This window comes from Molothrus aeneus, chromosome 2, assembly GCF_037042795.1.
Source record: "Molothrus aeneus isolate 106 chromosome 2, BPBGC_Maene_1.0, whole genome shotgun sequence".
Classification (NCBI taxonomy): Eukaryota; Metazoa; Chordata; class Aves; order Passeriformes; family Icteridae; genus Molothrus; species Molothrus aeneus.
The window spans coordinates 44,252,656-44,313,603 of NC_089647.1; the positions used below are offsets into that span (position 1 = coordinate 44,252,656).

Sequence of the window (60,948 nt, forward strand, 5' to 3'; positions counted from 1 at the left end):
CTGTGTTTATTAGGCAGGAAATGGTCATTACTAAATTGTCAGGAAATGCGCTGGAGGCTGATGTACCAACTCCGACACAGCTGGATGATTCAGTCATATTTTCTCAGTGTTGCTGAAATCATGGAATAATCATGGCATCTGCATTAACTTTTGTTTGGGAATGAGCAATTTAATTTCTTTTCAGCCACTCTTGCAACTGCATCCACCTTTATTTGGAAGGGGTGAACCTGGTTTCTCTGTTGGAAATGTTTTGGTGAAGATGGTGCTCATGAAACAGGACTGGCCACCGCTGTCACAGAGGGTGTTTAGAGAGATGGCAGCCGCACCGTGTCACATTGTGCAATGGCAAGAGCAAGCAGGAGAGGAGCACCCGAGAGACCCCTTCAACATCTGTCACTGCTGGAGGCAGCTTCTTAAGAAATGCCACGACACTCTTTGGAGGAAAGTGGCGTCCCAGGGGCACCCACCTTCTCTCTATTTCATGAAGCAGTTTTGGCAAAATGCTCCCTTCTGTGCTGGGAGCAGCCATGTAGCTTCCCAGCTGATCAACATCATCCTCGACTGGAAGAATCTCTTCTGGAAACCACAGCACCCTTCAGCCTCCATGACCTGTTTAAGTCAGGACTGTATCCAGACACTGCTAGTAATTTTCTCCATGGACAACCTGAGGCTGCCTAAGAGAATACCAGCTGCCTATGTTTGGATCCCATCCCTCCATTCCTCATATCTTCTTTACAAGTACAACATGATTGCACCTATTCCAGGGGTGCTGTATATTTGCAATGGAGGCAGAACAGCTGGTCTAGCACAACAAGAGGCAAAAGAAAGATTGTCTCCTCTGTCCAACTTGAGCAGTGGTCCTCTGCACACTCTTCCTCACCTGATGCAGTTCTCCCCATCATCAATCTCTTCTTTTATATAAGCACAGATGGAAAAGTTGTTGGATGGGGACAATGACCTCTAAACTGAGATCCAGATTGGAAAAGAGCAGTGTAGGTCTGACCTATCAAGCAATAGTCCCCAGAGTAACACAGTGATTCATCCAGTTTCTCTGGCATGAAGAGATGACCTTTCTGGGGGCTTTTATTTTTTTTTAATATACTGAAACTCTTCAAATATTTTGCTGTCACTTGTTATTTGAAGCAGAGTTGACCTTATATCCAGCTCTATGAATAGATACTTTTTTGAAAACTGAATATTAAAAATTACATAGGTAAGTGCCCCTTGTTAGACACTGATATTAATTAAGCCTGCAGTGAGAACAATATACAAATAATACAAAATGTAGTTCAAATTCAAGGTTTTGTTAGTATAAAGCAAGATATTAAAGCAAAATAAGAACTCTTCTTACTGGGTTTCACATTTGGAAAATTTCAGAAGACCATCTGTTTGTTGCTGGCTACAGCATGGTGTAACTTTGTTGTAAGCTCCTTGTGAGGTGACAGCTATCTTGGCTTCGCTTCAAAGAACACCGAATGTGTGCACATGTCTGCACTTGGGCCAAAATATGCAGCAATGGAGGACCTCCATTACATTTTCCAAAGTTTGGAGGTCTGGCAGGACCTTGTTCCCTTCCTTGACTTGCTGTACAGCAGCCTGCTGTGCTCTGCTCCGGTGTGAGGATGATGCCCTGACTGTGGCAGCCTCTGTTCAGCAGATTTCTTAGTCTTGTTTTAGCATATCTGTGGAGTTGTCTTAACTATGGCATTTATTTTAAAAAGCGTTCTTGGACACCATTTTTAAAACTGCCAGGCAATTAAATTTAAAATGAGAGAAGTTTCTAAAATCTACCTCAAAAAGAAAAAATCTGTTTTACTTTGCAGCCCAGCTCACCCTGTGACTGGGGCCAGACTGTTGCTTATCCTTGTTGTCAAGCCCTTGCCCAGTGTGTGCCTACTGGAAAATGTCATCTTCACTTTTGGGTCTCTAAAATACCATCAGTATTGCAGAAAGACTGGGGGTGGCTCAAGTTATTTCTTTTAACCTAAGGGCATCTCCTGATGGACTGTTTTAAAATGACAACACGAGTGCCTTACCACGAGATGGCCTTTACAAACCACAGTTTTGGCTTCCATCTCCTACAGCATCTGGGGATTGTTATTATCACTGCATTTTACTCCACAAAATGGTTTTCCAATGTGGCAAGCCTGTGGGTTGTGATTACCCTTGGGCTCCACAGTTACCAAACAATGAGTTCTCCTCTCTGCTCAGTTCATGAGGGCGTAGACACCATGAACATAAATTTTTGCACAGTTAACTTGGTTGTAGTTATGTGAATAACTATATGTGAAAATTATGTGAAATAACATCTAAAGGGATCATATTTAGAATGAGATTTCAACACAGAATCAGCAGGTCCCTCAAAGGTGGTGTCTGAGGCATTCTGTGAGAAGACAGTCCAGCAGCAAGGATGAGCTCCATGCAGGACACTCATGCTGAGAGATTAAATTAAATTTCCAGAACATTTTTCCTGTCCTTGGCTGCTGGAGTGGGAACATTTAGATCAGCAGTTATTAAGGTTAGCACTTAATCTAGTGAGTTCATGGGGTGCTCTCAGCTCTCATTAGCATCAGCAGATGCTGAGGACATCCAGACCTCAGCCTTAAAAATCACCAAGAGTAGATCAACAAAATGGACATCAGTGCCTGAACTTGTGGTGTCACCTCAAAGTACACAGCCAGGTCCCATAAATAATTCTTAGGGTGAGCTGGATATCTTATTAGAAGCTTATAATAAATGCAAACCTTTGTTGAAAGAACCACCAGAGACAACCAACTTTGGCAATTCTGGCCTAGAGAAAAAACCCAACACCTACGTCACCCATTTGGCACCTCTGACCAGAGCTATGCATCTGTTTGGGGGCAAGAGACACCCAAATCCCAACTTTCTCACCTGTGAACACACAGGAGGCTGCTTTTGCTTGAGTGTAGGCAGTGGCCTCATGGCTGGAGGTAGGAGAGGGCTCAGGGTCTTGGACCTTGCATCTCCTGGAGCCAAAAGTTTCTCTTACCTCTCTTGTGACAGTCCAATTCATCGGAGCACTGGCTGTCATATAGTGGAAGCTCTCTTGATTTCACATGTTAAAGATGTTTTATTTTGTAAAAATAGCAAGATCAAGCTAGAGAGGGACCAACTGTCTCCAGTTAATGAGGCAGTCCTTTAGAAGATGAATATATGCACTTACAAAAAAATCTCTTGCAGAAAACTCACATAAAATTATACAAGTTATAAAGCAGCATCTACCTTCAGATATGGAATAGAGAAACTGAAAAATCCTGTTCTGAAGCAGGAACTTCATCCTACACTGCACTGCAGTACCCCAATGAGACACAATTAGCCACCCTTTTCCTTAGAGATACCAGAACATGTTTTACAAAATAGTCTCTCCTGGTCAGGTAAGCATCCCTTTTCTACAGTGAGAATCTTGTTTTGTGCCAGCCTGGCATCAGCTTGAAGGATTCTCAGCAACCTGTAAGGAGTGGAGCAAAGTTTGGTGTTTGAGCATCTTTGCACCATTGAATTCAGAGATTCCATGGGATTTGGACTTGGGATGGGGGGGACAATTTGGGACAGCTGTGCAGCAACCAGGGAGTTGCCAGGGCTGTCTAAATGAAGGAGAGCAACTAAGAAATCAAATGCTTGTAAACACCTTTTAGGAATTGTGTTTCAGCTTCTTCCACAGATTTGATATGTGATACACCCATTTTTCAAGCCACTGCTCGAGTGTCTGTTAGGGGGAGGGAAGGGAAGATAATCCTAGTGACAAGCCTTTGTATCCTCTCTGCTTAGCCTCAGTGCTACAAGTGAAGCCAAAAGCAAGGGAAGGCTGGAGAGACCACAGAAAAACACATTTCCTGAACCTGCATCTCCCTTGATTCACTTTCTGTGCACTGAAAGGAAGAGTGGCAGAGGAAGGAAAGCATGCCACCCAGGCGCAGGCATTTTCCCCCAAAAATCTTCCCTGATTCCAGACTGGTCACCTCTTGCTTCTTCTCACTGATCAGCTGTAGCTGCCTGTGCAGGGACTTAAAGGGAAATGTTTCACCTTTGACTCATATCCCAGGATTTAAAAATAATCCAGAAGCTGATTTGCAAAGGCACAGGTGTTCTTTAATGTCTTTTCCCGGAGCTTCAAACATCCTTTCCTGCCTCTACATCTCTCCTGCTTTGGTCTTGGGACATTTACTTGTATCTTCTCTGACAGATTCTGGTTATCCCCCTTGTGACCACTTAACTGCTGTTAGTCAATTTAAAAATAAATACAGACACTAGGGGAAAGAATCTTAATAGAAGCACAATATGTTCATGTTAATATAAGTACCTATTAATTCTGGACTTCCCAGCACAAGGGCAAACCATCTGAAAATCAGGCTACAGAGACTGGATAAATCTACACTATTCTCCCTGGTATTCTGCAAGCAATCAAAACTTATTTTAAACTCAGCCTGCAATCTGAGTTTGTGATCCACAATGTCCTGCAGCACAGAGCTGTTCAGTGCCCACAGGAACTGTAGAAGAAGAACAGAGGGACAAAGAAACCACCACTAATTGCATAAATCCTTCATAGGCAAAGCCACTGTTGATTGTAAAGTACAAACAGCATGTGGAATTTGGGTATTCGAGGATATTATGCAGTGTACAGAACCATTTCACCCCGTGCTCCCGACGCAGAGTTAGTTCCGTGTCTGTCGGTGGTAGAGCATCCCGACAGAGACCAGCAGTAATTATCCTACCCAAAAGAGGGCAGCAGTTAAACTTCTACGGCACAGTTCCTGTTATTTTCAAAAATGGTTTTTAGCAATGACAAATGTTGTTTCAAGTAGCTCAATGACTTGGAATTGTGCCAGAGCCTGACAGTGGAAGCTGTTATTTTATTGATATTTCTCAAAAGGAAGTCAAGCCTGATTATCCATGTTGACACTCAGAAAATGCAAAGTAACATTTAAATTCATAATAAAGTGATGAGGATGCTTTCTGTAAGAGTGAGGATGTTAATAATTTAAGTCAGTCATTGAGCTGCAAAGTGAATTTCAATGTATCAGAAAAGAGCAGACAGAACCAGAGATCTGCAATCTGTTTCAGAAAGTTTCCTCTCTGCCCCTTGAGCTCCAGCTGCTGTCACTGGGGTTGTCCAGTTGCTGTCTGTGCCACACCACGACTTGTCCTTACCACAAAGTGACTCCTAAGTCCACTCATCAGCGCTGTTTTCTTCTTCTTGCTACTAACAGCAATGCTTTGTGGTTCAAGCTTTTCCCTACTGCTACTCAGCTGCTAGAAAAGAGTTTTTCTTCGAGATAAACTGCTTTTCATCTTATTGATTGGTTTTTGTCTTGTTTTGTTTTGTTTTGTTTTGTTTTTTTCTGCTGAGGCTTCCACCTTCTGGACAGGGGAGCTTTCAGAAGCTCCTTACCATCCTTGGCCCAGAACCCCAGAGTCCTGAGGCTGGAAGGGGTTCTGCAGGTCCAGCCTTCTGTGCTGAACTCAGAGTAGGCAGCATAAGGTCACCTCAAGGTGTCTTACAGGAAGCAAAGCAGGAATGTGCTGGAAGCAATTTACTCTGCTTTGGCAAAACCATGTATTAAATCAGCTGATTCTTGAGCCAGCTGTTATAAAACACTCCAAGCTATTGCCACACTGAGCAATTTGAATTTTTGCAGCTTGCCACCAGGTTTCTCAGCCTGTGAAGGAGATCTTGAAGTGGGCTGAATGTAACAGCAACCAAACACAAGAGTAAAGCACTGCAGAGAGAGGCGCTGCCATCACAGTTGCTCAGCAGGCTGCCTTCAGTCACCTCCAACCTGCTTGAGGTTCTTCATTTTGCTGTGACTTTGAGTTACAGGCTTCAAGGTTGTGACTGTATTAACTACCAAGGCCAAGTGCAAGGCTGCTAGGAATATGGAATATGGGTTTGGCTAGGGAGCTACATAAGGCAGGGGTTGGTCTTGATGGCTATGTAGAATTTGACTTCTTTGAGTCAAAGAACACCAGGAGGCCCCTCCATCAAACAGCAGCAGTTTATGGGGACATGAAATATGGAGGTACCCCAGAACATTTTTTCTTGTGGGCATTACCTGCCACTCTTAGCCTGGTACCTGTGAGGCACCTGATGTGCCTATGCTTAGCTGTGACAGTAAAGACATAGGCTTGGCTATCACCCTGAGTGACTCCATGTCCCCCAGATGTGTCCTTCTGTAGCAGCAAGATGACAAATCTCCCAGGCCATGACAATCAGTGCTGCTTTGCTACTGCCTGGCCCTGTGTCAGGCTGTCCCAACTAGTGGGGACAGAAAAACATCCCTAGGGGATGGGACATTAGTCCACTAGTGCCACTAGGATGGGCACAAACGCTTGGGTACCACTTGGCTTTAGGGAGTGAAGCACTGCTGTGCTTCTGCCACTGCAGGTGTAAGAATTCCTGCCCTCACACCACGCTCACCCCTGTTCATCTGCTCTGGCCCTTAAACCTGCCAGCCCTAAAATGCTTTCACATCAATACCTCTTGTCATCTACACTATTCTTTACCTTCCACTGGGAAAGCTGCCAAGCACATCTGGGCTATGGTTCCTTTTGAAAACAGCACTAACAAGATATTCCTGCATCGCCGCAAACATGGAGCCACTTGGGACACCAATTCCAGCCTCCACTGTTCCCCTGACTCAACCACAGTAGAAAAGAATACTTCCAAATCAGCAAACCACAGCATTTCAACAAACTAAAGGAAACTGCACAGCAGTGTCAGTGCCTCAGCTACAGGCTGGGGTAAATAACCTTTGCTTGTTCTCCTCTGGCACTTCACAGACCGATGCTTCCCAGCGATCGGCTCGGCCACAGGATGGGCTGTGTGGAGCAGGGCCAGCAGCTTGGCCAGCCCCCACTCAGGCTGAGGGTGCTGCTCTCTGTGCTCCTGCTCTGTCCCCAGCGTGGGACACCCTCCACCGATGGCACTGCAGGTACTGGCTCCCACCATCACATCCTCAGAACCCTTCCTGCTGTGATTCCCATTCCTAGCCCTGGCTGGAATATGGATTAAACTTCAGAAGAGGGCAAGAAGATTGATAACATCAGAGCTCCATGCAGGATGAGGCTGTCAGTTAAGTTCATTTTAATTTCAGATATTAGTTGGATTTGTTTGACCTCCTTTGTTATTTTTAGAGCTAGTTTAAATTGGCAGGTCCTGCTATGTGGGAAATTGAATGTTAAAACAATCCTTCAGGCCTAAATTGGAATGCACAGTTGGAAATTTCCAAGAAACTGTATTTCCAAAATCCGTTCTGGAAACTTCAAAATTATATAGTCACAGTAGTTCATTTTAATGTTTGCAATTCTGAATTTAGTGTGTTAAATATAAAATATAAGCCCTTTGCCTTTTTACTACATTTTTTGGTTTGATTTCTTTGGAAACAAAATATTTTACCATGTTTTAGATATATGATTGTAAATGCGCTGGTAAATTCTGCCAAAATATTTCCATTTTGTCAAACCAATATTTTCCTATGTGAAGTATTTTCTTTGGGGAAAGAAAACCCACTATGGATTTGAATTCACCTCCTCCTGCCCAGGGATCTGGTCTCCAGTATAACAAATAGAGTTCCCTGAGGGAAACAGCCTGTCCCCAGCCAATCCCTGGGAATAGAAAGACAACTTCCTTCTGGGAGATACTTTTATTTAGATAATTCTTCCAGAATTAAGCAATTTGGGGGGCAGAGCACTGACATGTGTGAGTGTGACACTCCCTCTGCACAGCAGGGACAAGGCACACATTGAAAAGATGGGTACAGAAAAGGCATTATTGCTCCTCTTGGTGACATGCCATGGGTGTCCCACCAGATTTGCAGCAGATCATCATCATTCCTATCAGTGCTCTGCCATTTATCCAGCACTTCTGCCTGTTATAAGGTGCCTGATCTGTGGCAGTCACCTCATTCATCTATGGCTGTGCAGGTGCACATTTTCTGAAATGGGCTCCTTTGAGGTGAGAGTTGTGTTCTGGCTGTGCACAGCTCTGCTCAGTGGTGGGCAAAGGCTGGGGAACAGCCAGGGTGGTCTGTGCCCCAACACCTCAACAGCTGCAGAATCCTCCATGCAGCTCTTTAGCCATAGCTTCTTTCAGGACCTTTTGGCTGGCACTGCCTGACCATGCCTTCCTGCAGCTGTGGTACAACACTCAGTGGTGACATGAGGCTTCTGTGCGGGGCCATGATGCCAAGAACCACCACAGAACCCCCAGAGCCAGGCTCCCAAGGGCTTGGAGACCAGCACATGTGGTTGGTGACAGCCATCTTCTGTTCCACCCAGCCTCAGGCCCTTGTGCTGGGGGAGGATGTGCCACCTCTAGAGGCTTTTCCTGGACAAAAGTCTGGCTGGCCAGTCCCAGTGCGGGCTGCAGCCCATGGTGAGTCAGAGGTTGGACTGCAGATCTCCAGAAGTCTTTGCCAACTGTGGCATTTCTGTGCTTCTATTATCTGTTCACCCCTGGTCCCAACCAAAGCAGATCCAGCTGTAAAGCCAGCCTTGATACTCACTGCTCTTCCTGCCAGTCCCTGGTCAGTTTGGCTACCTGCAGTCTCCCTGGTTTCCACCCAAATGAGTTCCTCCTATAAAAAAACACTTCCTTTTGTTGAGTCCTGTCATGACATCAGAATAAACCACACTCTACACAGGTGGTTTTGAAGCTGAATTTTGAGTTTTCTTACCTGTTAGATTTCATGCCTAGAAAACCAAACCAAAAAACCTCTTACCCATCCTTCAATGTTGAGGCAAACCCAAACATATAAATAGCTGGAGAACATACCTGTGAAGTATTGGACAACTGAGCCTTTCATAAGAATGTGCCAATGCACACTTTTGTCCTTGTGCCAAGGTCCCAGTAGCAAAGTTAGACACATAAAAGGTAAATGTGTGTTCCCTCCTTTCCTTTTTACTAGTTGTACTATTGAGCACGATCAGGTCTCTTTTTAGTGAAATTAACTGCTTTAAAATTGGCATCAGATCAGTAAAAGCCACAGGCAGTTGCTGAGCTGAGCTTACTGCTGCTATTGAGGCCAAGAATGACCAATGCCATGGAAAGCAGCTGTCAAGAAGACACAGTAACTCATCAGAGCATGAGGCCACCATGAGAGGCTGAGGAGAGGTTGCCCTCAGGAGCAGTGATTTCATTTGCAGACTTTGCATTACTAAAGATATATTGCATTACTTTAGTGGGGTAACTTTGCCATGTTAATGGGTGACCTGTGGATTCTTCTCCTTTCTAGTTCAGTTTCCCCTCTGGCCACAGAAAGCTATCAGGGCTCCCTTTGGAAAGGAGCAGGATTGTGCAGCCAACTGTTGCCCTGAAAAAAGAAAGGAAAAAACCTCAGCCATAGCTGCCCAGCAGCATAAAAGCAGGAGGGAAAAAAGCACTATAACTTACAACAAGCATATTTCTGGGACAGTTGATGTGGCCTTCACTGGAACAGCCAGTTTAGGGGAGAAGCTTTCCATCTATGGCTACACTTTGTGGCACATGGTGAGCTCCTTTGTGGCACTTGCCTGGGCAAACCAGCAGCCTCGGGATGAGCTGTGGCTGTGCTTTGCTCCAAAGCAGCCCAGGGACAGAGGTGGTGTGGGAACAGGGCAGCAGTGCAGCCTCCCTTCTCTGTAGAGCAGCACCCAAAGCTGCAGGCCTGGCTCTCTGAGGACTCCCTCCTGTCCAGCAGGACTCCCTGGGAAGGCTGCTGTGTGCTCCCAACAAGGGCCAGACCAATAGGAGGTGCCAAGAATGTTGTCCCCAGCACATGCACCCACACGGGGTAACCACTGCACACTGCAGCAAGGCTGGACCATCTTTAAAGTCCTTTTCCTGGCTGCCACTCATGGCCTAAGAGGATCAGCTATCTCCCTTGGCCCACGTGTACCTCTTGCACATTCAATTTCCCATTTCTTACAACTGCTAAGTACCTGGGGCTTTCTTGGGGCATGGGGATGAGACGGGCTGTGCCTTTAACTCTATCTTTTGAGCCCCACTGAAGTTTGAGAAACACTTAAGACCATTCAAGGTCTGCTTAATGAAGCCCCATTTTCTTCACACATTTAAAGAATAATAGATGCTGTCACAGGTATTTTTCATCTCACAGCACTGAAGTTGAGGCACTTTGGAAACCATGAGAGCTGCAAGTCAGCGCATCCATCAGTCTGTTCAAATTTCTGTTGTCCATGTCACCAGGCTCCAGTTTCTTCTGCAAGGCCTGGAGCTACTGTTGCATTTGCAGAAGGTGACCCCAGTTTTATGGATCAGATCCTCAGTTTGTTTTAGTAAGATGGAACCCAGGACTCTGTTTTTACAAAAAGCTGCCCACTGTTCATTCACTGCTCAGAACAGAAACACAGAGTAGGCACAGTTTCCATGTTCTTAGCTGCAGCAGATTTCTCTGCCAGGAAAAACATTTTTACACTTTTTTGGGGGTGTGTGTGTGTGTTTTAATGGTTGCTATTTCTACATTATCTATTCTTAAGATTATTTCCTGTAGGAAAGATTTATTATTTTTAATTCCAATAGTAAATTTAGTAACAGTTGCCATTTTCTGCCAATGTTTCTGCATTTTGGGATAGGACCAAATTATATGTTCTAAATTCCTCTTCTCCTTGCAGTTTCTCTAGGAAAGCTTTTAAGGCAGTTATTTCATACCTCAAAAATTACAGGGAAAAGAATTTTCTTGTGCTCGTGAGACCAATTTTCCATCCAGTTCCAGGCTATCGCCTGCTTCCTGCATAGCCTCATTCTTCCATTTCCATTTAAAAGTCAAATGCTTCTCTCCCTCATTTAGCTTTCATGTTGCTCAAGCTAGGCAACTGGTTTTAACTTCCACTGCCAGTTCTTTTGCATCCAACTAGGAATAATTTGCTTCTCAAGAATTGCTGCTGCTGCTCAGCAAATCTGGCCCTGCTGAAGAGTACAGGTATGAAAGGTTTGTAGACACTCCTTTCTGTTCCTGGCAGCCCTGCTATATTTTAAACCAGTTTTCTGGTTTTTTATTAAGTTATCTGGGGTGCTTTTTTTTCATTTGCTTTGTTTTGTTTTTGAGGAAGGGGTATTTCAATAACAACCCTGAATTTTAATAACCTCTGAAAAGAAGATCCTTGATTTTGCAGGAAGTTCAGCAGAAACAAGAATTAGAGCCAGCCTCAGGATGTAGCACAAGGTTTACTTGTCCAAATTTTATAAATTTACTCCCAAGTTTCTGTTTACCTCTGAAATGTCTGCAAAGGATGAGAGGCTTCTACAGACAGTGTCTGATAAACTTGAAAGATTGGTTTTTCAAATTAGTTCTATAGGTGAAAGGGGAGTTGGCTCCTGTTCCCTGCAGCACAGATTGTAAATCAGTAATGGTGGAAGCACCTGTTTCCTTCTGGGCTGGTTTCTCTTGTTTTGCTTAGTTTCAGAGATTCTGTATGTGCAGGTGAATTATTTACATTTTAGAATTAATCAGAGGCAACAGTCAGAGGGGGCAAGCCAGCGTTGTGGCTGCCCTGGCAGCACCACCACTGCAAAGGAAGTGACTGTGCTCAGTTTTATCTATTCCATTCCATATCTGTTCTATCCACTGACCTGCTCACTCCAAACCAAGTTTTACCTGGAATCCTGCTCCTTATTCTTAAGGGCCGTTGAGGACAGAAGAAATAGCCTCAAGGTACCCCAAGATTCCACATCAAATGCTGCAGGAGAGATGAGATTTGGATCTTATGTTTGTAGCTCAATCAATAACATTACAAAAAGAAACCCACTAAAACTTCTCCCTTAAAGGAGGGTTGAGTAACACATAAACACATTGTAGATTTTGATTCAGGTTTTTAATAAATTCTGCCAGTAGAAGCTTTCAAAGGCAATGATATATCAATAAATAACAGTTAAATTGAGTTCCTGAGAAAGAACCTACCACATGAAAGAATGTCAGATAGATGTAAATAACAAAAAAATGGCATTACTATATAAAAAAGCAGTAATACTGAATCTTACATGAACTGTCACAACACAAGCACTGCATACCTCAGAACATTCCTTTCATACAAATGTAAACAAATACACAATCATTTTTGTTTAGTTTAGGCTGATGAATTCATATGTTGTTGCTTAGATATCTAAACAATGGATAGGAGAGGATATGCTAAAACATTAAGGATTAATATGTGGAATAATATACGGAAAAAATAATGAAGCTCCAGATTTAAAAATAAAATAAAGCAAAAACACATTAAAGGAGTGTTTTCATCAAATGTTATTAGGTCAATCACTTTAAATAGGACTGTTACACTAATCTGAATTACGGATTTTTGTGTGTTTACTTATTTAGTTATATATAATATATATGCAAATATGTATGGCTTAATTATCTTTAGTATTCTGATATCATCTTGAATAATTCTCACTTATACATACAAGAAAAATGCATATTTTAACATAGTTAAAAACTGATATTTCAAAGTATGCCTATAATTTGACAGAAATGAAGGCCTATTGTGCTCCGTCACAGCAACATTTTAACTCTAGACAATGGGACAGAATGACCTACCAACAATGCCAACATTTTCCAATGTCAGTGCCTAAAACATTAGATCCTAAATGGATACACATGTGGGGTCTGATGTCTGGAAAGCCACATACCTCCAGGTTCCATAGGTGTCTGTGGAGCTGCAGGCACCCAGCCTCTGCCTCGCTGCACCCGGGGCCTTGGGGTGTTATGGGAGCCCCGTGCTGGGAGATGCTCCAGTCTGGATGCTGTGCTGTCTCTGCCAGCTGGGGCCACAGCCTCTGTGCTGCTCCCTGCCAGAGCCACAGCCTCTGTGCTGCTCCCTGCTTGAGCCAGCCCCATCCAGGCTCTCCCCACAAATCTGCTCCATTGTAATGTTCTGGCTGCTGATCCACGTTGGGAAATGCGTGTGCCCGTGACATGTGCTTGCTAAAACCATCTATTACATCAGACCACAACATCACTACTCAGGTATAACCTTTGCAATCTGTTTTACAAAATTAATATTGGATACAATCATAAGAGGAAACCATCCACACAATACATTATCAACACACGGTTTAAAATGGTCTAATTTTAGACCCTTAGAAAAATGAATCCACAGGACCTGCCTGTGAATGGCAAGAAAAGGCCATTTCAAATAGAAAACCACTGCTCATGCAACATTCTTCACACACTAGACAATGAAATCACACCCAAGTTGCCACTTGCTCACACTTTCTATTTCACTCCAATAAGCAGAAAGAAATAAAGCAGCTTTAAGGTTATGTCACAATTTTGAAATGTGGAAAATACATATAATAAACAAAAATCACGGTGTGAATACGATGGCATCAGTAAATTTAGAAAATTAGAGAGCAGTTTTCTTTTTTTCATTTTTCTTCTTTTTTTTTCTTTCTTACATTATTGCACAGACCTTTCATCACATGTTCTTCAACTTTATGCATCTTCCTAAATATGAAGTAAGTGCTATGGATAAAATAAAAATGTAGAAAAGAAGAACAGCAGCATGATTTGTCAAAGTTAATCCCTATAATTTAGTAGGAAAAAAACCCTGCTATAAACAAAATATAAGTGCTCTTTACTCATTTAAAAAACAACGCTGACAGTTGCAGAAGTCTGTAAGTGTTAATCTGAGTAAGGGGGATGCTGACCTCAAATAAAATAGGCCAGAAATGACAGACTGCTGGCCTTGCAGATTTTGGTGAAGACCAGGGTTTCAAGTGTAATTATCAACAAAGTTATTTACAGTAGAACTGACCTGAACTTTCAAGAGTGCCATCTTTAGGACCTAGCCCTGCAAGCTTCTTTTACTCCCCAGGATGTCTCCAGCCTCAGCTGAAGGTACACAAGTACTGCAGGATCAGCTCCTAAAGGATCAGTTAAAGGCCCTATTGGATTTGAGATTAGTCTTATCTGGAGTACTCTATACAATAATTTACACATATACAGGCTGACAAGCTCCAGTCTGATCTACCACACCTTTGTCTTCTACATCAGACTTCTCAGACTGGCAAACTTCCATTCCAGAAGGTTTGGGATACCTGAACGGATACCCGTTGTCATCAAAGAATCTTCGGAAAGTAAACTCATAAAAAGCATGTTCTGTGTGTTTGTTGTTGGAAGAGGCTAGTGGATCCCAGGTCCTGGTGCTGTCACCACTAGCATCACTCCAAGGACTTTCTTCTTCAACTGGATCAAAATTTGAAGTGTCCATTGGATGACTGATCTTTGGAACATAGGGAGCTGGCTGCCTACGGATATCGGTAGAGAAGTCCATAGAGTGAAAGAAAGAATGGGCTTTAATATCATCTGCTCCATTTCTTCCAAGCCTGTCCTCAGCAGCACAGCAGAGCTTTGTGATCAGATCAGTTGCCTCAGGGCTCAGCTTGATCTGTGAGGGAATGTGCAGTGTGCTTTCCCAATTTATCACCTGCAGGTAACAAAGGTATTAAGGAACTTCTGATCTGGAAACAGAACTCTTCCAATGGCCAACATGAACTGTACAGGAGTGCACACCTAACGAGTCATCTCACAGTCTGCACAGTTCACAGCTTCAAGATTGCATTTCCTGATAGTAATTACTCTAATGAACCAGAAAAACATTGTTGGCTAGCAGACAAAAAGAACAGTACCATTTGTTTAAAAGGCAAATTCCTTCCCAAATATTCCAACAGTCAGATTTGAGAACATACTCAGTTTACACAAAGGAATTACTTCTCTTTGTCTCCAAAATATAAACTAGGAAAAGTGGTCACAAGACAGATCCTCTCTAAAAAACACCTATCATTGCTCAATTGTGAAACACTTATATTGCCAACTGCAATTGTCACTGGCATATCAGGTACTAATAGGCACCCTAAGGAATTAAATGGATGAACTTATGCTTGAGAAATCACAATTCTGCTAAGAAGACTCATAAAACTAATATCTATCTCTGCAGCTGGACAAGTCAGTTCTAGTCTGATATTCAGTGTCTTCATTTACTGGCAAAAGATGTGTGCTTGCACAGAACTATTTAAAATCAGGCTTTTTTAACCATTACTCCTTTCTCTAGCAAAAGAAAGGGGAGTAGGTCTGGGAAGGGAAGGGTTAAAATTTTGCTACCACAGACTGGAACTTTGCTTCAACTTACCTTCAGCTGGGTTTCTGTGGGTGTAGGAGCCAGGAAAGGAGGCTGTCCCACTAACATCTCAAAGAGGATGACACCAACACTCCACCAGTCACAGAGCTGAGTGTATCCTGAAAGGCAAGTCAAAAGGTTGATCTCCACTAGCTAAGGGGAATGTGTACAGAGTTATTAGGCCTGCTTGCAATTAAGTATTAAAACATATAGCACAAACTTCTGCCTTTTCTCAGACAAAAAGTTTGTGACTTCTGCTTGCTGACTTACTTTACTGCTGTTTACTTCTAGTAAAGATCTAATCCTACTGTCCTTGAACCTTTCTGAATAAATTCTCAACAAAAGTGAATCATGACACTGTCATTAAAAAGAAAGAAGGAGGGTTTTTTTGTGCCCAATCCCACAGCAGCACAAACTGAACCTCAAATAACAAAAATATTTAGCAACTGATGTCCATCTTAGGTTCAGTGGAGATGACTCCACGACTTTGAAAAGCTGCTGAAAGACACAGCCTGGCTCTACAGACAGAAGAAAGCCACAGACAACTCTCTGAGCAAGTTACAAGCAAAGGAACAACTTTAATCACTTAAGTGTTGTGAACAAGACCAATAAGGTGTATGCTTAAGATCTGAAAAAAAAAAAAAATTTAAACACTGATTTCAATGGAATTTGTGTAATCAAATGATGTAGGATCCAATGTGAAATCTCTGTTAGAGAAGATCAGGCAGATCTAGTTTGCAGACAACTCTGAACACCTAATCTTCTTGTTACAGTGACCATGTCAGTTCTGCATGGATAGTCACCAAGTACTGTCCAAATTCCTCAAGCTAACCTTTTGAATGTAGAGTGTCCAGAGTAAATTGTGGAAAACTTCCTGTTGGGTTCCACAGGCTCTGGGTGGGAATATGGAGGACGTATTTCCACAAGTTTATGTAATCTATGCTGAAGTGGCCCATCTGAATCAGGGATCCAGAATGTCAGCTGGCTACTCACTGCTCACTGGTCTGTGTAAACTTGATAGGGGTCAGAGTTGTACTCCACGAGTACAGATAATCTGCTTTATACTTGAAAAATATCACTGTAAAAATTATCCAACACGGTTATAAGCAGCCTCACTCAAAGGTCTCAGAGTGTGGACACACAAAGTATGGCGACCCCTAGTGTGGTGATGCTACACACTGGAGCATCAGGAGTTCTCCTTAATCTAATTGTTTGTGGCCTTCAGAATGATAGTCTTCCAAAGCAGCAAGCTTATTCAAGGAAAAAAAAAGCAAAACAGGACAAAAATACAGATTTACCTACCTTTACGAAGCAGGACTTCAGGAGCAATGTAATTAGGGGTTCCAACTAATGAGTGGGCCAGACATCTCTGGTGCTGCTTCTTAGCTCTTTGTTCCAATGTCTTCAGCCTATCTCCACATCGACAGTTGGACACATCATCCCAAAGATCACTGGGCTCCATGCTATCTTGTCTGATATGGCTCCCTTTCATATGGGAGAGAAAGTTCACATTTGTGATCATAAAACTTGACACACAAAGAGAGAAGTTTTTGCTCAGATCCAGAGCCATTTTCTACTCTCATTGAAGAATGGCATTTGAACTTTAAACCCAGGGTATTTTTTAATGCCCTCCCATTCTCAATTGGTTTTCCATACAAAATGTCCAACAAAATCTCTCTGTCTCAGCACAAGGAAGTATAGTTCCATATGGAGGACACAGAACTATGGAGTATACTTAAGTTAGCTACACCAATTGTTTATATCCTCTTTGCCAACAGACACCAGAACTCAACAGCACATACAGGAGACATATGGACTACTCCAAATCTGTGATTAAATTATTTCCCCAGCAAAAGAGACCCTCCCAACAAGTATAAACTGAAAAATTACTGCTTCTACAGTAGACAGCCACATTACTGACAGGGTTTTGAACAGTATTGGAAACAAAAGAACTGGAAACAAGCTAATTGAGTGAGTCAGAGAGAGACAGACACATTATATTGCCATTGACTGTTTGTCTAGTTTCCTGATCTGGTGTTCCTGCCAACAAGTAAGTGCTTGTTTCAAAACAAATAACACAATAGCATCCTAGAAAAAGGGTAAAAATATTACCTTTCTGATAGTATTTTGAATTGTGAGTCCACCTGAATCCAGTACACAGTCCAAAGTCAGTCAGTTTGATATGCCCATCGAGGTCTATCAGAATGTTGTCAGGCTTGATGTCTCGATGAATAAATCCCATTTTGTGCACACTCTCTATGGCCAAAGTGAGCTCTGCAATATAAAATCTAGCCAGACGCTCTGGGAAGACCTCCATCCGAATCAGCAGGCTCATCATATCCCCACCAGGGATGTAGTCCATCACAAAGTACAAATTGTCTTTATCTTGGAAGGAGTAATAGAGTTTAACCACCCACTCATTGTCTGCCTCAGCAAGTATGTCCCTCTCTGCTTTGACATGAGCCACCTGATTCCGGTTCAGCACGTCCTTCTTTCGCAGAGTCTTCATGGCATACAGGGCATGGGTGTCCACTTTGCAGGCCAGGCATACTTCTCCAAATGCACCAATACCCAGAGTCTTGATTTTCACAAACATAGATTTGTCCATTTTGGCCCTTTTAAGTCTGTTGTAGTTGGACTCCTTCTGGTAGAGAATTTTCCTCATTTGTTCCTGTTCTGCTTCACAGAGGCCTGCCTTTACAAAGGAAAACAAACCACAAGAGCTATACTGTTATATTCATAGCAAGAGAAAAACAAATGAGCATTCCAAAAACACATTTCTCAGAAAAATTAACCAAGAACCAGAAAAGATGTATTCGTGAAGGATATACTCTCTTGTCTGTCGAGGTATTTCTGAAAACTCACTGTGCCCAAACTTGTTGCCTGAATTTGCAATATCTGAAATTGGTATGCCTGTCTCTTTTGGCTGAACAAGAAGGCATAGGGCAATATTGTCAGAGAGGGGAATACAACATAACAAACCTGACCGTGGGATATGGTTTACACCTTTCAAATGTGCATTTTGCCACTGTACTCCACCATATGTATGTGCACTTAAGCCCAGCTTAATTTAAGATCAAACTTAAACTTATGTGCAGCAGTTCACTTTGTTCATGAATGGCTCCCCACAGCAACTCACATTAGCAGTTCCTACCTTGGGTGCTGTTTGTTTGGTTTTGTGTTGTAATTAAAAAGCTGCTTTTGACCTACACATTCCCAAGTGCCTTGGAACCTCCTTCAGAAATTGTGTTTCTTCCACTGCCATAAATATCCTCCACTCTCAAGGTTTTAGATCTCCTGAGCCTCTGTTCTATAAACTTCTCTTTTTCCCCTCCCAAAATAGGTACTTAAAATCCTCAGGTCTGGTCTCCCCTCAGCCACTGCAGCCCAGACCCCGGTGCTATTTCCCTCCTAAATGAATCCTTTTCCCTCTGCACCCAAGCTGTAGAACAGCTGGCCTGTCCACCTCCCGTCTCCAGAGAGCCTCCCAGTAACTGCAAATAACATTTCACAGGGCTGTGGGGAGAAACCTCCTGGAAAAGAGAGAAGCAGCTGGATCCAACCAGATTTCCCCCACTTTTCAAGACAGAGCCTGCAGAATGCCAGATTTGCCAACTTCAGTGTCTGGCCCTCTGCTGAGAGCCACTGGTGGCCTCCACCAGCAGAAACCCCTAGGCTGACCCGAGGCTCCTCTGACAACTCACTTCCTGCAGCATGCTCTTTTCTTTCTGCACACCCCAGATCCAAAATCCTGAATTAATTGGCATCAACTGAACTATTTCTGAGAGAAAGATCAGTGCCTGGTGAGAAGGCGCCATTGGGAGGGTGAAGGGAGCTGAAGCTCACTGATTAGCAGGCTAGAAACCCAAGCATACACCCACAGGGCTGCTGCTTAGGCTGATTTAATTTCACATCTGTAGTCTAGGTATTTAAAGATGAATGTGGGCAGCCAGACTATGCAATGAGATCCTCACAGTATAAAAATTAAATCTGTAGGAATAAAGGATGGGGTAAGTCTACAGAAACTTGCAGAACAGGTAGGATGAAGTTTCAGACTAAAGGAAAAAGCCAAATCAAAACAAGAAACACTGTTTTTGAAATGAAATATAACTACATCAATCCATAATAGAGGAAATATTTACTTTTTAGGGTAAAATAATGAGTGCGGTCTGTTCTTGCTAATTCTAGAATAATGCAATATTAAGATCGCCAGAATCTCCTGCATGTGTATTTTCAGTCAGTGATAAGGTTTCTAGGGGAAGGAGTTGTTTTTGTTTACACCTGAATTATCTCTGACTGAGGGAAAGCTGAAGAGTCAGAAGAGAAGAACTAGCACAATTAGATCCTGTTATACCTCTCTAGAAATCATTCCCTATCTCAGTCTCAGGAAAATACTCAAGCAACACAATACAACCTGTACTTGCAGTGAGGACAAGCTATTAACTGTCAGTAAAATGCCAATGTTTCAAGAGATTTTCCAAGAATATTCTCTTAATTCTAACCTCAGTAAACAAACTCCTGAGTTTTCTGGTGCAATGTGAGCATTGAATCAATTGCCTCTGGAAACTGACTGTGCTAGGGAAAATTAGGTAGTTAATTATTACCCATTATGTGCTAATAACAGCTTTTCTTAGAGCTTATCCTTTAATGCAAAAGTAGACTAGTCATATTCCAGTCATGCCTAGGAAGAAAAAATCCCTCTTCCTCTTTCAGAAGTAAAAATTAAAAACACAACTGCCAGACCAATCATCAGAGCTTGGCAGCTTTGTTTTAAGCAGCACTATCAGAGAGTCAGCTTAGATTTGAGAGCTGCAGTTAGGCACGAAAGAAGTTCTATCACCCAAAATGCATGTCCCTGAGACCTGCCTCTAGAATGAGTTCTGGCAATGGTGCCAAAATCAGTTCAAGTCAGTCCAATATGGTTACTTGCATGACATTATCACTTATATGTGTTCAACAGACAACTTTCAGTCAAGTATTACACAGTCATCTGAAAATATGGCAGAGCGACCTCCAAGCTGAACCATGGCTTTGGTGAATGGGCAGCAATCATGGAACAGTGAGGAGGAACTTGAGCAAAGAGTTTTGCAAGAGCTGCCAAAGTACTGCCAGAATTATCTCAGCCTCAAGCCTGCATTCTAAGTTCTTACCTATAATATGGGGGGTTTTGCCTCATTTTACTTTTCTGGTACAAACAAATATCATTTCACATCTAAGGTTTTTCAAACAGCCTCCCAGACCTGCATCCACACTTTTAAGGGGATACAGTCTGGTATAGGGAGGTGTCTGATACCTACCACTCCAGTGGATTCTGCCTTTACAATTTTTTTTACAAATTAAAAATAGCAATAATCAATTTGACCCTACTAGATTTTACAATAACAAAACAAGAATTACTTTTGCCATTTCTTGCTCCAATTGTAACCTTCTGTTAATTTTCTGCTGGTAGGTCTTTATGACGTTCTCTACATGTTGCTCCATGTAGAACTTGAAGGCAAAAGGTGAGTAGCTCTTTATCCGGGATTCTCGCTTTTCCTCATCTTTGCCATTTTTTCGCACAGGCACCGGAGACGTCTGAATCTGCTTTTTATCTTTGCTTGGTTTTTCAGCTTTAGTGTTCTTGCTGCTTTTGTCATTTCTCTCACTGCTCTCTTCAGCCTTGTTGCTTGTTGAAGTGGGGACCACACGCAGAGTCTGCTCCACGCCCATGCACAAGCAGTTGATATCAAACTGCTCAGTGGTGCCAGGAAGGAACAAATGCTTGGGATAGGGCGGGGGTGGACACCGCAGCTCCTGGTTACCGTAATCCACATCGAGCTGGTAGGCATTAGCTGCTCCGGGCGGTGGCACATGCTGCTCCATGATCTCCAGGCCATCCACAGCCGGTGCCTGAGCAGGCAGCCACGCAGGGTGGGAAGGTCCCACTGCAGTCTGAGGCTCTGGTCTCATCACGCGCATGCTCTTCACTGGCTGGAGGATATGAGCTGATGTGACTGCCGTGATTGTGTTTGGAGATGTAATGGAAGGATCGGGTTTTCCTGGAGGAACCTGTCTCATAGACACTGTCACTTGTGGCTGTTGCTGGTGGTTGTTGAAGGAGTTTGTTCTGCTTGGCACTGCGGCATCTGGTCTGAAGGATACATGTTGCCGTGGAGATGTTTCTATTCCTGGGTTTTGTACAGAATCTCTGCGTGATGGTGTTGCTGCCTGCCACTGCTGAACTTGAGGATTATTCATGTCATAGAGGTCCATGTTTAGGCTATTTCTAGATGGAGTCAATAGATTTTGTGGTGGACTGTCTGAAAAATCATTAGCAAAGGCTGGACCTCTGGATATCACATGCATTTGATGAGAAGAAGGACTTGTCTGCTTGTGATGAGAATGTGAGATATACAGGCTTGGTGGTGCCTGCTGAAATGCATGACCAGTACTGTTCTGAACAACTGCCCCTTTATTTGGGAGATTGGCATATCCCCCCTCCTGCTGCATCTTGTTTTGGAAGGATGGACTCCGCTGAACACCATATCCCATAGGTTCCCCCTGCACCATCATGTGCTGCCTGGTGTAATGTTGGCTGTTGCAGCCATGGGACGCCTGCAGCTGCAGGGCCTGACTGCTGTGATTAGCCACTGGATAATTAATCACAGAAGACTCCATATTTGCAGGGTATGCTTTCTGCTGATGGCTCGTTGGTGTGCTGTGAGTGCCTACTCCAGAGGGTCGCTGTACAGGAGCAGTCATAGCTGAAGACTGAGAAGTAGAGATTAAATAGTCCATGTATGGCCTAGGAACCTCAGTAAGCATATTTGCACCTTCTGCTCCAAAGCCTGTCCCTTCATAGGCTGCATTACTGATCTGATGGTAGGACGGAAAAGATTCATTTGATCCTTCAAAGCTTGGCCTGCGGGTTACGTTATTTGGCACAATACCCTTTCCTTTATAAAAAGAATACAGAAGAACGTTAGGAAACAATTCAGGTGAACCAATTACTTTGTATTACTCATGCATCTATACATACATACACACACACATAGACCCACTGCTCAGGGAGTATGTGTTTTAAAAACATCTTTCAATACCTAAATTTAACACTCTGAACACTTAAAGTTATAGGTGGCAAGTATACCTACTGATAACGGTGCCAAGCTCACAATAATGCTCATGCCAGGAATCATCAGGGAGTCCTATCAAATCATGAAAATAGAAACACAAATTCCCTAACTATGAACTCATCAGACTACTCTACAGCCTGCTTCTTAAAGCTGGACCAGTATTAGCAGTCATTGCTCTCAGACAGGAGGAAGCTACAGAGCAGAGTGTTAAATACAACAACAGGAGAAAAAAAACTCCTGGAAGGACTTTCTATACAACTTAAAGTCAATATTGCTATAAACTACTAGGCCATCACAGAGTCCATCTTCTGCACAGTGAGCCACCTGCTCACACTGGTTTTCTGTTTACATCTCTCTCTTCCATCATTCTCAAAAATCCCTCTTTCCTTCTCCTTCATTTAAACAAAGGCATCATACAGTTTGTCCTGTATTCCTTCCAATGTGTTGGACACTGAGTACCCCTTCACATTACTCATCTTCCATCTGTTGGGAAGGAATATCTTTCAGGGTGTCAACATATTAATCTTAGCTTGAAGAATGTGCAGAGACAAGATACCAGCATTCCTACAGTGGAAGTGTTAATGGCACTTTTCATCAGTTCTTTGATCTGAGGACAAATTGCAGGTGTATAAAGCGCTGGCTGTGCTAAAAAGACAAGGGAAGACTCTGTGCTGCTATGTTTTTGTTCCCCTCCTGCTTCTTTAGCTCTCACAAATTACAGGACTTGGCCCATTTATGCCTAAACCATTTCCTTTTAAAATTCTGACTTAAGAATAGCCATACTGACATACTAACAGGCTTGAACAGTGCATTACAAGCTTTTTGCAGTACAGCACGCTCCAGCTGGGCCAGATGCAGCACACCTGAGCACAGCTGCTGACTCCTCACCTTGACACACAAGCCCTGCTGCCTACAGACACATAGTGACGTGCATGGTATTAAGAGAGGTTTCTGCATACTCTCTGCACACTGAGGGTTGCACCACAGTAAATGATACCCTCATAAAGAATGCAATGTTTTGAAATGGAATCAGGCTGGACAAATAACCAGAGATCTTTAAAGTGAAATCTATAATTGGCAGCTCTTTCTCCTGTGATAACACAAGGCCAGCATTACTGAGGCTGTTCTTACAACAGCACCCCTGACAGCTCACCTGCTGGGACACAGTGAGATGCACTGAAGGAGGCTGTAGCAATCCTAAGCATCCTAAGAAGTGGCTACCCTGGCCTGGAAGTGGGAGGCAGCTAGTAAGACCCATTTGTCATCTCTGTCAGCAGGATTCATCCTGAGCCTTGGGGGCAAGCTGACTTTGCTTTCCCTCATCACAGGCCACAAAGCAATGTAGCAGCAATAACTGTCCTTCTTTGGGACACATAATTCAGCTGTGCAAATAATCTTGATGTCAAGAGAGATATGATGTCCACCTCCTAGATTTGTACACCAGTAAGTCTGTTCTGGTCCAATAGGGGAATATTTGGATTTGAACAACAGATTTCTGTTTAAGAAGGTGGACTATGAAAGTGTACACAGACAACTCTTTGGAAGCAGGTGAGCTGTACTGAGGTTCCAGCCCAGCTGGCCTTGCAAGCTGGCACTGTGTCCTGACTGCTGTGGAACGCTGCTGTCCAACACTTCTCCCCAGCAGCAATCCTACTTTAAAAACTAGCTTATTGCAAGAAAGAAGAACACAATTAAAAAAAAAATCATGCTCACCTGGTGAGGTTTGCTTAATTACACGTACTATCTGTTCATTTCTAGGATCCAAGTAGCTCATCTTACTGATGTACTCCAGGGCTGCTTCAATGCTTCTGCTCCCTGTCTGCTTCAGTGCTCGGACAGCCATCTCCTGCAAAGCAAACAAGAATTGAATCACCTTGTGACAAAACCCAAGCACTGCAAGCTGAAGAGCAGTAAGTGTTCTTATATTAATAGGAGCATTCTAAACATCAGATCACAGCTGCCTGAAGCCAAATGGACTCATATTTTGAAAGCATTTACATGCCTTACACAACTTAAAAATCATAAGAAGAAAATAATAAAACATACAACCTACCCAGATTCTAGCAATTAAAGAAGCATCAAATTAAAATGTGTATTTCAAGAGCCCTTAAAACAATCTTTGAATAAGGTATGGAAAAGCCAGCATAATTTCACACTGGATGAAATGTAATGTAATGCAATGTAATGAAATGAAAATTTAGCTGTTAGTATTTGAGAGCATGTCTCTTAGTCACACCTGAACACAGTAAAAACTTTATCCTTTCACAAATACCACAAAGGAGCTAATTAGGCAGGGGTTGATTTCTGCTCACTAGAGTCCACAGGGAAGAAAAATTGCTGTTTTCAGTACACTTGGGACATTATCCACTGTTTGTTTGGAAAATGACTGGGCATCCCAAACTGAAAGCTACACTGTCAGTCTTTTTAGCTGTATTTTATTAACAACTATGGTTAGCAGTAGTTGCTGCTGCTAACAACTACTGCAGTTGTTAGCAGCAACAACTACTGCTAGTTGTTGCTAGCAGTAGTTGTTGCTACAGCTCCTAGCAGTTTGTTTGTACTTATAGCTCAGGTATATTAAACACCTTTCAATGACTCAAGCACCATGTGGTTGCAAAGCAAAATTCACAAATCCTCATGAGGTTCCAAGGTGTTTTCTGAAATGAAGGAGAAATTTGAAATCCAGAGCTTTAATGTTGAATTTCACTCACAGAACTTCACCCATCAAAAAGCTGGATATCTACTCAAAAGTAGTTGCTGAGCATCTTTCTATAATCACCTCCAAAAGGCAATTCATAAAATAGGTATAAGAGGAGATAAACCCTAGTGACATGATTAGAGAACTAACTTGAACTAAACTCCCAGTTCTTAGATGGCTGATCCTGAAAGAAATGAATGCTACCACCAAGGATTTGCCTGCAAATGTCAGTATCCTATTCTCTTGCCACTTTATTACTATTTTTAGGGGAATGCTGTCATCACAACCTGCCCACTGAGCGCTGAATCACAGGGAGGTCGTGCCTCCCTGGCTTGGCTGCCCGGTTGCAGATGTGGAGCTGGGTTGGCACTGGTGCACGGCTCTCCCAAGGGTCAGTTCTGGGCACTGGCTGGCAGTCGGGAACTCCAGCTGGAGCAAAGGGCAGCTTTGCTGCTCTGTACACGTCAAATACCCGCTAATTGTTTACTTAGCAAGGGAGGCCCATCTCAGATGACACTAATTCACACTTAGCACAGAGCCACATGCTGGCACTTGGCATCTTGTTTGCTTTACTCAGACCCCTCCTACTGCCCCAAAATGGCAGCAGTTCCTTCATTAGTCAGAGGTTCTGCTTGTGGAATAGCTATAGCAAGCTGAATATTTTTCATACAATTTATGACTCGTAATTCATAGAAAGGCAATAGTTGTTTTCACATTTCCTATAGCTGAAATACTTCACTGGCATCAACATATTACTAAGGACAATTTTAAATCATCAGAAAAATATTATGTATGAAGGAAAGAATTTCCCACAATGTTTTTTCCTCTTTCTTTTTTTCTTCTTGTGGATACATTTCTAAAGTATTAGCAAATACACATCTTAGTGCTCACCATTCTCATCATCCAGGGACACTGGGCTTTACAGCCCTGTTCCACATGGCTGCTAACATACTCTGTCCCATTTACAGCAGCTAGATCTAGCCTTAGGTCACAAGTCTAAGTTTCCTAAATTAAATGTTCTCTATAAGCACATTTGGGCTGGTTTGGATGTTGGGTAACAATTGTATTAATGATTAATAAAACAGCCCACATGGTCCATTTCTCCCTCTCTGATCTGTGCTGGCTGTATATAATTCAAAGGGGCTAAAATAGGAGAAATGTTATCATCTCTGAAAGCATACTGTAACTTTCTCCTCTTTTGCCATTGTCCGTGTCTGAAAAGCAAAAGTAAAAACAACACTGGTCTTCCTGAAACTGCATGTTCTACCTTCAGCACAGTTTTAGGGGACTCATATTTAAACTTCAGCGGGAATAATGTGATGGAACAGGCACAACACATTTCACTGAGCACAGCTGGATAACCTAAGAGGCCAGCAAGAGCTTGGGACCAGCAGGTGTGTCAGTGGCAATCTCACCCTTGCAAGCCCCCAGTGCAACAGCAGCCCTGTGCTCCAGCTCCCCACTTTCACTAGGTCAGCTCCCACACTCCAAAGGGTTTCCTCATGACACACCCTGTTTGCTCAGCATTTACATTACTGCAGGAGAAAATATAAGTAGGGAAAAAATGAAGTAAGGAAAGGTAACAAAAGGAAAAAGGTTTTCCTCGGAGGCAAATCACAGATAATCACAATTCTCCACCCAGGAGATAAATCCCTCTAGGGGCATGTGATACTCAAGGAGAGTAGAGGACAACAAGAAGCCCCAGCAGTGTTGCAGCTGGCATTTGTCCTCTACTGCATCATTCTTCCTATTGCCACTGTCCATGCCCACAGGTCTCTTCTCTATGGCAGTCACCTGAAAAGAGCTCCATTACCTCCAGCACCTTTTCCTTAGGGACAGAAGACATGCTGATGTGTGGCTGAGGATCACAGAGAGCGTGCTCTGCCCGAGGTGGCTGCTGGCTCCCCAGGCCCTTCTCCTTTCTATGTGCAACACAGGGATGAGCTCTGAGAGCAAAGGAGCATGGCTGGCATGAGGCAGCAAAGGGCTGGCCGGCTGAAGGGGAAGTTGGCTCCCTGCTGGCAGCTGGGGCTGGGGCCTGGGCTGCATTTGCTAGGAATCAATGTAAGGACTGTTTTGAAGTTGAGGAAGAAGGGCAGAAGATGGATTAAACAATTACACTCGTTGGAAAGCAGAGGCTTAAGTGAGATGGACAGTGTTTGTCAGAAGCAGCAGAATGGCTCAAAAAGGGGGGAAATCAATGCCAAAATCTTGCAAATCAATACACAGACAGTGGAAGGGCTGAGGAAATGAGGACAGACACTGGGCAAGGATAAAAGTGCCCAGTTACAGTGACATGGATGGAGCTGTCTTGATTTTACACCACTGGAAGGTAAGTACACTTTAGAAAGAGAAGGGAAAAAAAGGAAACAGAAATGATCCAGGGGAAAAAAAGCCACTTGGAGTTGCAGCCAACTCCAAAACACTCAACTAGGCACAGCATCAAATCCAGCTTCCACTGAGGTCAACAAAGATTTCCATTAACTGCAAGGTACACTGCATCAGGCCCTCTGCTTCAGATTGTTTCCTTTTCACGAGGCCAAGCGCTGTCAGCCCAGCATGGGTTGAGAAACTTGGCTGCTGGCTGTGCTCTGCTGCCCCACAGCAGTTGCCAGGCCCACGGAGAAACACCAGCTCCTGGCAGTGTGCACAGAAACCACAAGAGAACAGAGTGCTCCCAGTCCCAGCTCATTCTCTATTCCCTTTGGAGGATTCAAACATCTTTCAATGCAGGGCTTTTATGCACCTTTCTGCTTCCAGACATCACTAACTATTGATGAAAAAATGAACCAGAAAAAGTAAAGGTGAAGAGCTACAGGGGGAAAAATGCACATTTACAATTAACTCTACCAAAGCTGTAATTAATTGAACAGCTGCAATATTAAAATGAGGTTTCAGTGGTCAGCGATGGTTCTGGACAGATCTAGTGGAAAACCAAAGTCAGGCCATGAACCACAAAACAGACGGAGGAAACTGCAGCATCCCAAATTTGTGGACTCAAATAAAAAAACAGGAGGGTGGAGTTTCCCAGCTAATTCCTACAGTGGGCTACCTAAACCTGACTGCTGCATGGTCCACATGCTCTCTGTTATTTCCCCAGTCTTACACTGGTAGATGGCGGCCTTCCAACAGATTTCAAGATTTTGCTAGAAGGGAGGCCACCTTTGAGCTCAGATGCTCAATAGGAAAAATCCTTGTTTGATGGTAAACAGATATTTGGATTTGTGCACATAAAGACTTCATCTCACTCTGTGCTCTGCAGGCAGTGTGAAAGGCTTTCCCCATTTTACCCTCCCGCCTGGCTGCACTCCACCAGCATTGGCAGAGGTTTGCGTTCTTGCTGTACTACAGGGTTGTCCAGCAACATTTTTCATTCAGAAAGCTCCTCGTTGCCAAGATGTACTTATCATCCAAGTGAAGATTGCACAAGAGGTTACAATAAGTAAGACTTTTTCCCAAGAACATTGTGTCTGAAGGAGACAATAGGTCCTTCAAAATTTGGCAAGGGTAATTAATTGCTAGCAACAACAAAAATTAATTACTTGCTTTCCATTCACCAAGAAGGATGGCCTACAGATGCAGGAAACAGATACAGGTTCCCTGCAGAAGGAAAAAAAATAAAGCTCATGCCAAAAGAGATGATCCAGCATTGATTACGAGCCTTTCTATGATAGCCCCCCATTGCAGGATTTTTCATTCATGATTTTAAACATGCAAAACCCAAGCAGTTCAGGAAACAATGTGTACAATGTACTCTATCAGAACTGTTGCAGCCCCACAGAACAGAGAAGCCTATTTTGCAATATTCTCTCTCTGTAATTATTCTCTAGTTGGACACTTCATCCAATTTTGTACTCGACTTTTGTTTTGCCTGTTTTCAGGTTGCTAACATCAGGGGCTAAATTTTGCACATAAATTCCCATACCTACCATAACCTTGATTAAAATATTCTAGCTACATAATTAAGATATTATCCTGAGTGTCATTAGTGCTTTTCAGTTTTAGTGCATCAGAAAAGCAGGAGGAAATTAGCAGAGGCAGAAACCTACTGAGTGCTGCAGCACTGCTTAGTCCATTCTGAAACGATGTGATCCATTCAGAAACTAATGGATATCTGCCCCATGATTAGTAAGGGCTGCTCCTGTTACAAACTCCTCCAAGCTATCTTGCTTAGGCAATGATAAACCTCCCTCCCAGCCTAAATTATGCAGGGTCACTTTACTGCCTCTGATTTTAGTTTTGATTGTCTTTTCACAGCAGTTCTGCTGTTACCTACAAAGTGAGCCCCTTCGTCCTAAGGGATTTTCACAGCTTGGCCTCCAGGGCTGAATTTGTTTTCTTCTGCTAAATGGGAATTTCATTCCCTTTATTGGTGTAGTAGCCCATCTCTGTATCAAGAAAGATCAGACAGGGACATGATTTTGATAAGAGGTGGACACACCATTCTTGATGACATGCCAACAGTGGTGGAAAAGTCATCCTTGTGGTAAAGTCGCTTGGGGCTTTAATCCTGGCTTTTAGCCCTTACAGCATTTCTACCTTTTGTGCTCCTGAATTATTTTTAATTCTGCTAGCACTCCAGCTCTGAAGGTCATCCATTCTTTTGGCTGGATGTTTTAGCTCTACTTTGCACTGACTATGCATTCCCACCTCACATTGTCAGAGTGCTTCCTTCTTTCTTTTTTTTCCCCTCATACCAGGCTTACCAGGGGTTAAAGTATGCAGAAGAAACACACTGTAGTACATAAAACTAGGCAGACAGAAAAAGAATATAGACACCTCACAAAATGTAAGACTCACTAAATTAAATCACATCAACACAGGAAAAAAATACATGACTGTGAGTTAGGAATGGGGAATTGCAGGTAAGGAACAACTTTAACCAGATGGTTTTTATACACATTTTCAAGGGATATTTGCAGAACTAACAAAGGGAGTATGTGCAAAAGACAGAGGGAGGATTTTATAAATGATATAGTGCTCTGGTAAAGGCCCTATCAGAAGAAAAACAAATAAAAATAAATCTAATGTGACAGTCATTGCTATGCCACTGCTCATTCTGTTTGCCTTCCAACACTTTCAGTCTTTATTTAGACAGTCACCTACAGAAGAGTGGTATATTTACTACTCTGTTTGTACAGCACCCAGAACAATGGGGTCCTGTTACTGTGTTTATGGCAGCAGGATAACTTACTATTAAAATAAGGTCATTAAATCCAGGCCAAAATATACAACTTGGAGTACTAGGCAAAAAGATGGTGGAGGGTGGAAGTGTCAGTTCTACTGGGTCCCAGCACAGAAACCCTTGTATCATGATCACCACAAACCAACTCTAAAATAAATTGCCTTAATCCTCAAAGCCACAGAATATGACACATCCCACAGAATCACTACAGTTGCAAAAGACCTCCACCAAGCCCAACTTTTGACCGAACACCACCACATCAACTAGACCCAGGGATGGTGACTCCACCGCCTCCCTGGGCAGTCCACTCCAATGCTTAATCACCCTTTCTGTGAATAATTTTTTCCTGATGTCCAGCTATATTCCTTCCATAGCTCTATTTGCTATTGCTATGGAAAGAATCAGACAAAATAAAACAAAAGTAACTAGATCATCTGGTTACTTTTTTTCACTTACAAAACCCTTCTTTTGGTGATTTGTTTCTAATAACCTTTAGGATTTAAAACAACTCTGGATGCTTAAAAATGAAACAAATGAACCAGACAAGCGATACCAATATTTGAAATTTATCACTTTAGTTTTTGTATTTTATTAGCCCTAGAGTGAATACAAAGTTCTCTCACAAGTATCACAGAAAAGACTTTTCTACTGTTTTTTCCCAGCTGCTTCTCCTTAAGTTGATGACTAATCAAGACTATTTAAGTTCATCCAAAAGACAAGAAAAAAGTGCTATATAGATTTAGCAGCAGGGTACTTATAAAGAAACAGCTACCATAACATCTTCAGCATCTTATAAAGGATAAGAGAGAACAAAACCAGACCTGAGAACAGCAACTGGAAATATGACATAACTTTTCGTCAGATGTCTCAAAAGGTACCAGTTATATCAAAATACTTTTTAACACTATGCAACTGATTCTACCTAGCAGCATAGAATTAATTTTATTTTTCTTTCCTGGCATTTGTCTGTTCTTTTAACTAATTCTGTATAATCCATTCCCCCACCACAGCTCATTACAAGACACATTGTGTTTGGCCATGGGCATTTCACGGGGGACACCTCCCATTTTACACTACAGTCCTTGTGCTCCATGAGTTGTTCAAATACAGCTCTTCCCCTGAAAAGGAGAGATATGAACTACAGGCTATAAGCCAACCCACGGTCCCAAAGTTAAGACATTTGGAAATAAACCAAGCATGGCTGCTCAACATATTTCCAAACAAATGCCTGTAAAATGAACAAAGTATTTATAACAAGGCATCTCCAGACAAAGAGCGCATATGTAAACACTTCAAGAAGCTCTGATGAACTATTCAAGAGATGCAATCTGTTTAAAGAGAAAACATACGTGCACTGCTATGTCCATTTTCAAATCCAACCAGAAAATTTCATCAAACAATTCCTGTTGATACCCCAGAGAGTGTGTGTATGTACTGACAGACATACAGGTATTACATAATGTCTGCACATCTGTGTAGATTATTTCCTTTAAAATAATCTAATTTCAAGTGAGCTCCCTAAAAGCAGTATGTAAAAATAAAGAAGACTCTTATTTGTGTCACCAGTCTGATAAAACAAGTAATTCAATTATATTTGCATATACATTTATTGGACCATTTCTGGAAGCACAACAGGCACTCTGGAAAAGATTTGGAAAGGGGGAGGCTGAAGGAAGCTGGAAGAGGTCCTGCTCCAGGCAACAAAGCCGCACTCTGCACAAAGCTCAAGTGCCATGAAAGAACAAACAGGCAAGGAAAGAGAGACCACAACATTAGGAACAATAATAAAGTGAGTGAAAATAACTAAGAGCCACTATGAATACCACAAATACCACTTTTCTTTTCTTCCTTTCTTTCAAGTAGTCTGGAAAGGAAAAACAGACCAGAGCTGCTCTCTTCCAGCCAGGACACAGGCATGAGAGGAAGAGGAACAGGGTGGAGAGAGGAAGGGGAGCAGGGTGCAGAGAGCTTGATCATAGAGGCAACTTAAAAGATAGACCTGAGGAGCACTGACAAATAACCTGTTCTCCCTGTCCACACCAGCCTTGGAAAAAGCACATTTGTGTCTGAAAAGCTGATGGCACAAGCCCTCTTTTCCCAAATATTTGGTGAAGGGAGTATACTGTAAACTTAATACAAGATCCGTGGTGATCTGCTGCCTACCTCAAAGGTTGTAATGCCCCTTTCTGAAGGCACCTGCTTGCTCCCCCAGCTTTTCAAAGAGCACACACTCCTGATTTAACAATCATACTTGGCTAACAGTAATAGGCAATATTAGTAGTTCCCTGAGTACAGAAAATTCCCCTTCTGGAAACACACTGCTTCAAATCCCACATCAGCAGAGAGTTGTAAGGAGCGAGCACACAGCATTCCATTTTGAACACTTGTAGTACTTGAGAACTATCTATATTCCAAAATTCACAGGGATCAGGTTTACATTAATGATAGAATAAAGGAGGGGGGGAAAAAAGTGTATTTGTACATCTGCTGTGCTTGAATTATCCCCTAAATGCACAAAATCCTTTCTACTGTGATGGCACCCTGAAGCCTTCTGCACTGGGCTGAGCTCTACACAGACACAAGAGAACAATCCTATTTTGAAATGGATTTCTAATTTAAAACAGAGCAAACAATTGTATATAGAGCCACTACTGTTCCTCATTACTCTTTAAGTATGCTCATTGGAGAGCTATTTAAACTATTTAGAGTTCAGGTCTAAGCAAATGACCCATGTTGGGTCCATCAACAGACAGAAAGTTGGACAAATCTCTCCCAACTCTTCCTTAGCACTGGAGCAGGAGCACTATTATGTGCTAATTCACAAACCTTATAGTGAGGGAAATCATGTTAAAAGCAGCATTTACAAATTACTGCACTGGCAGGTTTACATTGCAGAGCAGCACGGAGGAGCTTTGCTTACTTCATGTGTGAGTGAATGCACATGCACACACGTGCAACTGTGTACGTAACTCCTTTCCAAAGATCCTATTTTACTTCCCTGAAACCCTCTCACTTTGGTTACAGAAACAGGGAACTTCCCACCCTCTGGACACAGTCTGGTAGGAGTTTCAGCCTGGGCTCCAGTTGACTTCTGTCTGGCAGCCACTGTAGAGATCTGTAATCCATCATTCAGTGTTTCAGCCACATGCCTTGCATTAACCAGTGTGGCTTAAAAGCTTCTCCTGATCCCACAAGGCAAGGCACAGCACTATTCATCCACACCTTTAGTATTGCAAAGGTAAGGTACATTCTACAATAGCTTTAAAACCCTGAGGAAAAGGAAACAGAGGGCAATTAGTAAACAAATTCAAGTATAAGCTCATGAGTTGTCCCAAACCAAGCACCACTATAATCTCCTGTAATGTTCACTGAAACCCCCTTCCAGGTTCCTGTTCACATTTTTTAATAACTATGGGTGTGATTGCACTCATCATCCCCTTTTCATACTAAGCCAAGCACTGGGCAAACTCTGAGGCTTACAACTCTAACTCAAAGAACAAGAGTCCTCTACCTGGTATTCCAAACCAAATCCTTTCTACATGGCACAGAAGTCCAAGCCAGTGGAGAGTATTTTACTAAGCCTCTCGATTTGAATTTGCATTACTAAAGTGTTGAATGCCACACCTCTCATCTCACTATTTCCTACCTTCTTTATCCAGCAGTAAAGCAGTTGAGCTGGTGTAAAGAGAAGCAAACAACCATTTCAGCAGCAGCACTGAGCAGCAGACTTTGCCAGAAGCTAATAGCAGACAACATCAGGTGTTACAGCCTTTATAACTAGGAGGAAGGTATGCATGGGGCAAGAATCTTCAAATTCTTGGTTCAAAAACCCCGTCACCATTTGGTTTGAAACTTTCCTCTGGATTGGCATGATTTCCATCCAGAAAGCAACAATGAATCCAGAAACTCAATTTAAAGAGAGAATTTAGCTTGAAAAGACAAGACCAGTAACACACACAGGAAGTATTTTATTAACACTTCTTCATAAAGCACATTGAAGTAATTAGCAGAGCAGGAAAGGTGCTGTGCATGTCACCAATGCAATCAGAAAGTTTTCCTACCCAAGAGAATGGGTAGACTTCAGCCAGACTATTTCCTCCACTTTTGCCCTTGTCTGACTCAGTCCAATGAAACATTCAAATTCAGCCAACAGTGATGGCTGATATTAATACTAATGTAAGCACTAATTTGAGGGTCTTAATAACACTGCAGCACCCAGCAAAGAACCTATACAAGTTACTGGAAAAAAAAATCATAGCAAGCTGCCTTCAGGAGTTTATTGATTCTACTGGAATCTCACAAACTCTCAACACACATAGAACATAGCAAAGAGCCTTGCTCAGAAGGCATCTTCAAAGTTGAGGTAGAATTGAGCCCAGCCTCGAGGGAAAGGTGCAGCACACACCAGAACAACATAGTTGTTTCCAGAAGGGTGCTCCAGGACAGCTTCACAGCCAGTCATGTGCCAGGATCCTCATGTATGAAATCCGGCCATGAATAAGAAATGAACCTCCTACTCTGCACTCTGGGAGTCCAAATGAGGGTCCCTACACTCAAGATGTGCAATCTTAAAAGATAAAAACCAAAACCCCACTTATTCCTCATGCAATGCATTTTAAATGACTAAATACATTAAGATAGCAAATTTCTGCAAAAGCAACACCTTGCTGTGCAAAAGCCAGCTGTCATTTAAGTCTACTCTTGGAATTGGGTTCTTTCATGTTCTTTCTCCCAAGTGGGATATTTCGTGGTATTTTTTTTTGTATTTACTTTTGGATATTTTGTGCAATTACACTTATTAGCAACCAGGGCATATTTGCTGCAAGATCACCAGGCCATCCATGCCCTCCTCTAGACCTCCTTTTCACATCCTGAGCTGTGAGAATGGTGGCATGACCCCTTCCTGCTAGCACACGTATCTCCCCCTCTTTTCTTCTCTTCTTTTTTTTTCTTTTTGTCAGAGACAGCAGTTTATTACTCTATCAGGGTGAGTAAATCAAGCTGGATAGAATAGCAGTTCAATGAAGGTTTCATGATGAGCTTATTCCTCTTCATTAGCAGCAAGTGATGTGTTTGCTAATTTTATTGCTCATGCATTAGCAAAAACGCATTTGGCTGGCATTACATTTACAATATGGTATTTGTGTATTAAAGCATTTCTTTTCAGCGGCCACAGACACCAAGATGAGGGCTTCCTATTGCTTTTCATTATACTAAAAAGATATATATATATTGAGTTATGTAGAAAACAGGATTTTCACAGATATTCACAGACTTTACAAATTATTTTTAGACACATTGGATATGAGGAATTTGTAAACAGGATATTTAGACTCAGCAAGATGAGTTAGGAAGTTTGCTGTCCAGGAATAAAGCCCCAAAGCATACAAAAGAATTGTGTCAAAGACTGGAAATTGTTTTTGTGCTGCCAGAGACAGCTGTTACCCACAAAGTTACATAGTGCTACAAATTTGCAATGCATCAGTACTGTTTATGGCATTTCTCCATATTCAACTCTACACATTGAATTTTGCACCTCTTCCTGTTAACAGTGCCTCTGTCATTTTTACTGAGCGCTACCTACTTAAGGCATTACAAATTTTCTTTTACTTCAAAAGATTTTAACATTAAAGAGTGATATTCCTCTTCCTGCTTTTTCTTGTAGGTGATTTGTTCAGTTTTAAACCATTAGAACTCTGAAGCATTGTCTTAAAGCCTCCAAGGCAAGGAAAATTCAAGTGAAGGCAGCAAACTTAAGCTGTCTGTTCATATTCAAGGTCAAGTACTAACAATTTTTCAAACAAGGTTCCAGAGTATTCTTGACATGGCCTTTAGAAGTTTATGAGAGTTTGGCTCCCCTACTTTTTCTTTGGGGAGTACTTTAAAAGAACTTATAAAACCTCCAGGATACCTGGTTGGAATGCATTACCAGTGAACTGTTCTCTCCTTTGAGGATTTGTACCACAATGGGACCCCAACACCCATCAAGCAGTAATGGAGAGTCTAAAACAAAGAATATATCTGAGAAATACAGCTCTGCTGTGAGATAAATGAAGGCTACTTTCTCTCTCAGCCTCCCAGTGCAACACAGCACACCTCACGTGACTGAAGAAACATCTGTGTTTTATCTTGAGATAGGATTCCTAATATTTTTCTGTAGAGACACTTACACACACACAGAACACAAGTGTTCTGCAAGGCAACTTGCCCTGTATTTATTGTTCAGAATAGGAAGAGGGAAAACTTGTACATAAATAATATTTTAAAAAAAATTCTTGGCATTTTGAATTTTATGTGTTAATTGTAATGCTATCTTTCTTTTTTTTTCCCCCAAATTCTCATTCAAAAACATAAAAAGGCATTCATTCAGCTTTTAACATTTTAAAATCAATATCCTCAATCCAGTAATGCAATATACACTGCAGCACTAGGGATCTCATTAGACATTTTCCAGAAGTCTCCATGCAGCTCTTGACTAAGTTGCATTAACTCTATAAAATATATATATATAACTACAGCTCCAAAAGTAAGAACTGCTAAACAGCACTGACTGGCATTTAATGATTTTCAAGGCTTCAAAAATATCTCTTTGTACTAAATGCCTCATACGACTCAAAGTTACCACAGCTTTCTGCAGTTGCAAGACAAAACTCTCAAATCTACCAATGTTAGAGGCAAAAAAAGAAAAAGAGAAAGAAAAAAAACCCCTCAGTCAGATAAAATATCTTAAGGTCCAGCTTTTTACATGTAAAGCAGCCGCAGCAAAATTATTCACATTCTTAGCACATAGCTGACCAGGACAAGATTCCACAGAGAGGTAAACAATTCCCCCAAGAGAGCAGCTGCATCTTCTTCAGACTGGGAGCTCCTGGGGGGGAGGGAGAAATGCTCACTGAGGTCCCCAAAAGTGATGAGAAGCATGAAGAAAAGACTACTTCTGCTTGGTGATAATGCTTCACTCCACTGCTCCTTTACTGAGCTCCATGAGAATAGAGAAGTGTAGAAATAAGTAAACAAATAAATAAGTAAATGAAAACTAAATTGAAGCCAGTTAGTAACACAGGCTTTAATTAGTGTCCTAGAAGAACACTGTAAGCAGGAATCCAAGTCCAGTTCAATACAGAAGAATAGGGGATAAATATTAGATGGTGTTGAACAGAACGGAAAGGAACTGAAACAGCTAAGTCATCCACAAAAAAAGCTTTGCTTTTATTGTGCAATTATTTTCAAAAGTACACATGACAGTATAAAACTATTTCTTTCTAGGTTTCCACATTATCGCTGAAATTGTCCTTTTTTAAATTGTTTCTTTTTCTTTAACAGTATCTTTACTCAGTTCACCTCACTGTTACTTCTGATGGCTACCAGCCAAGTGGCACACTTCAATAGTCAAGACACACAGTCCTGAAGAAGCATCTTTCTCACTCTGCTCCATTTACATGCAAAAGCTGTGAGATGTATTTTAGGTTGTTGTAAGAAAATAAATCCTCTGGGAAGATTCTCCTCAATGCCAACCCCTTTCTCAGAAACCTGCCATGAGCCATCAATGAAATCAGCACAGCAATGTAGAAAACAACCACATCACTACATTTAGCATTCATAACTTACTATTCACATACCTGTTCCAGCTGCAAGTGTGTTGCAGAAAACTATTTCTGTCTTGTCCCTGGCTGCCTGCCACTTCTCCCTGTGCCCAACTATCACCTGCTTCCCTCTTGCCTGACCACACTTGCCACCAGAGCCAGCTGGGTTAGCACAGACTGGTGATCCAGCTGTTGAAGCATTTTGCCCCAAGACAGCTAGGGTTAACTGCAGCAGCAGCTCAGCTGGGGCAGTAAGACCTCACCAGAGGAGGGGTAAGATAACACAGCATGGAGCAGATGGCCCTCCCTGGAGCACAGCTGGAAGGAGGAGAGCATGTGAGTGCAAGGCTGAGCTTTCTCTTGGCATTTCCTCTGATGGTGGTTGACAGCCAAGGCAGCTGCCACCACTCTCAACTTCTCTGCTGCTTTCTGTGCTTTCCCCCTGTCATACCCCTTAATTGTGCTCATGCCCCTCCCATCATCCCCAAAAACTTATTTTTAACCTGGATCACTTCTCTGATCTGTCACTGCTCAGCTCCACAAACACACTGCTGGCACAGCTCGCAAGAAGGAACTGGGGAGAAGCAAGAGGGAAGACGGGTGACTCTGGCAGCAACAACAAAAGCTGCTCTCCTGGAAATCCAGCCCAGGAGTCTCCTCTACTTCCTTCACACCAGCCTACAAACTTCTCAGGTGAAAGGAATATGCTTGTGATAGCTCAGATCATAAGGTTTGTTTTTTTTTTTTTCTTTTTGCCTCTGTGCTGCATTAAGTGCTGTATTTTGCATGTTGGTATCATACTAAGTTTAACAAGCTAATCCCTCCCTTACTTGTGCAGTTATCACCTAATATTTCAAGGCAAAACTAGGACATTTTTCAAAAATACATTTGATCATTTAAAAAGATAGAGCCAAGGGGAAACAGTCTTACATGACAGGCTATAAATCAACATGTTAGACGAGTAATTTTAAACCACAGAAGAAGGAAAAAAAAATCTCACTGTACCAAGCCAATAAAAACCTTCTAACACTCTAGAATATATTGGACCTATTCCACAACAACTATATTTCTTATGAAAATACAGTATTTTGAACTCTAGAGAAGTCTGAACCTGATTAAACTGAAACAAAGGAGAGGGAGGAAAGGAGAGCAGAGGACATGATTCTACTCATCTTCAAAACTGAAGTCTGAGGAGGGAGTTTGAGAAGGTTCAAACAGATATATTCTCTTGAATAAGTCTCACTTAGTGTTGACACATTTGCTTAGTTGTTCCCAGTAATGCTGGCAGGGGATCAGTATTCCTCACCTCTCTCCTTCAAGCCTTTACTCAAACTTCTAGGAGACTCTTACTTTCCAATGCTTTCAACCTATATAATTTGATAGGAGAACTGCCAATTGTTTTTCATGCTGGATTACTACTATTAAGTTCAATACTTGGCCCAGTATCATTTTGATAAATGTTCACTGATGACACAAAGCTGGGAGGAGTGGCCAATACCCCAGCGGTCTGTGTAGTCCTTCAGAAGGACTTTGACAGGTAGGAGAGATGGGCAGAGAGGAACTGTCTGGAATTCAACAAAGGCAAATGCAGAGTTCTGCACTTGGGGAGGAATAACCTCAGGCACCAGCACAGGCTGGGGGTGACCTGCTGGAAAGCAGCTCTGTGGAGAAGGACCTGGGGGTCCTGGTGGACAACAAGCTGTCCATGAGCCAGCAGTGTCCTTGTGGCCAAGAAGGCCAGTGGGATCCTGAGATGAAGAGCAGTGCCAGCAGGTCAAGGGAGGAGATCCTGCTCCTCTACTCTGCCCTGGTGAGGCACATCTGGAGTGCTGTGTCCAGGCCTGGGCTCCCCAGTACAAGAAAGACACAGAGCTCCCAGAGGGGGCCCAGCAGAGGGTTCCAAAGATGGTTACAGTAGTGAAGCATCTCTCCTGAGTACAGGCTGAGGGAGCTGGGCTGTTTGGCCTCAAGAAGAGGAAACAGAGGGGACCTCAACAATGTATATAAATGTACAAAGGGAGGGTGTCAAGAGGATGGATCCAGGCTCTTCTCAGTGGTGCCAAGGAATAAGACAACAGGTAACAGGCAGAAAGTGATGCACAGAAGTTCCACTTAAACATGAGGAGGAACTACTTTACTGTGCAGGTGACCGAGCACTGGAACAGACTGCCCAGAGAAGTTGTGGAGCCTCCCTCACTGGAGATATTCAAGGACCATCTGGATACAATCCTGTGGCACATGCTCTAGGATGGCTCTGCTTGAGCAGGGAAGTTGAACCAGCTGACCCACTGTGGTCCCATCCAATGTGACCCATTCGGTAGCTCTGTGAAATTCTTATCATCATCATTGTTATTATTAGAGCCCATACTCAGTTGCACAAATACTATTTAAAGGCAGCACTGTTTCTTCTAAGATCTTTAAGGGTGCAAAACATTAAGAAACAAAAGAGACAAGTGATCACTTTCCTTCCTTGAGGAAACATATTCTTAAAATTGAGGTCTACAGCAAACCCACAATGAGCAATATTCTTTTTGAGTATTTCAGCAGCAGAATGAAAACTGGCCCATGCTTCAATGGGGTAACAAGCACAACACTACATGGCACGGGAGGGAGGATTAGTAAGGCAGAGTTTTGGAAACTAAGACTCAACAATGTGCAGTAGTGCACAGGTGAATGTCTTGATTTCTGCAGGAAGTAAAAATAATTCAGTTTCTCTGCACCTGTTTGACAGAGCTGCCAAAGGTAAGGACGTATGCCTGGTTAGGCAATCAAATTTCAACTTCCTAAACTTGCCCTCAGAGAACTGGGTGGAGACAGTCCTCCTACTGATTGCTAATCTGCAAGCATGTTGCCAAGTAGTGTTAAATATGTCCCTGCATCAGACCACACTACAGGTTCACGGGAAGATGATCTATGTTTGTATTCTTCAAGCATGCCAAGCACAAAACAAAGCTAAGCCTCCATGGTGATGATACATGGAGATGGTCCCCTGTATTTTGATGATCAGGTTAACTCTACACTGAGAGGTCATCTTAGGGTAGTTTCTACAGTTCCAGAGAAATGGTCTTTCCACAATTCCACTTACTTGGGCTTTCAGCTGTGTGCACACTGCCTTGGACAGTGCTGTGAGATGCAGAATCACAGATGCAGTTACTCCTGAACAGCAGTGTTCAAGCAGTGCTTCCAAGGCCAACATCTGCTTCCTGTAACAGGCATTGTAACTGTCTATTCCTCTTCTCCAAGGCATCCATCAGCATTTAAAATTCTTGGCATTATGGTTAATTACTTTTAATCAAGCTCTCCAGTGTCTGCCACCACCTTCAGAGACTAACCAGAGGCCAATGACAGGCAGGCTCAGAAGTATGTGCATACATATATATATATATACACACATATACCAAACTATGTATGAAAACCTGAATTCAGGCATGTTTTTCCACAAATGAAATGTGTAGGATTTATGTTTCAGAATATGCAATAGCTGAGATTGTTGGAACTATCCAAAGTACTGCCTTGCAAAAGAAAACAGTAATACAGCCATAGTAGTTCCATATGTAGCCCATTACTTGAGTGACTATAATGATTCTTATATATCAATTTTAATAGTCCGTTTTTAGCTTGCAGCTTTTCTCTGCAAAAGTTTAGAGCCAGGAAACTAGAGCAGAAGTACCCTAAGCTGTAATAATCCGACAGCCGAAATTTTAAATAGGATCTATGTGCTAAAAGCCAAATGAGCTTTCAGTGAGTATTACAATGCTCCCATCTAATCAATCTCTCTGCCAAGGGACTTTGCATTCTTTCCAACCTGAAGTGTATGGACAGGGCCATCCCACCAGCTGACTACTCATTTACTCCTGCCCTGAACATCAAGCCTATTTTCCAGTCCAACCTCAAGGTGTCCTCTTGTAGAAAGTTAAATAAGAAGACAGTAAGAATGACAGAGATCTCTATGCAAACAATAAAACCACTGAACATCATTATCCTTTTATCTTTTCTGCATTGCAGCCTTCTCACATTTCTACCCTAGAAAAATCAATCCAGCTTGTAATGTCTTCTGGGTAGAGACCTCATTTTTTACAGCAATGTTGCACCAAACAGCTTTACTCCAATGTCAGGGTGAAACGGTGGCTTTTTATTTGATTATCTCTGCAATGCAAATGTGAAATCCAAAGCAAATAGTAAAACTCTTGTGTAGGCATTTACAGTGGTAATACCATCTATACCACACTGAGGTTTTACCAGTTTCTAACATGCAGGTCATAAACCAAAGATCTTGTTCTGCTAGGAAAGGTATGATTTTTTTTTTTTATAATGTCATTATAAATGCTTGGAAAATTCTGTGAACACTGGCAGCAAAATTAAGAGAGGAAAGAGGGAAAATACCAGGTATGCTTCAAGTTACAAGAATATCTTGGCTGGTTATTATAACTGGTTATTCAGTTGTGCATGTTATCTGAAATCCAAGTTACCAATATTAAAGAGATTTGAACATACTTCATTTAAGGCCAAAATCCAAAATCTGTGCCAAACCCTAAGTCTAAGTAAATGGACTTAGCATGTGTGTGTACTGGTGAAACAGGAGGACTCTTTTATTGCTCAAAATAGGCAGCAAAACTCTGGCCTGATGAAATCACTAGGAATTTTACAGCTGATTCCAGTGAGGGCAGAAATTCAGCTCAAGAATCTTCATATTCTAGCATGGTGGGGCTGGGGATACAATCCCAGTCTACATGCATAGTGGATCTGAAATCCCAAACACATTCCTCTTCTTTCTCACTACTTTCACAAAATTTCCTCATCTCACTGCATTCTGCACAGTGGTGCTCAGAAAACAGACAGGCTCTGAGCAGATTGTGCAGGCAAAAAGTTCACTTTTTGTCTTCTGACCCAAGCAACCAAGGTGGACCCCCTGTTATGCAGGTGGGGTCTGAGGAAGGAGGACACTGTTACTCAGTAGCTGATGAAACTAAAAGGCCTTCCCCATCCCCCTGCAGCACTTCCTGCAATGCTCCATACACTAAAAGTCATATAACGCTACAAGCTGGATCACAGCTCAGTGCATTCCACTGCACTTTGTCACGCTTCCCTGACCGATACTATGCCAAAAATTACTAGCTTTAACAGTTCTCTGGTGAATAAAAGAGCTTTTGCAACTCTGAAACAAAGCTGAGTTTTTAATTCATGTTAAATCTGCTTTTCTGTTCTGAAGGAACATTTTTAACACTGCCTGTAATTCCCCTTCTGTGCTCTTTTTACTTCTGTAGTGACTTTCGTGAAGCTAAAGGAAAAATTCAAGCTGACTAATTTTAAAAGCCTTAAAGAGATTTCTAAAATACACCTGAAGGAAGTAAAAATATGACCTAGCAAAAGACAAAGATGAAAAAGATCCATATCACATTCATATAAATTTAGAAACACATGGCAATAAGATTCACAAGAAGGCTACCATAGACAACAAAATCCAAAGTACAGCTGCCAACTGAGCACAATCTTGGAACAATACAAGACTGCTCCTGCAAACATCTTCTACTCAGATACTCTTGCAGTATAGAACTATGCCCTAAGAAACTTTCCTTTGTATTCTTTCATGCAAAACTCATGCCTACAGTTACCAAAACAACCTGATTATGAGAAAACTGTAAAACAAACACAAGCACTTAACAGAATAAAATGCTCATTATTGCAATGCTTGACTCCTCTCCAGAATACCAGCATGATGCATGTGCACCCAAAAAAGGGATCCTGCCTCCCTCCAAGCCAGTTAACTTTGCTCAGTAGATCAAGAACTGTTGTCTGCTCCAGCCCATTTTTGGAACAGTGGGTTTCACTATCCAACCCCATCTCCAGGCTGACCTGGAAACATGCCTGCCCTGATTTCTCCTTGCATATGGAAACAATAAAGCTAATTTTACATGAAAAGCAAATCCTTTATTTTCTTAAAAACAAGAACAACCATTGCAACAAGCACAGAAGCCAGGCGTTTCAAGTACAGGAGGGTGTTACCTGAAAGTACAAAAAGCAATTAAGTCCTGTGGAACAGCCATGTGGGCAGAATGAGGGGTTAAGGATGACTTTAGACAGCAAGCAAACAAAAAACTGAAAAGAGGGTGGGAGGGAGGAATGCAAGGTAACCTGGAGCTCTTCAATTCAGTAAACTGAGAAGGTGGGGAAAGCACCTCTGCAGTGACCCCTGCTAAAACCAGGAGCAGGCACACACTGGGGGAACTCTGGTGGGAACCCCACACTGCTCTCCCTGATGTGCAGGGAGCAGTTCAGGCTCAGGCTGCTGCTTCTTCCACCCTGCAGAGTGGAAGAGCAGGGCTTTCCCAACACCTGAGCATGATCCTTTCAAGCCAGATATGGCAGTTAAAACAACCAGTTTACTACTAATGGTTGAGCTCAGCACTACCACCTTTGAGACCCAACTGCCATTGCCCCTCGAGTAAATGTCAAATATCATCTCTGCTCACACACCCAGCTCCTGCTTTTTAGCAGGAGCTTCATCCTTGTTATGCTTCCCATTGGCCATCAGCATTGTCAGATATCACTCTCCTGTCAGAGTTTAAACCTCAACAGCAATATTTCCTCCCTCTATCCATTAGCTGCCATGATCTGTGAGTCAAAAAAAATAAAGAAAAAAAGCCTCTTCTCAGACTGGGAAATCACAAAACTACTATGTGAATGCGGCAAAACAAACTAGCTCTCTGTTTAGTGGCAGGAGTTTCCCCAAATTCATAGGCTCAACAGTTTCTGTGCAAGGAGGGCTCCACTAGTTTGACTCATGGCTTTGTCTGAAGCTAGGCAATGGTCCTGCTTCTCTAAGTTCATGGGAGAGAGGAAGAGAAGGAAGTTATATGCATGGCAGAAACTAAAATAACTGGCCTGCTCCAGCTAGATGTAGATGCTGAGCTGGTGCTACAGCTGTTGCTGTTTGGCTGTGTAGGGCAGGGTGAAGACTGAGTTCATACTCCACTACACAGTGGTGAGCTTGGGAGCACAAACCCTCTGGCCCAAAGCAAGAAATAGTTCTTTGAAAAGAACCAAAAAATCCTGCTAGGCATGTAGCACTGCTATTTGCTCAAAATAGTGCTCCTGGAGGTGCTGAACACATAGCAGAACACTCTGACCTTCCCAGGAATCTGGGAGAAGGCAGCTCTGCCTGCAAAGCAGAGCTGTGTCCCAGACTCTCCCTCCCGAGCAGTGGTGTTCCAGGCTCGGGGGACAACAAGATTCTCCTGGCAGCAAATCTGAGCACCCACTTCTGCCTGAGTGAGGAGCAGGGCCTGCAACAGCAAGTTCTCAACCTCCACCAGTTTCTAACACTCTGAAATCACAGAGAAGTTCCTGGAAAAATCTGTTGCAAATGATTTTATAGTATTACAAAGTAATACAGAAAAAATACTTTTTCTAGTTACTTTCATGTGGTTAAGAGCCCTGAAGGTTCACTTCTCAGCAAACAGAGAGATGAGGGGTGGGGGGAGGCACACCAACACAAATGAAAATTCTTGTGGTTTGCTTTCAAATTTTTTGGCAATTCCCAGTAAGGTCCTCTTGTAGCATGGGCAGCTGGCTTGCCACGTGTCCTGGCTGACACTGAGACTTTTGCCCACTTGTAGATTCCTAGGCTCTAGGTCTTCAATTTGCACTGCTGAACAATGCACCAGTAGCTTCTCTCCACTGTTTGCACAATTGCAACACCACACATTTCACAGGTTTGTCATAAAACACCTTCCAGAAAGCACTCAATGGACATAGTGCTTGCATTAAAGAACATAATAAAAAGATTTTCTAAACAGAAGGGATGGCCAACATGCAAGAAATGATCACAGGAAGGAGATGGAAGTGAGTTTCCAGCATAGCAACTGCTGAAGAAAAATTCCACCCGGCTCCAGCACACAGCCAGCAGGTTGCTACCATGTCTGGGCAGCACAGATCACATGGGCAATCAGGGGATCATCTAAAATACAGAGATCATCTGAAATAGAATCAAACTGTGCCAGACAACCAAAAAAAACAGGCTCCACCAAGGTGTAATGCATATTGTTTGGAGCACTCATTTGGAGCCAGGACAAAACCAGCCCAATATGGAGTGAATTTATCTTGATTCAAAGGTCTCTGTCTTTTGACCACAACTTTTTATGTTTTTAATTGATACAATCAGAATTTTTTTTTAACGGGGATACCCCACACAAATTAGTATTTCAAAGATTCCAATTACATTGATTGAATTGGATTTTATGCATCTTCATCAGGCTGACATCTGGCAGGATCGTGGAATGAACACAGCAACTGTGGCAATGCTGGAAGAAAAGCATGAATGGCACAGGTGGCTGGTTTAAGCATAGCCTATGAATCCCTGACACTGAATGGAAGAAAAGATGCAGAAATGAAAACACACAGGGTGTGCTGGCAAAGTCACATTACAGTTGCATCTATAATTCTTTAACATGTCACACCAAATTTTTTTATATTTAAGACTGAAGTCTATAAAAGAGTTATTCCTTAGTAGTTTGCAATTATTAAAAAAAACCAAAAAACTTATTTAGGGTATTCAGAGGCACTTAGAGAAAGGCCCATAAGAGGTGTTGGATATTAGTCATTCAAACCAATCGAGCAGAAAAAGCAGTGCAATAGGACAACAGGTAAAGAAAGGAAGGTATAGACTTGAAGAGGCTGGAAGATAAGAACTGATACAGGGGGAGAACAAAACAAATAAACAGGGAGGGAATGAAGCTGCAGATCAGCAACAGTTATCTCTAAGTTTCAGCTGACATTTGTTTTGAAATAAACCCCATCCAACAGATTCAAATAGTGGATAAAATCCAAATGTAGCCATAGGAGTAGACTTTTACAGGAGTAATTTTACACTGCTAGCTCTCCTTCTAAAGTCAGTCTCTTTAAAGGGCAGAAACTTAACCATATTATCACCCAGTAGCAGCAGCCTTCTTTCTAACATTTTATGCGTGTGAGGTGCCAGACCCCGCACCTTTGCATGCCTTGGATTAAATGCGTAATTTACAAACCTTGTGTTAGAGTAATGAAGGATACAGAAAAGGAGGATAATGAAGGGTGTAGAAAACAGTTGCAAAACGCTTGGTCATTCAAGCAGTATACATTTAAATCCCACCATTTTCCCAATTCGCACTGTGTTTGTATTTCTCTAAGTGCATAACTGACTGTGTGTGCACAGTAAGTTTCACACATGCACACATACACTGATAACAATTAAAGACAAAGCAAAGGCACAGAATTATTTCCACAGACTGTCCTTGCCATGGCCATTACCTGATTCACAAAGTTACAGGTACAGAGTGTTCTTTAGCTTCGGCCTTCTGAAAATTAACTGACCTAGAAATTTTTTTTTAAAGTATTTTCATATCCTCTCTCATTCTTTTTATCCTTCACCTCCCTAAGGAAATATTTTTAATTACTTGGATTCACTCAAAATGAAGAGCACAAGTTTCTCGTCAGGAAAAATCCATCTCTTACACTGCAGGGAAGCAGAACATAGCCTCAAACATTAGAATATTGTTTCTTAGACTGAAAAAGAAATCCTCAATGCAGTACCAAATCCTGTGGATTAAGTTCTTCATAAACAGCTGGCACCATGCAAACACTGAGTCTATATCCCAACACATATATGCACACATGCTTGTAGGAAACCAAATTTCTATGTGTCCATTTGTAACCCAGAAGTTCCTTGTGAACTGCCAGTGACTGCCCAGATGGCAGGACAAGTTCATTAGGAACAAACCACTTTTGCTGTGCTGCAGCCATAGCTGGGAGACCCCATCAAGATCAGAGCTGACAGAACCACCTCCACAGAAGCTGCCCGGTAACATAAAATCAAAAATATTCCTATCAGCAGCAGTATTTTGGGTGACATGCAGCAGATGTGTAGAGCAGGCAGACAGCAAGACTTTGACTGACTGACTTTCACCAGGCTTTTATTAAAGCATCTTCTGGAGATGGGAAACTGGGACCTCTCTCAAGCCTGGACAAAATGAGACTGCTACTGCTAGGATGAGACCACAGCAATGCCACAGCAACTTCAGCCTCTAATTTGGTAATCAGAAGCATTATTAAATTTAATTTTCTTTTCCCCAAAAAACTAGGGAATGATAAAAACTTAGAAATAAGGGCCAGCATTTCCCACTCTAAGCCTCAGCTCCAAGCAATATGAAAATGTCAGATCTAATCTACACTCACAGGTAGGTTATGAACATAAGCAGAAGGAATGAAAGAAGTTAGATGTATTTCACATGCTATACACATAACCTACATAAGTTTAAAGCCCAAGTTAACACAAACATTTGTAGCTTTAAGCCAACAATGATCTTATGTCTGTCCCTGCTTGATTTTACTAGTGCAAATGGCATTTATTCCAGCAGTACTTGATTGTGGAACATCTACTCTATAGCTAGAGTAGCTATAGCCACAGGCAGCTGTAATACGCTCAGAATTCTTTCCGAGGTCAAAGAAAGGAAAAGCTGGGTCTAACCAGCTGTTTCTTAAGAGTGATTCAAGGCAATGGTGGGGAATTAATGGACATATCCACTACATGAGAAAAACAGCAGCTGGCACCACCAAGTAAAAAGATTTGAAGGGCTCTTTCACATCTCTCTTCACCTACTTCAGACAGCACTGCATACAAGCATTTGCGAGTCAGACAGGAAGCACCCAAGAAGCAAAGAGTGAAGCCTGATTTATGGAAGATTAGGGGGACACATGGACAACACACATGGCACATGGACATTCTATAGGAGTTGACACCGCAAGCAGCTGCCGAGCAGAATTTGAATGCTGGGCCCATGGGAGCACCAACAAGCTGTTGTCTGCTTGAGATGGGGCTACAGCAAGAAAAAACTGAGGAAAAACAAATGTAATTGTATGTTATTTTATGTATATTTGCCCATGCTTTAGGAAAAAGAAAAGAATTTTTTTAAAAAAACACTCCACAGAAGTATGGCACATACCTGAATATCACATGAGTAGCAAGGAATTTTTATTTTCATTATACTGACATTTAATTAGCAGCTTTAACATAAGCTTTTAATTAGTTTGGTAACTACTAAAAAACATTCCTAGGTTGAATTGAGTTCATAATGCACACCTTGACCTACCCCTAAAGACAATAGCATGCAAAAGTCTTGTATCAAGTCCTTTCGCTGAAATCTCTAAGTTTATAAGTGCCATTCAATTTCTTTAAGAAAGAAAAGAACCCCCACAGACAAGCAAAAAACACCCTACATTCCCCTTCCAATGCAGAGATGCTATTTTTCAGTCTCAGTATAAAATATAAAATCACATTGGTTCCTTTGAGATACTAAAGCTGAAAGAGCAGCAGAGATTTAGGCTGAGAACAACATAAAAAATGCAAAAGGAACTGTTACACCCTACTACTATTGTGATATCAGCTTCCTGTTAGAATAATAATGGCAATCTTCACTTTTGGTCACAAGGGCTTTTTATTCAGAGACTGAAGTAAATGCTTATGCAGATTTTTTAGTGACTGTGAAGAAGTCATTTCCTTTCTCATAAAAAAAATAAAATCCATAGCTCAAAATTCTACGGGCAATTAAATTTTTTAAAAATACATTTTAAGTATCCAGTGCAAGTTAATCCAGTACCCGGTTATAGCAAGATACAATTTTATATTTTTACATTAACTCCCAAGTTCTAGAATGTTTATCTCATATGAGGAATAGGAAAGTTTAAGATAACTCAAGATTCACACTTATCTACAGTTGAAGTCTAGCATCTGATTCCTGTTCTGTCATTTCAAACACAATCCTACTACCAAGATGTAATTTATGCTATAGTTTGATAAAGAAGAAAAAAGACTAACAACAATTAAGGGCAGAGTTTAAAATATTCTTCTTCAGTGCAATATTACTGCCCAGCTGCCAAATCTTGTCACGTGAAGAACACACAATCATTTACAACTGTTAATAAATATTTCCACCACCACAAAAACTCAAGGGAAAATACTTTTCTTCCTTCTGCAGGACAAGCATATTCCAAGCCATGCTCACACAGAACAACAGCAAGAGCCATCCCAAATACATTGTGGGAGTTGTGTCCTGACACAGACAATCTAAGTATGCTCACTAAGGCAGTATCATCAAGAAGTGACAGAAACATAGGAAGACTGGAGACAAGAGAAAGGGCTTAGGAGAGAAAGGTGTCTGAATCTATCATCTGAAGAGCCATCTCTACCTCTTACTTTCAGCCCCTGGAAAGCTATGACTCACTTTTTTTCTGAAGAACTGAAATGACTTAAGTTGCTAACCTCAGGCATATTAGTGGGGAAACACATTCCGTTACATGCTTTGATGGAAGAACACTGCATTACACTGGAAATCTCTCAGAAAGACTGAAACCAAAAAGGGAGGTTAGAAAGAAAAAAGTGTAGGAAAAGGTTATGAAACAAGCCCTCAATACAGCTAGTAAAGAGAAGGCAGAGTGAACAACTTACTTTCAAATGGTGGATGCAAATGGAACACTCAAGAGACTGTTGGCCTGAATTATCAAATCTATTTCAGTTGCTAAAATAAAACCTTTCTCCTGCATTCAGCAATGAGTGTCCTCATTTGAACATCCCTTTCTTCCTCCCTGTAACCCAAAATACTTCTACAAGCAGCACAGCTTGTAATGACTTGCACCACATTAGCTCAGCTGGTGAGAGCATGGTGCTAACAACACCAGGGGCACAGGTTAGATCCCTGTATGGGCTATTCACTTAAGGGCTGGACTTGATGACCCTTGTGGATTCCTTCCAATTCAAAATATTCTGTGATCCTCACCTTTAAAGTATGTCCCGCAGAATAACCCAGGCAATCTTATAACAGCTCAGTCATTTTTCATTAACCAAACAATCTGGACTGAAAACATCCAGAAGATGACTAAGATGTTCATCCTTGAGGTTTTGGTAAATAGCTGGGCAGGCAAAACTCCTAACACAGGTAAAGTTTACTCAAGCAAACACAAAATTATATTACAGGACAGGCCAGTGTTATGAAATTAGTTCTCTTACTTGCTATTACATTTTTGCTGTCCTTCACCTTGAAGGCAAGCTGTCTCTTTAGACTTGTTCTCTTAACAAATACATCACAACAGATATTTTACTACAGCAAAGCTTCAGCAAGTCTGTTATCAAAACAAAACTCTACACTGTATCTGCTTCCTGTCATCACTCCAACATTATGGTGAAAAGTCCTACTGCTCAGTAACACACTTCTTGATGGCACATGGATCATAGGTGGACAAGCACGACCTATACAGAACAGGAAGAACAGAATACTAGTTCTACATGCTAAATGGGAAAAAAAAGGACTTTTTGCCCAAGCTCTGTTTGGCAGAACAGAATTTCTCTCACGTAAAGAACTGCAAATATTTGTTCAAATTGAGAGAAATCCTTTATCTCCCATTCTCAAAACCTGAAACCAATCAGCATTCCCAAATCAGGGTAGAATCTTTGCCAAACGGGTTCAATAAAAAGAAGGCAAGCCATGACGAAGAGACTGAAAGAATCCTGGAATGCAATGAGGAATTTAAGGAAAAAAAAAAAGAAGAAAGCAACCAAAACCCCCACCCCACTTCTACAAACTGAATCTCATTAATTCAGCATAACACTGATGACAAAGTAGTCAATTTGATATTCTTACACACATTATTACACCATTCCACAGACACCATTTCATTTTATTGAAAGACACTACAATTAGTGGAAAGATCCTGCCTTTCAAAATATCCTGATATTGGCACAGGGGGTACATGTTTTACTCCAGATATTTATAAAAGCCTCTGGAGAAAATGAAGCATAAGAACTTCCCCACTTCACATATTCATAGCTGTACAGCAGATAGCATGTTACTGGCAGTATGTAGCCTGTAAAAAATCCTAAAACATGATTTTTTTCTTAAAAATAGCTGCTCAAACAAACCATGTCTAGAAATCTTCACCCAGAAAAGGCACCCTTTGCTCAAAGGAAAGTTTGCTTGAGGGAAAGAAAAAAAAAGCCCACAAAAGTGACAAGTGTGTAACATTCCACAGTTCATCTAGAACTGCTGCAGCCCACTCTAAATGACAATGTCAGTGGCTGTTTATGCTCTAAGGAAGTACAGTAAGTACAGTACAGCCCATTCAGGTTGTTGGAATGCCACTGATCATACACTCAATTGCATCTATTCATTAGAAACACTCAGTCCACAACAGCAGCTGCTTTTATCACCACACCCCAAACACCACCCAGTTGCCCCAGGTGATTCCAGTGGTTTACCAGCCCACAGGACAGATGCCCCACACTCTTGTCCCCCTACAGTGACTGCAAATTATACTTCCAAGCCCAAGGACTTCTATTTACTAAAGAATGGCATATTAGGTGTGCTTTTGGTTTCAAGCTTTTACAAAGAAAAGGGTCTGGTCTTTTACAGTCATGCTCTGTGAGTTTCGAAACTATTTAGGCTGCACTAATTATTTTTGATTGAAACTCACTAAATAATTACTGTTGGAAAGAAGACTTAAGCAAACAACAGACAAGTTGCTCCATTTGTTTCAGAAAAACAATGACTAATTATGTGTGTTATTTTGGTTTCTATCTCTTAAAAACAAGAAAATATGCAATCGTGGCTTCTTTCAGGTGAACACTGAAGTCCCCATTAAGTTTAGGGGATCAGATTTCAGTATAAAACCAAAAACTACACAATGGCTGAAAAATAGAAATCTTTCTGGAAGAAAACAGGTCATTTAAAATAATATCGGCAACTTCCTAACCAATTAAAAAAAAAAAAAAAGTCTGTTTTCCTATGTAACACCTATGCTGACTGCAACTGAGAGACATGAGAATTTGATATTTACTTCATGAATTACACTGCATTTCATATACTTGTTAAGTCTATCAAGTGGTTTATAATGAACCTCCTGGCTATGTGGGACTTTACAGAACAAGAGTCAAGTAATAAAATGTTACGTTTCCTTTTTATTTAATAAAACCAATTTCAATTTAATCTTAAAACTTAAGAGTCACTTTAGGCAGAACTGGGAGCTACAAACCCCAGTAAGCAACATCTCTTGTAGGATGTAAAATGGTTGTTTTTAAAATCTATCCACGCTACAGATACACGGAGCTAGTAAGAGTATTAAAGAGAAGTATCCTTTTTCTAGCCTCTAAAATTATTTTCCTTTTTAATTGTCACTACTTCCCTTCACCCTTCCAAAAGCCAAAATTGTGACTTAATAAACAGACTGAAGAAGAATCCTGATCCTTGAATGGTGTCCACCACATTTCCCACAAGGTTAGTGTTAATTTTCAGTGCTCCATCCAGGACACCAAAAATCATCAGCCCAAACCCAGCTGGAAAATGGAGTTCCAATCAGATCAAACTGAGTGTTATAGCCCTCTACTCCTTCTTCACAGCCTCCTAGAATGCTCATGAATAGAGCTTATGACAAACTGCCAGACACTTCAGCATGCTTGCAGCACCTGAACAGCTATTTGTGTACCGTGAAGCAGGATCAGGAGGAGTAAAATTTTGTATTCTGCAGGGTTGCTCTAGTGGAAGGCTCATGTAGAACATTAGCTATTCATGGACTGAAATCCTTAACCTCAAAACAGCTTCTCATGGCTTTTGAAAGGGGAAGGTTGGTTGTGGGCTTCAATGCCCATTTACCAACCTCACACAAGCACTGGGTACAGAGGTAAATAAAAACATCCCCAAAGAAACTGAAGCTGCCTTCACTTCTCTGGTAAATCAGAGATCTGTCGCTGCCCACAGGACTGCAGAAGATGTCCGTGTGGTAGGCATCCAAAGGCTTTGATTTACAAGCAGGGACAGAGCAGCTTGGGATCACTGATTTAAAACACATCATGATACGAAACAGTTCAGCATCTGATTCACAACAGCTCAGGCACAAGGGGGAAGAGAAGAATCTAGAGGCAGTAATCAGGTCTGTCACCCTACACTATGCCATCTCCAAGGTCAGATACCATTCACATCATCTCAAGAAGCTCCACTCATTCACACCCTCCAGGACAGTGAATCTTTATGTGGTCTGGACTCACCCTAGGAAGCTCAGCACTTTTATTCACAGGATTCCAGTCTTGAAACCTCTACTTGGACCCCAGCCAAATGTGACCCTGGTTAAGCACAGACCTGAGTGCCAAACACACCTAAAGAATAGGCCCAGTAATGCCATTGCCAGGCAACAAGTCATAGCTGGGGAGAAACAACAAATGGGAGGATGGAAGAATCATGGTCAATGAGGAGGGGCAAAAAAAAGCCCAACCAAAAATGTGAGCAAAATTTAAGGAGCAAAAATCTCCACATTAGAGTCAGAACTGGGTTCAATGCTTTAGAAGCAGCAATACCATTGTATGAACATTGAAGTCAAAATAGCTGAATATATAAAAAAATTTACACACATACTTCATTACACTGCTTTGAATACCAAGACATTTTAACAGGTGTTCAGGTATTTCTGGTTTATACATTGGCTTAACATTACTGTGCTGTAGTGTGCTCAAAGTACTTTCCAAGATTTCAGTCCAACAAGCCAAGTTCTATGTGCGAACGATTTGTCCCTGTAACCTACCAAATGTGCATTTCCAATCCAGAATCCAGCTGTGCTCATTTAACCTTGGCTCATATGAACAGGGAGTGTTCCCATCCTAAACAGCTAGGGAAATTTAGAGGCTAGAGTTCTAAAAAACACTGTTTTCATGATGTACTAGAGATCAGAGAAAATCCTTAGTTCCTCCAGTTAAATAATTCAGTACAGCATCTTGGTTCACTGGACAAGGAAGTGTTTAGTTGTTCTGCAGCACCTCTTATTAGATATGCAATCTACTCTAGCTCTGATTATCTTGTGTTGCATAAACTCTTTGGCATAGAAACAGCACTAATTAATATTTATATGGCTCCAGGGAAATGCATACTGTTATACTATTTATAATAATGCTTGATGTTAGTTTTGTTATACAGAATGAGAATATAGTCTAGGAGAGTAAAGAGACTCACATTCTGCCATGAGTGAATGGGGGCCAAGTTTTGAAATCAAGGAGGTGCCACTGCAAGCACTTTGGTTTTAAATCTCTCCAATTTCTATCAAGGACTATAAATGGAAATGTTTCAGCTTGTCAACAACTTCTATTCAATCACACAGGGAAAAAAGTGTTCCTACAACACTCAGAATCTGAACCCAAACCAGTATTTTTTCCCTAAAAAGCCGAATTTTGAACTACTCCTGGACAGGGGTGAAAGTTGATGCCAATACTGGAAGCACAAGCAAGATGAATGCAGCTCAACACAAAAAGCCTGTGTTCTGCACCATGTGAAAAGTCTTTAAATTAAGAATATAATCTAGCATCAATCCCAGGATGACAAAAATAAAAAGCATCTCTACACCAAGTCTCTGATCTGAGCAGGGCTACCACTTCCTAATAGAAGCAGAGAAAGTGAAGAAGAAAAGGTGTGGACAGAATCACTGCAGTCAGTTGAACATCCATCCAAGCCCTCGTGCTTCTGGCCAACAGCAAGTGAGATTCTTCAAATACCAGATATTGTGTCTATAATTTCTTACAGTTTTTTTCTGACAGTGAGCTGGGCTTAGATGTGCTAGACAAAATTCCACCCTATTACTCACAACTAAGGCTTGTTACTAAGCATTGCAGGGAAAATGAAGAAACAAAAAAGAAAAAAGAAGAAAAGAAAGCTAAAAAAAAGACAAGCTACTTTGTTCTGTCTCATATATCAACTGGGGAAACTATAGAATAATCATAGGAGAATCCTAGAGGTGACCATGATTGTCTTTAACATAATTGAACCCCACACTAGTCACATCTGTCCCCAGTAAGTCCATCTATTCTGTTGCTCATACAGAAATATGACTGCCAGAAGAATCAGTGAATTTCCATAATTTTGACAGCCACCACCAAAATCCTTTCTTCAGCCCAGAGTATGAACTTCTTTTGACAGCAGTGCCAATCCTCCCCTCCCAGTTCATACGTACCTGATCACAACCTGCATTCACCAGTTCCTGGAGCATCTGCCTGTTGACTTCCACGGCTGCTGTGGTGCTCGACTCATTAGCAAAGGGCAGCAGAGAATACCTGATTTCTCGCAGAGCTTTCTGATATGGTCCAAACTTGGGCGTTTGTCTCATCTGCTGCTGCCTTGCAGCATCCTTCCCTATTAAAATCTTAGGGTCCAGAGAAGTTTCACTGCCTGCTCCAATTGGCAGTCCCTGACCTGAAGATTTGGATGGCTGCTTTAAACCTTCTCGAATCTCTTGCAACCTTTGTCTGCTGTTTCCAGAATACGTCGTAGCAGGAAAAGTCTTTGGCCTCATTGTTGATCCAGTTTTCTCTGAGCATAAATACAGCTTTATTCTTTGTTTCTTTTAAATTATTTCAAAGAAGTGTCACTTGATGGTATCAATTTCTTGTAAACATAATCCTTCACAGAGAAGAAAAGGCAAAATTCTCTCAAGAGATATCTGCCAATGTTTTACTTCAGCTCACAATCTTCACATTTCCTACAGAAAACGATAATCTGTGGAATCATCATTTTGCAGACTGACAGTGACTGAAACAAAAAAAAAAAAAACAGAAAGTACATTCAATTAAGTAGATATTGTAAATGCCTCTGAAGGGACAGCATGACAATTAATCAAGTGAAAATGAATCAGTTGAACCTCTTAAGCTGTCACAGTTGGATACCCTTTAATGATTTTCACTTTATATCTGTTTTCAGCAGGATTCTAGAACATTTTCTCAACATAACCAATAAATAACTCGTTTTTCTTGTAAGTCTAATCTTCAAAATAAATTAAAATAAAACTCCTAAAAACCAAGGTTTAAAAAAAATAATTTAAGAATTTTACAGTACCTAATTGTGGCAAGTTTCCTATCCAATTGCATAACTGAATTCTGGACAAGCCTATCCTATTTCATAAATAGGGAAGAGTATGCTTATGAAATGTTTTTCTCCCCACTTAAGATTTTGTTTGTTTTACACTAGCTGAGCACAGTTTCAGAAGTTTATGAAAATGATTTATGATGGAAATATTGATGACTCTAACCATAGCAACTTCTAGTATTTCAATAATAAAGTGAATAACAGAAAGACAAGATATTTTGTCTTTCCACGTGAATAACTTAGCAAAGTCCAAAGGTAACAGTTCTCACCAGAACTGCAAGGAAGAGGGGAGGAAAAAAAAGAAGAGAGGAAAGGGTATATTGATATTTCATTAGCTGTGCCTTATAGGGAAGAAAAGGAAAAGATGGGTAAATGGAGCTACACAGTAAGAGCAGAAGATGAAGAACCAGATCATACAGCACACCAACACAGAAAAAGAAGACTTTGAGACAGCTTTATGTTCTCTGCTGCATGTCAGCTCTTCTGATGTGCAGCAGAGAACACCTATGCAGCACAGCTGAGCAATTGTAAAACTCGTGATCTCCATGCAGCAGAGGTTACAACAAGAATCCTACCTCAACTAAATCTTTATGCATCACCTCAATACAATAATGAAATAATCTGGAATGGGATTAAAAGACAGCCTCATCAGAAATACAACCTCACTATTGATGATGGTTATGCAAGCTGGCTTCTTCTGCTGCCATTTGCACTGGCAAAGTGACTGTGAATGGTGCTCCAGCCACCTTGCTGGTAAGGGAAGAATTCCACTCAGTTGTTTCCAAATTGCAAATACGGAGGATGGTAACACACTGTATGTTTCACACTGGCACTCAGAAGTCAATTTGATTTTTTTTAAAGGTGCTTCACTTTTGATCATAGGACATTTATCATTGAAAAGGATTTCTCAGGGAAGTACTGTTCTTTATTTTCCCATGGTCATACTAAAATTTCTTTTTGTTGTGATAAGCTGTAGTACTTCCCAAAAAACCAACCATTTCCATGCATTTACCATCACTTCTCACTGCCAAGCAAACAGCTTACTGCTGTGAAGCCCAACAGAATCAGGACACATTCACCTCTGAAGCCCACCATCACTTCCTCATCAGGACAGAGTCTACTTCAAGCTTTCCTCTACCAAAATCTCAAATGCAACAGTGCAGTCAGGCTCCAGACTCTTCTATGATGGTTCACCAGACTGAAATGCAGGAGCACAGATTAAACACTTGAGATTAACCCAAGTCAATCTTTTTTTGTTAGGATTTAAATGCTTCATTAACTAAAAAAAAACCACCTATAATGTGCTTGAGGTCTTGAGCTCCTCCATTCCGTGCTTTCCATGAATACCCAGCAAAGCTAACTGACAGAGAAGTGACAGCAACATTTGCCAATTGTTTTAAGGGAAGTGCTAAAGCTGTTCATCCAGATTTTGATGTTTCCACAAACCAGCTATTGGTCAGTAACAGATCAAGCTTTCATTGTCCCAAGTGAAGACAAAAGCAACTGCTGGATCTCAAAAAGAGGTTTTTTTCTACTTGGACAGAATATAGCAAAAGATAATACACAGGCTTGGTAAAAAATGAAACACAATAGTATTGCAGCTTTCTTTGGATTACATCATAACTAGCTAGTGCTCAGAAGATACAGAGCAATTAATTGGTCGATAATTTTCTTTCTTTTCCTGACAGCAGCAGGCACCATATGGCTTGGTTTAGGCATCTGGGTTGTTCTTCCTTTTCAGTCCCTGTGCCAATCCTCAGGCCTGGGACGCGCTGGGAAAGCTTGCAAGCCCCCCACCTTTTTGCAGCAAAAGACTGCTTTCCCACTTACACACATGCTTCACATAAAGAACTTCTGTGACCTTTAGCCTCAGCTCGAGTCTAATAATGCTGGGTCAAGCCAGCTGGCAACTTCCTCAGCTTACATTTACAATACTGCTTAAACCAGAAACCATCCATACTGTCGTTCAGACAGTATGGATGAGAGCAACAACAGCAGTAAGTATTGGAGTTAGCTGCAAACCTGTTTCGTGTTTTGCAGGGTTTTTTTAAAAACTAAATATGTAAGATAAGCAAAAAAAATGGAACACTAAATATTACAGATGATTTACAAGGAAAGACAAGCTGCTGGCTTTTTTTATATCTTCCTGTGATTTGCATTTTTCAGAAAAAAAATATTAAATGGTTGTACGCTTTAAAAGATATGTAGTGTGTCTCATTCTATCCAAGCATTTCTAACTGTACATCTGGATTTGGATAATTTCAAATCCTTCTAATCCGCACCCTGCCTGCAGCATGGATGTAACAACAGCCTTCCTGCCATCAGAAGAAAGTATTTTTGAGTTGTTAGCCATTCTGACTAAACAGTCCTAATGTCTTTTCCAAAATGTTACATGTTCTGTACTAATTAGAAGCTTGTCCATTATCCTGAAGGATAATGGACACTTAAGCAGGTGCAGCATTACTTTAATTACATCAAGTTAACCAATTTTTGAGTAACTGATTCTTTTGTTTTATTTGAGAAATACCAATAGCTGCTCTGTCAGCAACCAAACAACCGATCAATGACACACTGAAATTATATGTTGATGTCTGTTTTCCCAGCAGCACTATCTATTCACTCTCCTGTTTCTTCATTCACCAACGGGCTGCATGTGCTAGTGGCTCTGTGGAGCTGGGACACAGGCAAGAAACTAAAGCTCACCCAAGCTGGTGAGCTGTTTCCCTGTAACTGTGCAGGCACTGGAGTGAGCTGAACTTGAAATCACTGCAGTATAGGAAGGAGTAAAGTTTTAAGAAACTGCTACAACTTCCTTGCCTCTCTCAATTTACAGGTATCGCTTTTGGGCTTTTTTAGAACACTAATTCAAGGAAGCAGGGACTGTTCAGTTCGTATTGGAACAATGGGGGGGAAGCGTTTCAGGAATTTCATTATTATACAAACCGTGCTTCTCTTTATAAGTGGGCACATTGTGGAAGGGAAGAAAAGTAGAAAGGGGATTTTTCCTAAAACGATTCCACCTCTCCTGCTCACAGAACTGTCCAAAAGTGACTCTGTGCCCGTGTCCCACTGCCAGCCACAAGCAGTGGCCCAACGCAGGGCTCTGGGAAAGAGCTCACCTTCCTTCAGCAGCCCGGCAGTGACTGACCGCAAAGCCCGGACACTCCAAACAAGCCCTTTCTGCGTCATTTGGGCGAGTGCCTTTCCCGAGGAAAGGGGTATTTCAACACGCACACCGCTCACGAGGCAGCGGAGAGGGTGGCGAGCTGCTGGCTTTTGGCAGTGACCTTCAGCTGACTGGGAACAGCGGGGCCCCGCCGCAGCCACAGGGGACCCCGCGGGCCCTGCCTGCCCCCGGCCGCTCCCCGGGGCCCTCGCTCCCTGCGACACCGAGCCCGCAGGGTCTGCCCCACCGGGTCGCCTGCCACCCCGTGCCGCCGGGAGCCCCTTCTCCCCCCACTCCTTTCGTGGGCAGAAAGCTCCCAAAATAAACTCCGGCCATTTATCAGCAGCTCCGGCCAGCTGGGGCAGAGGCCTCGGGCAGGCGGACCCCCACCCCGCTCCGCCGGAGCTGCGCCGCGCTGTCACACGAGTGTCCGGAAAATGTCGAAGGGTGCGGGCAGGGCGCCCGGGCGGCCCCCACGGGGGGGACTCACACACGGGACGCTCGCTCCCGCTTCGAGAACCGACCCGGCTCCGCTCGCCCGCACTCCCCGCTTCCCCACAAGACTTTCCCTTCCGCGCAGAGCAGTTTTGGGGGATGGGGAGCGCTCCCACCCGGAGCTGAGGGGAGCCCGCGCCGCCCGCACCCGCTCCGCTCACCTCCCCGGAGTGCCCGGCGCCGCCGCTCGCCCTCCGTGGGTCGGCACGGCGCGGCTCAGCAGCGGCGGCGGCCGCGGCGGCGCGGGCCGCTCTCCATCTTCCCCCTTGGCCGTCCCGGGCGCCGAGTGCGGGGCGCAGTCGGGACATTCGCTACATTGTTGGCATTCCATTCGCGCCACGTGACCCCGCGGCGCCCGCGTCATTCCACTCCCCTCCCGGCGCATTCCAGCGGGGGGAGGGGCTTCCAGGGCGGGAAGGGCCGGGAAGGGCTGGCGCGCCCTCAGGGACCGAGGTGGCGGGGGCCGCCTGCCCTCCGCCCGCCGGCCCTCTCGGGGCGCCCGTCCGTAGGTGTACGGGCAGTAGTGACACTTCTTCCCCTCACAAAACACACTCCGCGTCACAGCAACTCCTCGCTGGGTCCTGGCGGGAGAGGGGTGGCACTGCTTCCACTTGTTGAGGCGAAATGAGCCGGGATAGAATCATGGAATAGCTTGGGTAGGAAGGG

At 42.2% G+C, this 60,948-nt stretch overlaps 1 protein-coding gene across 2 annotated transcripts; it reads right to left on the reverse strand.

The window, feature by feature from the left end:
• Positions 1-11,804: 11,804 nt before the first annotated feature.
• On the reverse strand, positions 11,805-60,497 carry LATS2 (large tumor suppressor kinase 2). 2 transcript variants are annotated; one of them, XM_066544811.1, is made up of 8 exons: positions 60,444-60,497; positions 55,714-56,288; positions 23,952-24,084; positions 20,524-22,061; positions 17,239-17,821; positions 16,429-16,611; positions 15,139-15,245; positions 11,805-14,436 (listed from the first exon to the last, which is right to left on the reverse strand). In XM_066544811.1, the coding sequence occupies exons 2-8, from the start codon at positions 56,050-56,052 to the stop codon at positions 13,942-13,944; spliced, it is 3,378 nt and encodes a 1,125-aa protein (XP_066400908.1). In that variant the 5' UTR covers positions 56,053-56,288; positions 60,444-60,497; the 3' UTR covers positions 11,805-13,941. The 2 variants fall into 2 exon arrangements, with proteins under 2 accessions (XP_066400908.1, XP_066400909.1); XM_066544812.1 differs by lacking the exons at positions 55,714-56,288; positions 60,444-60,497 and having other exon boundaries at positions 20,524-21,876; positions 23,952-24,013.
• Between the last annotated feature and the right edge of the window lie 451 nt (positions 60,498-60,948).

Coding starts and splice junctions, on each gene's coding strand:
- LATS2 (XM_066544811.1), bottom strand. CDS start 56,052: ATGAGGCCAAAGACTTTTCCTGCTACGACGTATTCTGGAAACAGCAGA. Junction 17,822..20,523: donor TGGAGCAAGAAATGGCAAAA/GTAATTCTTGTT, acceptor TCCTTTGTAAAG/GCAGGCCTCTGTGAAGCAGA. Junction 14,437..15,138: donor CCACAGAAACCCAGCTGAAG/GTAAGTTGAAGC, acceptor TGTTACCTGCAG/GTGATAAATTGGGAAAGCAC.